Here is a 69,769-nt window from a genome sequence, read left to right on the forward strand (position 1 = left end):
TGAGGTGTTGAGGCGGCTGCCGTGGATGTTGTGGGGGGAGGTTGTATGTGGAGGGTTAGAGGAAGGTTGTGGTGGTGGTGGTGCAGAGGAGGTGGTTGAGCAGGGATGGCTGTTGGGTGTGTTTGTGCAGCGTAGGAGGTGTGAAGTGTGTCTGTTGTGGGCAGGTGTGGGAATGTGCTTGTTGGCGTTGTGGTGTGGCAGGACATGGGAGGGAAGAGGCAGCGTGTGTTGGTGGGGCTTTGCATGTGCCTTTGTGTGGAAATGGGTGCTTGTGTTGTGCAGGCGGCGAAGAGCACTGGGGTGTCGTCAGCCAGCACAGCCCAGCCGATGGAGTGGACAAGTGCAGGGAGCAGCTCGCAGGTGGGTGGTGTGAGGGTTTTGTTTGGGGAGGGGTGTGGAGAGTGTGTGAGGTGTTGAGGCGGCTGCAGTGGATGTTGTGGGGGGAGGTTGTATGTGGAGGGTTAGAGGAAGGTTGTGGTGGTGGTGGTGCAGAGGAGGTGGTTGAGCAGGGATGGCTGTTGGGTGTGTTTGTGCAGCTTAGGGGGTGTGAAGTGTGTCTGTTGTGGGCAGGTGTGGGAATGTGTTTGTTGGTGTTGTGGTGTGGCAGGACATGGGAGGGAAGAGGCAGTGTGTGTTGGTGGGGCTTTGCATGTGCCTTTTTGTGGAAATGGGTGCTTGTGTTGTGCAGGCGGCGAAGAGAGCTAGGCTGTCATCATCTAGAACAGCCCAGCCCACGGAGCGGTCGAGCGCGGAAAGCAGCTCGCAGGTGCGTGGTGGCAGGGGAACGCTGGGGAGAGTGTATTAGGTGTTGGGGTGGGTGTGGTGGGTGTTGCAGGGGGAGGTTGAATGTGGAGGGTTAGAGGAAGAGTGTGGTGGTGGTGGTGCAGAGGAGGTGGTTGAGCAGGGATGGCTGTTGGGTGTGTTTGTGCAGCGTAGGAGGTGTGAAGTGTGTGGGAGGTTGTGAGGTAAGTGTGTGCGTGGGTCAGGGGAGAGTAGCGACTGGGAAGGGTGTGTGAGTGGAGGAAGGGGAGGAGGAGGTGTAGGAAAGAGTGTGGGTGTGTGGGGCAAGGTGTGATGGGAGGGTGATAGGGTTGGAGGGGGTGTTGTGGAGTGGGGCTGTGTGTGTAGTGGGGTGTGTTTTGTTGTGGCTGTGGAGGTTGTTGTTGGGTGTTGTGGTGGTGGTGTGTGGGGCGGGTTGTGAGGGGTGTGGGGCGGAGGGTTTGTGATGGGAGGGAGTTGGAGGGTGTAGAGGGTGAGTGGGAAGGGGAATGTCGGTGTGAGGAGGTGGTGGAGGGCAGGTGAGGATGCGGGAAGGTGAGTGCGTCCTGGATGTTGGAGGAGGAGGAGGAGGGAGAAGAGAGGTGAGGAGGTGTGTGTAGGCTAGGTAGTGTAGGAGGCCTGAAGGGCAATGGGGTGAGAGGTGGGTGGGGTGAGGTGGGGGCCCCGTGGGCAGGCCTGGTGGAGGTGGGAGGAGGGCTTTGTGGTGGGCAGGACCTGGGGAAGGGTGGCTGGTGCAGGGTGTGTGAGGGTGAGGAAAGAGGCCCTGGTGGGAGGTGGTGTTGGGAGAGAGAGGTGGGGAGGGTGTAGTGTGTGGAGGCTTGTGTGCCTTTGGTTGCATGGAGTGGAGGAGAAGAGGAGAGGGTTTGTTGCGGGCAGGGGTGGGAATGTGTTTGTGGGCGTTGTGGTGTGGCAGGACGTGGGAGGGAAGAGGCAGCGTGTGTTGGTGGGGCTTTGCATGTGCCTTTGTGTGGAAATGGGTGCTTGTGTTGTGCAGGCGGCGAAGAGAGCTAGGCTGTCGTCAGCCAGCACAGCCCAGCCGATGGATTGGTCGAGCGCAGGGAGCAGCTCGCAGGTGCGTGGTGGCAGGGGAATGATGGGTAGAGTGTGTTAGGTGTTGGGGTGGGTGTGGTGGGTGTTGCAGGGGGAGGTTGTATGTGGAGGGTTAGAGGAATGGTGTGGTGGTGGTGGTGCAGAGGAGGTAGTTGAGCAGGGATGGCTGTTGGGTGTGTTTGTGCAGCGTAGGAGGTGTGAAGTGTGTTAGTGGCGGGCAGGTGTGGGAATGTGTTTGTTGGCGTTGTGGTGTGGCAGGACATGGGAGGGAAGAGGCAGTGTGTGTTGGTGGGGCTTTGCATGTGCCTTTGTGTGGAAATGGGTGCTTGTGTTGTGCAGGCGGCGAAGAGCGCTGGGGTGTCGTCAGCCAGCACAGCCCAGCCGATGGAGTGGTCGAGCGCAGGCAGCAGCTCGCAGGTGGGTGGTGTGAGGGTTTTGTTTGGGGAGGGGTGTGGAGAGTGTGTGAGGTGTTGAGGCGGCTGCAGTGGATGTTGTGGGGGGAGGTTGTATGTGGAGGGTTAGAGGAAGGTTGTGGTGGTGGTGGTGCAGAGGAGGTGGTTGAGCAGCGATGGCTGTTGGGTGTGTTTGTGCAGCGTAGGAGGTGTGAAGTGTGTGGGAGGTTGTGAGGTGAGTGTGTGCGTGGGTCAGGGGAGAGTAGCGACTGGGAAGGGTGTGTGAGTGGAGGAAGGGGAGGAGGAGGTGTAGGAAAGAGTGTGGGTGTGTGGGGCAAGGTGTGATGGGAGGGTGATAGGGTTGGAGGGGGTGTTGTGGAGTGGGGCTGTGTGTGTAGTGGGGTGCGTTTTGTTGTTGTGGCTGTGGGGGTTGTTGTTGGGTGTTGTGGTGGTGGTGTGTGGGGCGGGTTGTGAGGGGTGTGGGGCGGAGGGTTTGTGGGGGGAGGGAGTTGGAGGGTGTGGAGGGTGAGTGGGAAGGGGAGTGTCTGTGTGCGGAGGTGGTGGAGAGCAGGTGAGGATGCGGGAAGGTGGGTGCGTCCTGGTTGTTGGAGGAGGAGGAGGAGGGAGAAGAGAGGTGAGGAGGTGTGTGTAGGCTAGGTAGTGTAGGAGGCCTGAAGGGCAATGGGTTGAGAGGTGGGTGGAGTGAGGTGGGGGCCCCGTGGGCAGGCCTGGTGGAGGTGGGAGGAGGGCTTTGTGGTGGGCAGGACCCGGGGAAGGGTGGCTGGTGCAGGGTGTGTGAGGGTGAGGAAAGAGGCCCTGGTGGGAGGTGGTGTTGGGAGAGAGAGGTGGGGAGGGTGTAGTGTGTGGAGGCTTGTGTGCCTTTGGTTGCATGGAGTGGAGGAGAAGAGGAGAGGGTTTGTTGCGGGCAGGGGTGGGAATGTGTTTGTTGGCATTGTGATGTGGCAGGACGTGGGAGGGAAGAGGCAGCGTGTGTTGGTGGGGCTTTGCATGTGCCTTTGTGTGGAAATGGGTGCTTGTGTTGTGCAGGCGGCGAAGAGAGCTAGGCTGTCGTCATCTAGAACAGCCCAGCCGATGAATTGGTCGAGCGCAGGCAGCAGCTCGCAGGTGCGTGGTGGCAGGGGAGTGATGGGGAGAGTGTGTTAGGTGTTGGGGTGGATGTGGTGTGTGTTGCAGGGGGAGGTTGTATGTGGTGAGTTAGAGGAATGGTGTGGTGGTGGTGGTGCAGAGGAGGTGGTTGAGCAGGGATGGCTGTTGGGTGTGTTTGTGCAGTGTAGGAGGTGTGAAGTGTGTTAGTTGCGGGCAGGTGTGGGAATGTGTTTGTTGGCGTTGTGGTGTGGCAGGACGTGGGAGGGAAGAGGCAGCGTGTGTTGGTGGGGCTTTGCATGTGCCTTTGTGTGGAAATGGGTGCTTGTGTTGTGCAGGCAGCGAAGAGCACTGGGGTGTCGTCAGCCAGCACAGCCCAGCCGATGGAGTGGACAAGCGCAGGCAGCAGCTCGCAGGTGGGTGGTGTGAGGGTTTTGTTTGGGGAGGGGTGTGGAGAATGTGTGAGGTGTTGAGGCGGCTGCAGTGGATGTTGTGGGGGGAGGTTGTATGTGGAGGGTTAGAGGAAGGTTGTGGTGGTGGTGGTGCAGAGGAGGTGGTTGAGCAGCGATGGCTGTTGGGTGTGTTTGTGCAGCGTAGGAGGTGTGAAGTGTGTGGGAGGTTGTGAGGTGAGTGTGTGCGTGGGTCAGGGGAGAGTAGAGACTGGGAAGGGTGTGTGAGTGGAGGAAGGGGAGGAGGAGGTGTAGGAAAGAGTGTGGGTGTGTGGGGCAAGGTGTGATGGGAGGGTGATAGGGTTGGAGGGGGTGTTGTGGAGTGGGGCTGTGTGTGTAGTGGGGTGTGTTTTGTTGTTGTGGCTGTGGGGGTTGTTGTTGGGTGTTGTGGTGGTGTGTGGGGCGGGTTGTGAGGGGTGTGGGGCGGAGGGTTTGTGGGGGGAGGGAGTTGGAGGGTGTGGAGGGTGAGTGGGAAAGGGAGTGTCTGTGTGCGGAGGTGGTGGAGGGCAGGTGAGGATGCGGGAAGGTGAGTGCGTCCTGGATGTTGGAGGAGGAGGAGGAGGGAGAAGAGAGGTGAGGAGGTGTGTGTAGGCTAGGTAGTGTAGGAGGCCTGAAGGGCAATGGGGTGAGAGGTGGGTGGAGTGAGGTGGGGGCCCCGTGGGCAGGCCTGGTGGAGGTGGGAGGAGGGCTTTGTGGTGGGCAGGACCCGGGGAAGGGTGGCTGGTGCAGGGTGTGTGAGGGTGAGGAAAGAGGCCCTGGTGGGAGGTGGTGTTGGGAGAGAGAGGTGGGGAGGGTGTAGTGTGTGGAGGCTTGTGTGCCTTTGGTTGCATGGAGTGGAGGAGAAGAGGAGAGGGTTTGTTGCGGGCAGGGGTGGGAATGTGTTTGTTGGCGTTGTGATGTGGCAGGACGTGGGAGGGAAGAGGCAGCGTGTGTTGGTGGGGCTTTGCATGTGCCTTTGTGTGGAAATGGGTGCTTGTGTTGTGCAGGCGGCGAAGAGAGCTAGGCTGTCGTCAGCCAGCCCAGCCCAGCCGATGGATTGGTCAAGCGCAGGGAGCAGCTCGCAGGTGCGTGGTGGCAGGGGAGTGATGGGGAGAGTGTGTTAGGTGTTGGGGTGGGTGTGGTGTGTGTTGCAGGGGGAGGTTGTATGTGGAGGGTTAGAGGAAGAGTGTGGTGGTGGTGGTGCAGAGGAGGTGGTTGAGCAGGCATGGCTATTGGGTGTGTTTGTGCAGTGTAGGAGGTGTGAAGTGTGTTAGTCGCGGGCAGGTGTGGGAATGTGTTTGTTGGCGTTGTGGTGTGGCAGGACGTGGGAGGGAAGAGGCAGCGTGTGTTGGTGGGGCTTTGCATGTGCCTTTGTGTGGAAATGGGTGCTTGTGTTGTGCAGGCGGCGAAGAGCGCTGGAGTGTCGTCAGCCAGCACAGCCCAGCCGATGGAGTGGACAAGCGCAGGGAGCAGCTCGCAGGTGGGTGGTGTGAGGGTTTTGTTTGGGGAGGGGTGTGGAGAGTGTGTGAGGTGTTGAGGCGGCTGCCGTGGATGTTGTGGGGGGAGGTTGTATGTGGAGGGTTAGAGGAAGGTTGTGGTGGTGGTGGTGCAGAGGAGGTGGTTGAGCAGGGATGGCTGTTGGGTGTGTTTGTGCAGCGTAGGAGGTGTGAAGTGTGTCTGTTGTGGGCAGGTGTGGGAATGTGCTTGTTGGCGTTGTGGTGTGGCAGGACATGGGAGGGAAGAGGCAGCGTGTGTTGGTGGGGCTTTGCATGTGCCTTTGTGTGGAAATGGGTGCTTGTGTTGTGCAGGCGGCGAAGAGCACTGGGGTGTCGTCAGCCAGCACAGCCCAGCCGATGGAGTGGACAAGTGCAGGGAGCAGCTCGCAGGTGGGTGGTGTGAGGGTTTTGTTTGGGGAGGGGTGTGGAGAGTGTGTGAGGTGTTGAGGCGGCTGCAGTGGATGTTGTGGGGGGAGGTTGTATGTGGAGGGTTAGAGGAAGGTTGTGGTGGTGGTGGTGCAGAGGAGGTGGTTGAGCAGGGATGGCTGTTGGGTGTGTTTGTGCAGCTTAGGGGGTGTGAAGTGTGTCTGTTGTGGGCAGGTGTGGGAATGTGTTTGTTGGTGTTGTGGTGTGGCAGGACATGGGAGGGAAGAGGCAGTGTGTGTTGGTGGGGCTTTGCATGTGCCTTTTTGTGGAAATGGGTGCTTGTGTTGTGCAGGCGGCGAAGAGAGCTAGGCTGTCATCATCTAGAACAGCCCAGCCCACGGAGCGGTCGAGCGCGGAAAGCAGCTCGCAGGTGCGTGGTGGCAGGGGAACGCTGGGGAGAGTGTATTAGGTGTTGGGGTGGGTGTGGTGGGTGTTGCAGGGGGAGGTTGAATGTGGAGGGTTAGAGGAAGAGTGTGGTGGTGGTGGTGCAGAGGAGGTGGTTGAGCAGGGATGGCTGTTGGGTGTGTTTGTGCAGCGTAGGAGGTGTGAAGTGTGTGGGAGGTTGTGAGGTAAGTGTGTGCGTGGGTCAGGGGAGAGTAGCGACTGGGAAGGGTGTGTGAGTGGAGGAAGGGGAGGAGGAGGTGTAGGAAAGAGTGTGGGTGTGTGGGGCAAGGTGTGATGGGAGGGTGATAGGGTTGGAGGGGGCGTTATGGAGTGGGGCTGTGTGTGTAGTGGGGTGTGTTTTGTTGTGGCTGTGGAGGTTGTTGTTGGGTGTTGTGGTGGTGGTGTGTGGGGCGGGTTGTGAGGGGTGTGGGGCGGAGGGTTTGTGATGGGAGGGAGTTGGAGGGTGTAGAGGGTGAGTGGGAAGGGGAATGTCGGTGTGAGGAGGTGGTGGAGGGCAGGTGAGGATGCGGGAAGGTGAGTGCGTCCTGGATGTTGGAGGAGGAGGAGGAGGGAGAAGAGAGGTGAGGAGGTGTGTGTAGGCTAGGTAGTGTAGGAGGCCTGAAGGGCAATGGGGTGAGAGGTGGGTGGGGTGAGGTGGGGGCCCCGTGGGCAGGCCTGGTGGAGGTGGGAGGAGGGCTTTGTGGTGGGCAGGACCTGGGGAAGGGTGGCTGGTGCAGGGTGTGTGAGGGTGAGGAAAGAGGCCCTGGTGGGAGGTGGTGTTGGGAGAGAGAGGTGGGGAGGGTGTAGTGTGTGGAGGCTTGTGTGCCTTTGGTTGCATGGAGTGGAGGAGAAAAGGAGAGGGTTTGTTGCGGGCAGGGGTGGGAATGTGTTTGTGGGCGTTGTGGTGTGGCAGGACGTGGGAGGGAAGAGGCAGCGTGTGTTGGTGGGGCTTTGCATGTGCCTTTGTGTGGAAATGGGTGCTTGTGTTGTGCAGGCGGCGAAGAGAGCTAGGCTGTCGTCAGCCAGCACAGCCCAGCCGATGGATTGGTCGAGCGCAGGGAGCAGCTCGCAGGTGCGTGGTGGCAGGGGAATGATGGGTAGAGTGTGTTAGGTGTTGGGGTGGGTGTGGTGGGTGTTGCAGGGGGAGGTTGTATGTGGAGGGTTAGAGGAATGGTGTGGTGGTGGTGGTGCAGAGGAGGTGGTTGAGCAGGCATGGCTATTGGGTGTGTTTGTGCAGTGTAGGAGGTGTGAAGTGTGTTAGTTGCGGGCAGGTGTGGGAACATGTTTGTTGGCGTTGTGGTGTGGTAGGACATGGGAGGGAAGAGGCAGCGTGTGTTGGTGGGGCTTTGCATGTGCCTTTGTGTGGAAATGGTTGCTTGTGTTGTGTAGGCGGCGAAGAGCGCTGGGGTGTCGTCAGCCAGCCCAGCCCAGCCCATGGATCGGTCAAGCGCAGGGAGCAGCCGCAGGTGCGTGGTGGCAGGGGAGTGATGGGGAGAGTGTGTTAGGTGTTGGGGTGGGTGTGGTGGGTGTTTTGGGGGGAGGTTGTATGTGGAGGGTTAAGAGGAATGGTGTGGTGGTGGTGGTGCAGAGGAGGTGGTTGAGTAGGGATGGCTGTTGGGTGTGTTTGTGCATTGTAGGAGGTGTGAAGTGTGTGGGAGGTTGTGAGGTGAGTGTGTGCGTGGGTCAGGGGAGAGTAGCGACTGGGAAGGGTGTGTGAGTGGAGGAAGGGGAGGTGTAGGTGTAGGAAAGAGTGTGGGTGTGTGGGGCAAGGTGTGATGGGAGGGTGATAGGGTTGGAGGGGGTGTTGTGGAGTGGGGCTGTGTGTGTAGTGGGGTGTGTTTTGTTGTTGTGGCTGTGGGGGTTGTTGTTGGGTGTTGTTGTGGTGGTGTGTGGGGCGGGTTGTGAGGGGTGTGGGGCGGAGGGTTTGTGGGGGGAGGGAGTTGGAGGGTGTGGAGGGTGAGTGGGAAGGGGAGTGTCTGTGTGCGGAGGTGGTGGAGAGCAGGTGAGGATGCGGGAAGGTGAGTGCGTCCTGGTTGTTGGAGGAGGAGGAGGAGGGAGAAGAGAGGTGAGGAGGTGTGTGTAGGCTAGGTAGTGTAGGAGGCCTGAAGGGCAATGGGGTGAGAGGTGGGTGGGGTGAGGTGGGGGCCCCGTGGGCAGGCCTGGTGGAGGTGGGAGGAGGGCTTTGTGGTGGGCAGGACTCGGGGAAGGGTGGCTGGTGCAGGGTGTGTGAGGGTGAGGAAAGAGGCCCTGGTGGGAGGTGGTGTTGGGAGAGAGAGGTGGGGAGGGTGTAGTGTGTGGAGGCTTGTGTGCCTTTGGTTGCATGGAGTGGAGAAGAGGAGAGGGTTTGTTGCGGGCAGGTGTGGGAATGTGTTTGTTGGCGTTGTGGTGTGGCAGGACGTGGGAGGGAAGAGGCAGCGTGTGTTGGTGGGGCTTTGCATGTGCCTTTGTGTGGAAATGGGTGCTTGTGTTGTGCAGGCGGCGAGGAGCGCTAGGCTGTCGTCAGCCAGCACAGCCCAGGCCACGGAGCGGTCGGGCACGGAAAGCAGCTCGCAGGTGCGTGGTGGCAGGGGAGTGATGGGGAGAGTGTGTTAGGTGTTGGGGTGGGTGCGGTGGGTGTTGCAGGGCGAGGTTGTATGTGGAGGGTTAGAGGAATGGTGTGGTGGTGGTGGTGCAGAGGAGGTGGTTGAGCAGGGATGGCTATTGGGTGTGTTTGTGCAGCGTAGGAGGTGTGAAGTGTGTGGGAGGTTGTGAGGTGAGTGTGTGCGTGGGTCAGGGGAGAGTAGAGACTGGGAAGGGTGTGTGAGTGGAGGAAGGGGAGGAGGAGGTGTAGGAAAGAGTGTGGGTGTGTGGGGCAAGGTGTGATGGGAGGGTGATAGGGTTGGAGGGGGTGTTGTGGAGTGGGGCTGTGTGTGTAGTGGGGTGTGTTTTGTTGTTGTGGCTGTGGGGGTTGTTGTTGGGTGTTGTGGTGGTGGTGTGTGGGGCGGGTTGTGAGGGGTGTGGGGCGGAGGGTTTGTGATGGGAGGGAGTTGGAGGGTGTAGAGGGTGAGTGGGAAAGGGAGTGTCTGTGTGCGGAGGTGGTGGAGAGCAGGTGAGGATGCGGGAAGGTGAGTGCGTCCTGGTTGTTGGAGGAGGAGGAGGAGGGAGAAGAGAGGTGAGGAGGTGTGTGTAGGCTAGGTAGTGTAGGAGGCCTGAAGGGCAATGGGGTGAGAGGTGGGTGGAGTGAGGTGGGGGCCCCGTGGGCAGGCCTGGTGGAGGTGGGAGGAGGGCTTTGTGGTGGGCAGGACCTGGGGAAGGGTGGCTGGTGCAGGGTGTGTGAGGGTGAGGAAAGAGGCCCTGGTGGGAGGTGGTGTTGGGAGAGAGTGGTGGGGAGGGTGTAGTGTGTGGAGGCTTGTGTGCCTTTGGTTGCATGGAGTGGAGGAGAAGAGGAGAGGGTTTGTTGCGGGCAGGTGTGGGAATGTGTTTGTTGGCGTTGTGATGTGGCAGGACGTGGGAGGGAAGAGGCAGCGTGTGTTGGTGGGGCTTTGCATGTGCCTTTGTGTGGAAATGGGTGCTTGTGTTGTGCAGGCGGTGAAGAGCGCTGGGGTGTCGTCAGCCAGCCCAGCCCAGCCGATGGAGTGGTCGAGCGCAGGCAGCAGCTCGCAGGGGCGTGGTGTGAGAATTTTGTTTGGGGAGGGGTGTGGAGAGTGTATTAGGTGTTGGGGTGGGTGCGGTGGGTGTTGCGGGGGGAGGTTGTATGTGGAGGGTTAGAGGAAGGTTGTGGTGGTGGTGGTGCAGAGGAGGTGGTTGAGCAGGGATGGCTGTTGGGTGTGTTTGTGCAGTGTAGGAGGTGTGAAGTGTGTGGGAGGTTGTGAGGTGAGTGTGTGCGTGGGTCAGGGGAGAGTAGAGACTGGGAACAGTCTCTACTCAACAGTTATTGCTCTTCCCTCAGGTCACTGACTGCAGTGCAGACTGTCTTTTTTTCCTGAAAATACCACCAGTCTGGGAAGCCATCAGAGCACTCCTCAGGGGTGTGGGTGGTTTTTTTTTGTTTTTGGGGTTTTTTTTTGCTGCAGGAAGGCTGGTCTGCCCATGTTTGCTGTGAGACCCCTGGGTAGAAGCAAGCAATGAACAGCATGCAGTTGTGTCCTCTGGCCTATCTGGAGCACCAGCAGAAGTGTTCCTGGAGGCAACCGAATTAGAGGGGGAAAACCAGAAAAAAAGCCACACTGATTACATTTCTGTCCCAGGTGGTTTGTCCTTCCCATGAGGTTGTTGGCCTGTTGTCAGTAATCCAGTGGCAATGCACCTAGCTTGCTGCTCTCTGTAAGGGAAGGAGTCTTTGTCTTTTCCTGCTGGGGTTGAGGATGATGCTACTCAGCGAAGCCACCTGTGCTCTCTCTCTGCCCCATGTAGGCAGACTGCAACACGTTTGGTCAGTCGCTGCCTCTTTAAGGAATGATATTTACTTGTCTGCTTGAGCAGCATATACACTTGAAGTAAATTATTAGCGACATTACTCTTTATGGGGGAGCAGCTGGAGACGTAACCTAAGCGACAGCTTGTAGAAATCAAAGTACAGTCAAAAACACTTAAAATGGATTGCTTCAACAATCTACAGCAAGCTTTAATATACAATATTTTATTTATACAGTTTTTCTTTTCATGGTTTTTCAGATTCACGCCGGAGTGTCTTGGTGGATTTTACGCTACGTCAAGCATTCCCTGAACTGAGAGTTACACTTGACTGTCCTCTTGCTGCATCTTACTCTACTGCTTGCAGTCCAGAGCAAAAAGGACAGGGTTGTAACAGCCCGAGAACTTGTGCTGGAGAGTGACTGGTAAGTGGAAAAAAAGAACATGCTTTTCGCATGTCGATGTTTGGGAACATGGCGTGTTGGCGTCTCTGAAGGATGGCTGTGCTTCTCAGCAAGAGCCTGATCCTCTTGGTGGGCAGAACGTCAGCAGGTACTGTATTGCCTTGCGGGGGAATTTCGCTCCAGTTATGGCAAGGAAGCCTTGTCCAACGTGAGAAATTGCAGTGCCAGCAGTCAGTTTGAGAGCAGAGGCTGTGTGAAAGCCCTGGTGATGAGCTCCTTCCCTCAGTAAATGAAAGGCAGCTTTGATGGGGATTGGGTCTGTGGCAGCTGCCCTCAAGGTTTCTCAGTGTTCCTTGAAAGAGGCCTGAGAAGCAAGGCGCACCTGTGGGTGGGTTTAGTGCCCCTAACAAGGAAAGGAAATCAAAGCATTTGGCAGTTCACTGCAAGATCCCGCAGGCAGGAGAGCAGAGGCAAAACAGGACCCTGCTCCTGCTCCTGCTGGTCCTCTCGAGTGCACACTGAGCAAGGTGATGGGAGCTGTGCTCCTGCCTTTCTCATGCTGTGGCTGGAGTTGCTGGAGAGCAGCGCATCTGCTGTCAGTGCAGCCCAAATAAACAACAGGCCAGGCGTTTGGGGGAAATGCATGCTGGAACAGACTGTAGGACTTGTTGATGTTTGCCAGGAAATTGATGCAGCTTGTCCACTGGCTGTGAAAATGTCTTTCCCGGGTGAATCAGGGGAGTTTCTTTCCGTCTTTCAGAGCGGAAAGAAAGCCCAACCCATTGTTCTTGAGAGCCCAACCCATTCTCACAGAAGGTATGGGCACTCCGTTTCTGTTTGCATTCTTTCAGGCTGCCTCAGTAAAGGTGCTGCGGAAGTGATAGAAGCTGACCACAGTGCAAATCTCAGGGTACGTACAAGGATAACGTGCAGTTTCCTCGGCAGTCTAGCTAGCCAGCAGCACCAGCTTACCTGGACTTCCCCAAACATCAACACAATGCTGCTAGCGTTCATTGCACTTTGCCCTTAGTTATGTCAGTAGATGAGCGAGACCAACAGTAATTTCCGAAGTTGCTGCGTTTACACTGATTCTTGTTTTCCCTCTTTCTTCTCTTCCCTTCTCTTGTTATTTCACACATTCCGAGTTGCTCCTCTTCTGACACACGGATGTGGTTCGCTGGACTCAGAAATCACGGAGCTGGTGCGAGTGCCTTTGTCCCCAAGATATCTCCCGTGGTTGGTCTGGAGCAAGAGGATTAACCACTAAACAGGCACATTGCAGAAGTATGCAGCATGCTGTGGCCAAAGATCCCCCTTAATTCCTGGGACTCCAAGTGGGGATAAGAGACCTGTCCACACTGTTGGCACTGCAAGGGGAAGGGCAGGGGTCTATGGGGTAGAGGAGGGGAGGAGCTGACTAGGAGCCTGGACACCTGGGTTCTCTCCCAGCTGCAGCGCACTGCTGGCAGACAAGTCTGGGGAATGTCACTTCTGCCCTCTGGGCCTTAGCCAGTCCCTGGGCTGTTCAGTGCTGGCCCTGGGACAGGGTTTACCTTGGTGGGGGGTCCCTGGGGGAGAGCCCCTGCAGCCCCCAGAGACCTCGATTCCCCACTCCAGGATCTGGCTTGCACTTGCTCCTGAGCTTCCTAGCTGAAAGGAGAGGTGATCCAGACAGAGCTGTGTATGCTGCAGTGGCCATACAGAGGCCTGTGGGGTAGCCCGTGGCATTTAACAGCTCTTCCCCTTTCCCGCAGGGAAATCCAAGGCAAGCAAAAGGCTGGTCGCCCCTGCTCGGAAGAGGCACCAACCATCTTCCTTTGGCCTTTTTAGGAGGAGTTGAGCAGCTGGGATAATACCCCTCTAGGCAGATGCTTTTCAGCGCCAGTGCTACAGAGGGAGGCCAGCAGTGAGAGCAGCAGTGGCAGCTCCCACATGAGCTTGCCTCCACTCAGCCTTGTAGGTGCACTCAGGTAGGAGACACTGAGTCCAACAGCCCAATGGAAGCGAGGCTGCCACAGCTCCATGTCTCCATGCCTAGGCAGTAGCGAGGCTGAGCCTGTTTTCCCAATAGGCAGACAAGCACACCTACACACCCTCCATTCAGTTATCACTGACCACACAGATCAACACAGAAAACACAGCACTCCCACAAACACTAACACAGCCACGGGCCAGATCCTGTTCCTTTCTCCGACTGATCAGGATGAAAGCCCATGAGTGGAAAAAAACAGCTATTGATATGGATCCACCCAGGTCTGGCCTTAGACAGGCAGGTCCACTGAGTCACTCAGCCCTAGATCCCCTGGTCTCCCCAGTCACTGGTTTCTGGGCATGTGAACCCCAGAGACCCACAGCCCCACTCCAGTTGTGGGGTTCAGGTGGAGGTCCCCTCGCACCTACACACTCAATCACACCAGGAACTGGCCTTAGACGCTCAGACTATGCAGTAATGGGCCCTCGAGCCCTGCTCTCCCAGAGGTCTCACTGTCGGGGAGCAGTGAGGGCCAGCTGCTCCCACAGGAATGGAGAGCCAAAGGCAGTAACCCAGCTGCCAGGGCAGGGGCCTCGCCAGCCAGGGCCCACCCCCCAGTACCCAAGCGAGGCAAATATGGGCAGGCGCGGGGATGCTGTGCAGGTTCAAGCAAGGATCCAGACCATCAGGAAAGTGTGTGGTGATGTGGCATGTCCACAGTCAAGCCGAGAAGTCAGTCCTCAGGTGTGTTGAGGGTGACCAGTGTCAGACACAGTCCAGTGATTGTGGGGCAAATCCATTGTGAGGAGGCAGGTCCAAGGCCTGGCTTGGAAATCAGTCTGCAGGTCAGAGTGCAGATTCTCAGGGTCCATGGCCAGGCATGGACATGGCTGCAGCTGTGCTGGAGACCAGTCCTCCTACACCATCACTCAGGCAGGGACTGAAGGTCCAGGGCTGGTCTTCAGTGATGCCCTGGCACCATGGGCAGAGGGTATGGGTGGAGGCTGCAGGTGAGGCTGGTCAGGGCCATTAAGGCCTGTTAGGCACTCATTCCCCAAGACATACCCATACAAAAGGCCAGCACAATGGCCTTTCCAGCAGCTGTCCCCCAGACCGCACAGTCTCTCCGGTTGCTGGCTTGGAGCCCCTGGTCCCTCCAGTAGCCTACTCTCAGAGCCTCTGGTCTCTCCAGTATCCAGCCCAGAATTAGGGCTGCTCCAAGACTTCGCTCCCAAACCTCATCTCCTCCTCGCTGGCTTGTCCAGCTTGATGTTGGCTAGTGATGCCACACACTGACATACACACGCACACCAAATGCACACACTCGCTCTCTCCAGTTGCGAGCACCCTCAGCTCACATGCCCCAGTGACCGCTGGCCCCTTCACCAGTGGCCGCCACTTGGACCTCCATAGACACACATGCGCGCAGCGTAGAGAGTTTCCTCGCCCTGGAGAAGAGTTGGAAAAGGGATTTAAGAAGAAGACAGGACAGGCTGCAGTTATCAGGCCCAGGGCATGGCTAGAGAAGCTTGCTGACCAGGCACCTGGTCAGAAGCTCTCTGCCCCTTGTATCCCTTTTCCCCCTCTGCTTCTCCACATTGGTTCCTCCCCAAACCAGCTTGATCCCTCCCTTTCACAGCCTTTGGGCCTCCTCCAAAACATCCCCCATTAAGGCTCACTCCATTTTAGGATGTTCTTCCTGGAATCCCATAATGCATCCCCTACACCTGCAGGCAGTTACCCCCAGCAAGAGGGTCTGCAAAGTGGTCCAGGGAGTGCACCTGTCAGATTTGCTGCATGTTTGTGCCTGATCCTTCTTGTCTCTTTTAATTAGGAAAACCCGAGGAGGAAAGAACGAGAAAGAAACTGAAAAATCTGGGGGTGACATTGTGAAATTGCGAACAATGAAGAGGGCAGTGTAGGTTAGTTCTGGCTTTCAATTTTCTTTACTGGCTTCTGACCCAAAGCCTTACCTTAAACAGTGGAAACGAGCTGAACTGCTGGATATTTTTCTCTCTTCACATTTGTCTGTCGCCACAGAGCTTACAGACCACAGTCATGGACTCCAGGGCCCTGCTCGTAAGCTCAGGACAGAGAGTCAGCAGAAGAAATCAGTGCCTTTCCCAAATGCTTACAACCTAGCAGAACAGAAAAGGCAACAGCTGGCTATTGGCAGGTGGGCATACAAGGCAATGGATAGTCCTACTCTGAATGATAAGCCCTGCTCTCACTATAGCAGTAGCCTGACATGGGTTTTGAGGAGCCCAGCAAGAATTGTCAGGAGGTAATCTGAATGTAAACATCTTGGTGGAAGACTTTCCAGGTACTTTACAGAAACTAATGGCATAAACTTGTCCTGCATGCATTGGGTATGTTTTTTCTCATTGGGGAATGTTCCAGTTGGGAACTTGCCTGTTGTTGCTCATGTCATCTGGGGCAGAGCTCAGCCTTGTAACTCGATTACAAGACTTATTACCACGCTAGAGTAAGAAAAAAATTCCTGGACACATTTTCTCAGAATATCAAGAAATAACTTCAAGAAATAACTGCTTTCCCAGCAGTTGAATCTTGTCTAAGCAAGGGGAAGGTGTTTTGTCCATTGTTATCACTGAGGCTAGTGACAAATCACTATGCGTGCTCCTCCGTGCTGATTTCTAGTTGCTGGAATGCGTCTTGCCCATATTGTTCTTGAGGTTTTGCAGGTTGCCAGGTCTAGCGTGTCCTTGGCATGATGACAAGAGTAAAACCCATAGGTGCCTGTATGGTGCATTTTGGATTTGATATACTTTCCAATAGTATTTAAACAGTTGCATGTTGGTCTGCGTAGTGTAATTATCGCGTCATCAGAAGAAAGCTAAGACTGAGAAGCAGAAAATGGCAAAGATTCTTGAATGCCCTAAGAGCTTAGACCAAGGAAAACTGTTGAATGCTGTCAAGCTCCCTTGGAAAGTAGGTTACATGCGCAATTCCTGTGAAGGGCTGATTTCTTGTGTACAAGCAGGATATAATTTCAGGAAGGAAAAGCATATGAACACCCACGCTACTTTTCTTTAAATTTCTTGCTGTCATTCTGCAAGTCAAGTTCCCTGGTTTTGCTAGATGCAGGTCTCTGCACACGCTGTATTTCTTTGTCACTTGGCCTACTCCTTGCTGTTTTCCTTTTTTTAGATACACTGGTCTGTGTCTAAAGGGTATCAGAGGTCTACTGCAGATGTAATGCTAACTGCTAGAGTGTGACTTCCACAGGCCTACTCTCTATAATTCAGCTTCTTTTCCTACTCGGAGTCTGCGCTGGGTAATACCGTTTCCATTTCACTGCACTACTTTTACCAAAGAGTTACCGACTGAGTTTTACTGTTCCCATATCAAACTTCCCGGCTTTCAGTTAAAGCTCTCCACACAGAGTTAAAACAATGGCCTGGGTATCCCTCAAAGAACAGTACCCAAACCAGCTTCCTCGCTCTCTCTGGGGTGACTTTTAGTCCTCCTGAAAAAGCAGGCCTGTGTGTAGTCCACTTGACTTGTGCATTGATAAAAGACACTTGAAACGTCCCTGTGGTCCAAAAAGAGATGGGTGAAACACCTCGCATGTTCTGCCTCACAGCTAACCTGATTTATCTTGAAGGCGCTTGTAACACTCTTCTGAATTCTTTGCTTTCAGACAAAGTAAGATATTGTGTGCAGGCTGGTCTTCTCCAGTCACACAAACATGCACATTGAGAAGTGCCCAGTCATGAAGCCTTTGCTGCAAAAGACCTAATCGGTAAGCGTATGGCTAACGATCGTTCTTCTTTATCAGTCGTAGTGTCAGTCACAACACCCCAAAATGCTTTAAAGGATTTTCACATGGGTGGTAATTACAGAATCATTGTAGTATGGTAACTGTGACAGTGTGAAGGTACAAAGGAAGCAAGATCTTTTTCTTGGGAGACAGAATACCTTCCAAGAGCTAGTGATTTCAAAAAATGCAACGCCTGAGGTCAGGCATGACATGATTCAGGAAGTGTTGGCTGAGATTCTGTACCTGAAATCCTTTTGTTCTGCACTTGAAGCCACAAGCCGCTTCTCAAAATCTTCATCAGACTATTTAATCGTCAAGGATAGCCAAGGATTTCGGAAACCAGGGAGGTAATTTAGTTAGACTTAGCAGAAGAGTCTGTGTAGAAGTTTTCCAGTGTTCTTAGTCTCTTCCGTCTCACGATTCAGAAAGGGTTCATGAAAACTTTTTCATTTGACTCAGAGGTGGAACTCAGTTCTTGTTTCTATGGCAAATTCAGAGCAGCTCATCTGTCCTTAGGGTCAATAAAGAAGCTGGAACCAACTGTTAGCTTACAGGCAGAACTGGGTATGCAGCTCGGTCAGTACTTCAGCGTTATGTATGGCATCAGATAATCTCTATTGTCACTTGTTTTTTTACGCCATCTATTTTGTAGCCTGCCATGACGTTAAAGAAGACTGAGAACTTATGTCCAGGCACGCCTTTCCACTGGCAGGCTGCTAGACCCAGCTGGTGCTGCCTTTGAATAGATCTGCATCTGCTTTCCAAGCTCCATGCACCACTGCCTGCTCTACCTGTGGCAAAGAGGCAAACTGTGAGGAAAACCAAGGCAGAGGCACAGAGAAGTCATAGTTCAACATTTCCCCTTCCCAAGAAAGACTGAATTTTGCTCTCACAAGGGAAAACTCGTAATGCTTTTTGAAATCACATGCCTGAGGAATAAAACGGACTGGAAAATTCATAGCTCTCACAGGACATTCTGAGAGCGCTCCCTTGAGTCTTGGCAGGACTTAGTGTGTTCTTAACCTTGTTTTTGTTGTTGCCTTTCCAATGCTTTCAGATGGAAAGATGAACTCTACAACAGTACTTCCCCATCCTCCTCCTCTAATGATGAGGAACATTTTCAGAGGCATAGGAAGCAGAGCCCTAACAGAGCTTCCAGAAGGTGAGTGTCATTAGAGAACAGGGGAGGGAGGAAATTACTGAAGACGAGGAGCAGCTGCCTGACTGTGAAGGGTTCCCCTCCCTGCTCTCCTATGGAATCTAAATGGGGGCAGTGTTTAATCCACTGGCATAACATTTAATCTGTTGGCACTGATGGCTTTAAGCGGGCTCTCTTTTAGAACGGACTCTTCAAGCGCAGTTAGATTTCTTTGGAGGGGTTAGGAGCAAACTCCAAAGATTCTAATGTAAAATCCCACGGTGCCTCTGCTTTACAGTAGGTTATTCAGAAAGAAAGCCCCCATAGCAGAAAACGTATGGAGACAATGATGGAGTTTCTTTACCTTTCTTTGACACATGGCTTGTGTGGAATTCATCTTGAGGTACACTTTGATGGTGTGGGTGGTCTCTTTGACCAAATTTCAGCTTTTAGAAGAGAAATGGTCATTCTTCCATTGCTTTATCCGGAAGTCTGGTGACAGATTCAAAGTGTGACATCCAAGGCAATGGAGGCTGTGTTAGAACTACAAATGCTGACTCACCTGTTTGCAGGAGAAGAGACCTGAGGAATCAATACATTTGTGCGCTTGCAAAACGTCTGTCAGGACTGAGCTTTTCTAGGAGTAGAAAAAAAGAAGTTTCTTAAGAATGGATAAAATGCCAAACGTACGTGGATTCCAAATATAAACAATGCCTTGTCAGGCTTGAAGGCTTAGTGTCTGCTGTAATAAAAAAGGGGAGCAGACTCCCTAAAACCAGTCTTCTGGTTTAAAAAGGCGGGTTTGGGGAGGCTGTTGTCTGTGTGTTCTCTGTACATGCCAGCTTGAGCGGTTTCTAAGCAGGCCAGGTTTATCTAGTGGAAGTCACTTGTCATTTGTTGCTTGAAAGACCAGCTGTTTCCTTGATGGGAGTGCTATCTGTAGATTTAACGATTAGCTGTATGCATCCTGGGTCAGCAAAACTCAACCCACAGTAGGATGAACTACGGGTTTAAGTTCTTTGGTTTCAACAACGTAAACATTGCTGAAAACAATGAAACAAAAACCTTCACAGGATTTGCTGCTTTGAAATTCTCTCCTAGAAAACAGCAGGCTAGCTTTTCTAGTTGAGATTTAAGTGGTTATCTGGCCATGCAGAAAACCTTTTTCTTGCTGCCAGCTGTAGACTTTCTCTTCAGCTATTGTGAAAAATGCGGGGAGACCAAATCCAGGAACTGACATCCTTTTAGGAAGGAATGGCAGGCTTTCCTGTCAAGTCCTCCTGCCTGTCCATCTGGAGATAGATCAGATACATGGGTGAGGACTGACTAGTGGGCTGAGTTTAGTGAGCTGCTGAAGACATGAAGTGGAAATGGGAGGAGGCAGATGGACTGCGTGGGAGCAGCACTAGTTTGCGGAGAAGCTGCAAGGTTTCACATAGCAGGACAGCATTAGTCATGCTATTTGAAGGAGCTGCAAGAAAGGCTTCAGGTAGAGGCTCAAAGGTGTCAGGGTTTGAGGCAGTGCTACTTGGGCTGGAGGGCTTTGAACTCTTTGAGGAGGCCAATGTTAACTATTATATCCCAAATCCGTTTTTTTTCTCATCCTCTCTGAAAAAATAAGGCGGGAACTTGGCACCCTGGCTCCTGGACATCAGAGAGCGACAAGGCTTCTCCGATCCTGACGAAAGGGAGGACTGTTTCCAGGGCCAGCACTGACCCCTGACCTGGGGCCTTAGCCTTGAACTACTCGAGCCGTCTGTGAGAAGATGGACCTGCTTTGATGCCAGGAACTGTTGACACACTGGAATTTCAGTATTCAGCCTTAGAAGGAGTTTACCAGCAGTATCCAAGTTATGCACTTTCAAAGCATTGGATGGAAACAGTATCCAGTCAGGAATTTTGCTTCCATAGTCAGGAAAACATCATCAGCTGGAGAGTAACTTGTTTCATCTTGTCAACACCTTCCTTTAATGCCAGCTCTCAGCAGGCTGGAAAGTGAAGGCTGTATGTCGACGGAAGCGTGCTGACAGAAATCAAGGTAGCTGTCTTCCTAAAGTCACTGAAACACAAGATGGAATTTAGCTTCCTAATCTGTAAAGCTTTGGCCTTTATGAAGAAAGAGCTGACACTGTAGTCAAGGCATGGAAACGCTCAATCAATTTCTCTTCTGAAAACTGTAACCACTACACTTGGCAGTGGCAAACTGTCAGCAGGCAGGCTTTTAGTGCACCCATCCTGACTGCCTTGTACGTGACACGCCTGCATACACTGAAGTCAGGCTATAAATAGCCACCTCAAAGTCCCTGGAGTGATTCTCCTAGGCAAATTTGTAGATCTGCCTAATAAGCCTCTGTGTGGGGGAACGTGGGCAAGGCTGGCTCCAAGGCAATCTCTTGACTCAGAAAACAGTTTAGACACAAGTTGTCAGGATTGTTTTCTGCCTAAGCAAACTGTACGAGATGCCGGTAGGGTGCCCTAGTGACCACAGCATCCGGTTGCTTGGGACAGCACAGCACCCAGGTGCTTCAAGGGCACAGAAATGAAAATGAAAGTGGGAAAGGCAAATGAAACGAAACTCAATAGTATCTACGGAGCCATATGCCTGGAGTTGCAAGCAACACAACTGGTGCCTGTGCTGCACTGCTCTGCAATAATGTTGTAAGCGGAGCTTTCAATGAGACTCCCATATCCTCCCAGCCTACGTGGGCATGGGGAGTATAAGTGACAGTTGGTGCTGTCCTCTGGCCTTCCCAGATGCTGGTGACAAGGAAGTTGGTATGAGAACCTTGAGGCATGTAGAAGAGGCTGCTGTGGAGCTCATAACTATGGATCTCTGCAAACTAACACACAGGAGCACATGTAAACAGGATGTCAGCTGAAAACTGTGCAGCAACCACACAGCACTAAGTGTCAGAACACACCTACCAAGACAAACCCGTTGCTTAACACGAAAGTACAATTTCTGCTTTGATTACATTCAAGACCTAGCTGCACAAACAGAAGCAGACCTTAACCTCTGCCTGACTTCAGAGCTCCTGAGATGCAAGGTCACTCCTCAGGAGCCTCACAGCGGCTCGGGGTGTGCTTGAGAAAAGAAGCCGAGCCCTTCAGCAAGGGGGGTGAGCCTGGGTGCACTGCTACACCCCCGGGACTGCCGAGTTTTCAGTTCAGGGTGGGCTTGTGCCCAAGTCAGCCTGGAGCACAAGCAGCACAACGCAGTCAGACAAGGTGAGGGCAGGCCCTGTCAAAGAAGCCTGGCTATGAATCACAGTTTCAAAGTTAATTTTAGAGGAGGTGACCAGCCTTCAAGCTCTCTGAACAGCTCCCCAGCTCACAGCCTGCTCTCTCCTTTCCAGAGGCTCCTTTGGACCACGTTCCTTGCTCGGGCAGACCACAAGCCATTGCCTCCACATGATACCTCAAGCACATAAGCAGACCAGCCTCTACCTCATGAACAAAGCAGCAAGCACTCTTTCACGGGATGCATTTCTCTCTGCATCTGATCACATCCTCAAGACTCACACAGTCCTGGTCCCCAGGTGGAAAGTGCTAGCAGTAACTAGACATTCTTGGGAGATGACCACAGAGGCAGCCCTCACACCAGGCAACTAGAGATAATCCTCTTATGTGACAGAGGAGCATCCAGCCACCTAACAGGTCTGTCCGCACTTTCACAGCTCTCAGGTGCTTCTCCTAAAGGTCCAGATGCTGCCAAACAACAGCACAGATTGCCTGCCTAAAAGTAAAAAGGAACAAAACATCACTAAGCCTATTGGTGCTTTATCCGGCTCCTTGAGACAAAGAGACGGCTGTAGACAGAGAAGGCTTCTGAGAGTTGAAATGCTTTATAGCACCTACAGTGCAGCATGACAGGCTGTCGGACTGGTTATGTTTGGTAAACGTACCCAGCTAAAGGAAATGTTCATATTAATCGACAAGTGTACTGTAACTGTTCCCCTCAAGTTAAATGAAAGAAAAGAAACACCTTTCTTGCCGCAAAGAAACTTTGGTTGCGTTACCCCATTATAACAAAAGGAGGCCAGAAAAAGTGCATGACCTGCAGTCAGGCTGATGCAGAGCCATCTCCTGGGAGCTACAGAGTCTTCCGAGGCAATGAAACCCACGGTCTGAATCCCACTAAGGTCAGCAGGAGTTCTTGCCATGCAGAGAGGTTTATGAGCAGCATCTTCCAGCTCCCTGAGCTGCCAGCAACATCCTGACTTTCAATTTGGAGCAGAAAATATGGTCATGCGCAACATCCTTACTTGAGGTCATTCAATCCAAAAGAAAACGTGGATATTAAGGCAGAAATAACAGGCAGCACATTAAAACCAGGCCACCTCCTTAACCACCAATCCCACCTTCCTCACCGGAGTCAATTAATCCTATGAGAGTAAAGAATCACAGAATCACCGAATGGCCAAGGTTGGAAGGGACCTCGGGAGATCATCCAGTGCAACCCCCCTGCTCAAGCAGGGTCCTCTAGAGCCCATGGCCCAGGATCGCATCCAGGAGGGTTTTGAATATCTCCAGGGAAGGAGACTGCACAGCCTCTCTGGGCAACCTGTGCCAGTGCTCCCACAGCCTCTCTGGGCAACCTGTGCCAGTGCTCCGTCACCCTTCCCCGTCAAGAAGTTTTTCCTCCTGTTCAGATGGAACTTCCTGTGGTTCAGTTTGTGCCCATTGCCTCTTGTCCTGTTGCTGGGCACCACAGTGAAGAGTCTGGCCCCGTCCTCTTGACACCCTCCCTTCACATACTTGTACGCATTGATGAGATCCCCTCTCGGTCTTCTCTCCTCCAAGCTCTGCAGGCCAGCTCTCGCAGCCTTTCTTCACAGGAGACATGCTCCAGGCAGCCCCTCATCCTCTTTGTAGCCCTCCGCTGGACTCTCTCCAGTAGCGCCATGTCTCTCTTGTCCTGCGGAGCCCAGAATTGGACACAGTACTCCAGGTGAGGCCTCACCAGGGCTGAGGAGAGGGCGAGGATCACCTCCCTCCACCTGCTGGCAACGCTCTCCCTAATGCACCCACCCCAGGATCCCATTGGCCTTCTTGGCCACAAGGGCACACTGCTGCCTCATGCTTCACTTGCTGTCCACCAGCACTCCCAGCTCCTTCTCTCCAGAGATCCTTTCCAGCAGGTCACCCCCCAACCTGTCCTGGGCCATGGAGTTCGTCCTCCCTAGGTGCAGGACCCTGCACTTGCCCTTGTTGAACTTCAGGAGGTTCCTCCCCACCCAACTCTCCAGCCTGTCCACGTCCTGCTGAATGGCAGCACAGCCTTCTGCTGTGTCAGCCACTCCTCTCACTTCAGTCTCATCAGCAAACTTCCTGAGAGTGCACTCTGTCCCTTCATCCAGGTCATCGATGAATACGTTGAACAAGACCGGACCCAGTACTGACCCTGGGGGACACCGCTAGCTACAGGCCTCCCACTAGACTCTGCTCCACTGACCACAACCCTCGGAGCTCGGCCATCCAGCCAGTTCTCAACCCACCTCCCTGGCCACTCGGCCAACCCACACTCCCTGAGTTTACCTAGGAGGAAGGGATGCGAGGCAGTGTCCAAGGCCTTGCTGAAGTCCGGGCAGACAACACCCACTGCTCTGCCCTCATCTCCCCAGCCAGTCATCCCCTCCGAGAAGGCTATCAGATTGGTCCAGCATGATTTCCCTTTGGTGAGTCCATGCTGACTACTCCTGATCACCTTCTTGTCCTCCACATGCTTAGTGATGACCTCCAGGAGGAGCTGTTCCATCACCTTTCCAGGGATGGAGGGCAGGCTGACAGGCCTGTAGTTTCCTGCCTCCTCCTTCTTGCCCTTTTGGAAGCCTGGGGTGACACTGGCTTTCTTCCAGTCCTCAGGCACCTCTCCTGATCTCCAGGACCTTTCCAAGATGATGGAGAGCGGCCTAGTAATAACATCTGCCAGCTCCCTCAGCCTTCATGGCTGCATCCCATCGGGGCCCGTGGATGTCAGGTTTGCACAAATGATCTCTAACCCGATCCTCCTCGACCAAGGGAGAGTCTTCCTTTCTCCAGACTTCCTCTCCTGTCCCCAGGGTCTGGAATTCCCCAGGGCTGGCCTTAGCAGTAAAGACTGAAGCAAAGAAGGCATTCAGCAACTCTGCCTTCTCTGTATCCCTATATTCCTCCCAAGTGGCCTGTCCCCTTTGCCACATTCTGTAGACTGCCTTCTTCTGTTGGGAGTTTTGCCAGGAGTTCCTTGCTCAGCCAGGCAGCTCTCCTGCCCCCTTTGCTGGACTTCTTACTCAGAGGCATGCACTGCTCTTGAGCCTGGAGGAAGTGATACTTGACTATTAACCAGCTCTCCTGGACCCACCTTCCTTCTAGGGCCCTACCCCATGAGAGTCCTCCAAGTAGGTTCCTCAAGAGGCCAAAGTTAGCTCTCCTCAAGTCCAGCGTTGTGGTCTTACTTATTGCCCTGCTCCCTCCTCACAGCATCCTGAACTCCACCATCTCCTGGGCACTGCAGCCAAGGCTGCCCCCAACCTTCACATTTCCAACCAGACTTTCTTTGTCTTTGACAAGGTCTAGCAGCACACCTCTCCTTGTTGGCGTCTCTACCACCTGGGTCAAGAAGTTATCCTCAATGCTCTGCAGGAACCTCCTCGACTGTTTGTGCCTAGCTGTGCTCTCTTCCCGGCAGATGTCAGGGTGGTTGAAGCCTCCCAGGAGAACCAGGGCCTGTGATCGTGAGGCTACTTCCAGCTCTCTCTAGAAGGCCTCATCAACTTCCTCTTCCTGATCAGGTGGCCTGCAGTAAACCCCCACCACCGTGTCACCCATGCTAGCCTGCCCTTTAATCCTGACCCATACGCTCTCAACTTGCTCTTCAGCCACCCCCAGGCAGAGCTCCACACATTCTAGTTGCTCCCTCACATGAAGACCAACTCCACCACCTCGCCTTCCTGGCCTGTCTTTCCGAAAAAGCACAGAGCCATCCATGACAGCATTCCAGTCATGTGAGCTATCCCACCATGTTTCTGTAACTGCAACGAGACCATGGCCCTGCAACCCCACAAGAGCTCTAATGCTTCCTGCTTATTCCCCTTGCTGCCTGCATCGGTGTACAGGCATTTCAAAGAGCCAATCGAGCATGCAGGCTTCTCAGGAGAGGTGTAAGAAGATCCTTGGCAGTCTTTCCATGACATCTCTTATTCGAGCCCCTGGCAGGCAGCAAACCTCTCTAGACAAGAGGTCTGGTCGGCAGATAGGTGCCTCTGTCCCCTGCAGCAGGGAGTCACCCACAACAATTACTCGCCGCTTCTTCCAGGTGTTCCCACATGGCACGGGGTCTGTCAGGCCAGGAGCTTCCCTTGAAGTCATGCCCAGCTCCTCCTCAGCCTGCAGGGCACGAAACTTGTTCCTCAAAGGCAAGTCTTGAGGGGGAGCAAGAGCCTTTCTCCTGCTACAAGAAGTGACCACTTTCCAGCCTTCTTCAACAGTGTTATGATGTACTGTTTCACACGGTGCAGAGCCCTCCAGCAACTCCATTGCAGTGCGGGGTGGGGACTCCTGGAGCTGCACAGCCTCCGAGAATACCCTGTCCATCTCTTACTCATCTTCTTGGATGCTACGCAGCCTACTGACTTCCTCCCTGACTGACTCCTTTACCTGCCAATACAACTGATCAGCCACAGCACACCTTCTGCAGGAGAGCTGACTGTCAGCCCAGGCCTCACAGAGAGGCCCTAGGCACTCCCTGCAGCCTGACACCTCTACAGCTGCATCTGCTCTCAGAGGGTCTGTCTGGGATGAAGCTTCAGACACAGGTGATGCAGCACCTCCAGCAGCCACTGGGGAAGGTGCTCTGCAGCATGTCATGACCACACCTGAGGAAGCACACACCACTACCAGAAATGGAAAGCACCTCCTGCACAAACTGCTGCCTCTGTTCACTGTGCTCTAGGCCTGGCTCTTCTAGAGGCCTCTGCCTAGCAGTGACTCACAGGGTGCTTGACCCACCCAATCAAGGTGGTGCCACCTGGATCAAAAGCCCCAACTCCCTCTCCTCAGGGGCAACCCAGGTGCTGCTCGTTAGCAGCAGCCACACCTAGCTACAACTTCCCAGGAGAAGTTAAGGCCTCCTGCAGTTGTCCTTGCCTAGCTCTCCTTTCCTGCTAGCAGCAAGCACTGTCTAGTTCCTCGGGGGTCCCCACAAAGCCTCCACAACTTCCAACAAGCTCCTCCAAAGGCCCAAGCAGAGCCCCGACAGGTGGTGGGGATGTGGTGTTAACAAGCAGACCTGACAGGCCCAGGGTATGAACTGCCAACTTTTCCCAAGCACGTCTCGCTGCAGGCTCCAAAGGAGACCTTGGCCTGTAGCCTGGCTCTCCAGCTGTTTAGAGCCCTGCCCTGAACCATGCTGGCTGGCAACCAGCATTTCAACAACAGCAATTGCAAAAAAAGAGGTTTACAAATAAAGTTAGCAAGGAAGACAGAGATGTTAATCTTTTCTTCTTCTCTTTCCCCCTTCCCCGCCACTTTTGTTGTTGTTAATAGTCTCCATCCTCCAGCAGGTCATAAGCTCTTCTGGGATCAGGAAGACTACCACAGCCCATTTTCTGGCTGACTCGTACCACACCTCCCCTAAGCAATCCTGCCAAGCCCCACCATGTCCGCTGGTTCCCCACTATGTTGTCTAGGCAAGTGATGGTTCTCACATAACGCATGGCCACTGGCCAGCCAAATGCATGCAGGGACTAGGGCTCAGGTGACTGATCCGGGGGAGAAGTACAACTTTCTCCCTCAGCACGCACCCGCCGGGATTTCTTCACCACCCAGACACTCATTTTCGTGATGCCGGGAGCAGAGTAGCCTTTTTAGGGAAAAAAGGAGGGGATCGAAACACATGCAATTGTGCAATGTTATTCCCACTACATAATTCACTGCTGTTTTAACAATGCTGGAAGTGGGAAGGGCAAAGAGGGCTACACAAATCTGTATAGGTTTTTTATCTAAAAGGATAGACAGCACATTTCTTTGGGCTTGAGTTACTGAAGCAATACCCTGGATTAAATCAACGGCTCCCAATAGTCTCTGGATCTTTTATGTGCAGGAAAAGGCAGCTGGGTCCTTCCATTTGATCCACAATAGCAATGTACTTTCCTGTACCTAGATTTATCTTTGCGCTTACTTCGTGCATGTATTGAGATAACCCTCCCTCCCTGACAAACTTGTCTTTACTCCCTCCTCTACATCTCCTCACGCTGACAACAGCAAGGACTGTTTACAAAGACCCAGCACTCTCAAGAGTTGGAATCCAAAGGACCCAGACATTTACCTGTTTCGTCTACCGGGCATCTGATGAGATAACTCATCTTCAAACCCTGAAGGTGATTCTTCATCACTATGCAGTGCATCCTCTGTTATGATATGGTTTATCCTGTCGGAAAGACAAGAGAGATGAGTTTACTCCCCTGAATAGTCCACATGCCTCACTTGCACTAGTACAGCTTCTAAATTAGGGCTGGAATGCCTTATCTTGCATTTTTCGATTTAATGGCAACACGCTATTTGCTTAAAACTCCATCCTACTGCCCAACTAAGGAGACTCTACAAACAGTCTGCACAAAGCACCCCTGAATCCCCTGACTTGACTGAGGCTATTTCTGCAATGGTGAAAAGCCCTATTCTCCTAAGAATAAAAACAGCTGATCATCAGGAATGCCTTCTGTAGTTCCTAGACACCATACATATAGTGTCTATATATGTCTATGTACAAACATATATATACATGTGTATGTGTGTATATACATATCTATATATATATTTTATATATATATAGAGAGAGAGAGAGAGAGAGAATGACAGAGCACTTGTCCCCACACAAGTGAACAGAGTCACCACCCAACTGCATGAGCTGTGTTGTCACGGCTGCGTGTGGTGTGCGGTTCATCGGAACGAGCTGATAAATCTTGTTTTTAAGTGTAACAGCAGTCTCTATTTCAGTGTGGAAAGACAATCCCAACCAAACCAACCAAACCCCTGCTTGCGTGAACTCAGTGCTGAGTCTACTCAGTGGACTCCAGGCAGCCTGCTGGATCCATGGCAGTGGGAGCCCACACAAGCCCCCTGCCCAGCACCACCTGGGGGCGGCTCAGGCCTCCCCGGAGTGCCCCAGCCCAGCAGGGAACAGCCCTGCAAGGCCAGCGCATTTCTGGCCTCTCATCTACAGAGACAGAAGTGTCCCCACAAGCAATTTCCCAGCCCTCTCCCTGCTGATCAGCTGCTCAGACTGAAGGGACCTCACAGCGGCTTAGCTGATGCTGCTCCTGCTGCTGGCCTGTCCGCTACTCAGGCAGAAGTCCTCTCACAAGCACAAACCCCAGCCACCTCCCTGCTGCTGCCCTCTCATGTTCTCAAACAGAAGTGACCCTTCCATTGACTCCCAGGAACATGCGGAAGGTTTTTTCCCTGGGATTTGTCTGCTTCTGTAGTGCCTTCCCAGCAGCTGGGAGAGGGCCTAGCAGGTTCCATGGCCCTGGCCCCAGGCACATGTCAGCAGCACCTTCACTTTGCAAGGGATCTGTGCCTCCTCCTCCCAGTCCTCTGAGAGGCTAACGCCTCTCCCACAGCGTGGCAAGAGCCTGAGGGCTCCTTGCCCACCTGCAAGGCATGGTCCTGATGCACACAGCACCCTGGCATGCAGGCACACTGCTCTGAATTACAGCCCGTGCAGACCTGGGCGCACTCCCTGGCTTCACACCCCTGCACCATCCCCGGCAGAAGGTAACCGTCGTGCCCTGTCCCTGAGACGGTGTGGCTGGGCATCCCTGATCTAAAGCACCTCCTGCTCCACACAGGAGAAGCTCCGAGAGCCACCCTGACAGCCCCTCTCAGCTGTGCAAGGCGCTGCCTTTAGAAGAACCCTCCGGGAACCAGCGCAGCAGTGCCCTGCAGCCACAGACCGACTGTGTCAAGGGCTCTCAAGATTCCTCCCCACTGGCAGCTCTCAGCTATCCTCTGATTCCCAACTGTCTTTCACTTTGGAGTTGCTCATCTCATCCTGGCGCCTGCAGGCAGTGCCCTGAGTCTTGCTGCTCCTTTATGTCAGAGTCCAGTACTCACTGACCAGGTTCTTTCAGATATTCCACACATACGGAGAGTGTCATGTTGAAGAGAAAAGCTTATTTTGAAGACATTTGATGTTACACGGGACTTTTGATTTAGCAGAGTGATGCAGCAATGAACTGAAATCCAAATTCAAGTGACACGTCTAGCTAATGCCTATGGCTACTTATCGAACACAAAGGTCACCCTCTGGCCCCCTTTGTGTGGGGATAAAGTCAGTTCTCTGCATAACATAGCAGAAATGCTCTGGCTGATTTAGACTTCCTCGACCAAAAGATTTGAGCCTGCCAGCTGAAATGCTCTCGCTGCTGCCCATGGGTAGAGGCACACAACCAGAAAACAATGCCTGGAGTCTACTGACTTGGGCATCTCTACTGCTGGCAGGAGAAATAGTGCCTATTCACTCAGCACACACACTGTCCTGCCTGGGGCTAGCCCCCACCATACCTCCTCAGGCCCCTGGACACACAGACACTCCCAAAGAGAAAAGAATGCATGAAAACCCTCACAACTTCAGTAACAACGCTTCAGTAGAAGAACCAGAGTTTTCCAAGGTACGTGACACCTCAGAACAATAAGGTGCGCCTTATTCATTACCTGAATAAGGTGGAACTCTAGGTTTTCTCTTCCTTGCTCAAGGCTGGCCAGGCTCCTCCACACGTGCCTCGATGCTGAGGAAAGGACAGGCAGAACAGCCTTGGGCAGCCACAGAGCAGCCTCTCAGACACTGACTTCCCTGCACAGGGCCCACACTCCCAACGTTACCTTTCGCGTCCCAAAGTCCTCCCCTCCAAGCACCTCACCCATCACCTCTGACAGAAACACAGGAAGATCCCTCCAGCGCAGCTACTGCCACCGCTGCAGCAGCTCAGCAACACCCCCCACACCTCGCCCGGGCAACACACCGCTCACACACAGCTACTTCGCCCACCACACCATCTCTGGCCTCTTTCTCACATGCCTTCCAGTAACACTCCCTTCTAGCACCCAACGGCTGGGGGCTTTACTGGCAAGAAAGTACCCCCACCTAGACGCCAAGCTTGCCTCCTCCTCAAGGAAAGCAACAGCCTAAAGAGTACTAAGCCATCTACCCTCAGAAGCAAACATGTACCTCACTCCCTACTGCAAGCTCCAGGAAAAGAAAAGTCCACGTAGCACACACAATAAAAGACAGAAAAGCAACTCACAGCCTCCCACTTTAATCACCTGCTGCTAAAGCAGGGCTCAGGAACCAGGTCTTTCCACAAGTCTCAGCTGCACACTTCCGCACTAGGCAGAAGGCAACAGTCAGCTGAAACATTTTGCCAGCTGAAACAAAGCTGGAGTCTGGCAAAGAGTTCTGCTACAGCAGCACAGACTGAAAGCGCTTTCTCAGGTCTCTTCTAGCTGCTTTCAAAACGACAAGGAAACACTGGAAGGCTTCGTCAGGCTTTCTTCACCAAAAATCCCTTCTTCTCCACGCTTTTGCTCCCAAAGCCAGCCTGTACTATCACCCCTGGACAAAAAATCTTCTCCCATAAAAACATCTTCTCATTCTGCGTATTCTGTTTTTTTCAGAAGGCCAAACTCAAGCAGGCAACACATTGCTGTGTCCTCCAGTTGAACCTTTAGCACAACACAAGTTTCAGTCGAGCTGCCTCCAGGCACTGCTTGCCAGCATCAGCCGTCCAGCAGAGGCTAAGTACAATTCAACCGCCTCCAGGTGACCTGCAGGGAGAAATAGAGTTTCAGTACCTGGCTGTGGGAACAACACCCGCTCTTGAACAGAAGCACACCCTGCTCCAGTTTTTGGAGAGCGCTCACCGCCCGTGAGAGCCTCGTTCGGCCCTTTGTCAAACGCTTGGGGGATGAGAAGTACCTTGATGACACAGGAAGATCCATTTTCTCTTCACTATTTGGGGAAGGAAAGGGGAAAACTGGACTTTCTACAGCAGCCAGAGCCCGCGAACATGCATGGACGCAAGGCAGAAGCAAGGAAAAATCCATCTATGCTTAGCTCCCCCCACAGCAATGCACACCTCCCGGAGAGGGTTACGCTCGGTCTTTACACCGGAGGTTTAACCAAGGGCCTGGGAGAAAGGAACAAGGACACTGGTGCTGAGGAATATTGGAAACCAAGAGGAAACCCGGGCTCCAGCCGGAGAACCTCCTGAAAACGCTCTCCACGCCAGGGGGTGCTCGCATCCCTCTCCTCGGTCTAGCGAGGGCAGAGCTCGTTTGTGCCCCACCTTTGACTTTCCTCCTTAGCAAGGGCAGCGCAACAAGGAGGCTGTCCAACAGGCGCTAGAGCCCTGCACAGGCAGGCAGGCGCTCAGGCCCTGCCCTTTGCACAGCCCTCTTTCCTGCCCGTCCCTGGCCACGGCAGCCGGCAGCAGCTCCCGGCCGCAGCGTCTCCCTCTCCCGCGCAGGCTCCCCCGGAGGACAACTCCCGCCGCCCCGGGGCCGCCGGCCAGAGCGGGGCCCCCGCGCTCCCCGCTCCGCCCCAGCCCCCGGCGCCCCGCCGGCTCCCGCACCGCCAGCGCACCACAGGCGGCGGCGGCGGCGGCGGCGGCGGCGGCGGCGCTCGGGGCTCCCGGCGCAGCAGCCGGCAACAACCATTTTGGCTCCGCTGCTTCTCCCCGGCCTCCACAGCGGCCCCAGGGCCGGCGGCCACGCCCACACAGCCCCGCCCCCGCACCGGAAGTGACGCCTCCAGCGCCCCCGCCCCGCCCACCCCGTGCTCCCCCATTCGCTCCGGAGGGGGCGGGGCCTCCCGGGGCGGGACCTGCAGGAGGGACAGGCAGGGGGCGGCAGTGCGCGTGCGCAGTGTGGGGGGGGCGAGGAGGGGTGGGGGGGCAGAGAGGGGAGGGGCGGGGCCATGGCAGAGCATGGGCGCTGGCGTGGAGGGGGACGAGGAGGTGGTCAGGAGTAGTCAGCGTGGACTCACCAAAGGGACCTCATGCTGGACCAACCTGACGGCCTTCTCGGAGGGGATGACTGGCTGGGGAGATGAGGGCAGAGCAGTGGGTGTTGTCTGCCTGGACTTCAGCAAGGCCTTGGACACTGCCTCGCATCCCTTCCTCCTAGGTAAACTCAGGGAGTGTGGGTTGGCCGAGTGGCCAGGGAGGTGGGTTGAGAACTGGCTGGATGGCCGAGCTCCGAGGGTTGTGGTCAGTGGAGCAGAGTCTAGTGGGAGGCCTGTAGCTAGTGGTGACACAGCAGAAGGCTGTGCTGCCATTCAGAGGGGCATGGACAGGTTGGAGAGCTGGGTGGAGAGGACCCTCCTGAAGTTCAACAAGGGCAAGTGCAGGGTCCTGCACCTAGGGAGGACGAACTCCATGGCCCAGGACAGGTTGGGGGGTGACCTGCTGGAAAGGATCTCTGGAGAGAAGGAGCTGGGAGTGCTGGTGGACAGCAAGTGAAGCATGAGGCAGCAGTGTGCCCTTGTGGCCAAGAAGGCCAATGGGATCCTGGGGTGGGTGCATTAGGGAGAGTGTTGCCAGCAGGTGGAGGGAGGTGATCCTCGCCCTCTCCTCAGCCCTGGTGAGGCCTCACCTGGAGTACTGTGTCCAATTCTGGGCTCTGCAGGACAAGAGAGACATGGCGCTACTGGAGAGAGTCCAGCGGAGGGCTACAAAGAGGATGAGGGGCTGCCTGGAGCATGTCTCCTGTGAAGAAAGGCTGCGAGAGCTGGGCCTGTAGAGGCTGGAGGAGAGAAGACTGAGAAGGGTTGTGATCAACGTGTTCAAGTATGTGAAGGGAGGGTGTCAAGAGGACGGGGCCAGACTCTTCACTGTGATGCCAGCAGCTTCTGAGGAAGGCTTGGCCTGGCCTGGGCCATCTCTGGCCCGCGGGAGCCCCCAGCATTTGCGCCCCTTCTCCTGGCAGCCCCTCCCGCGGCAGTGGCCGTTCCTCAGCGCCATCCCCGTGGTGAGGGCTGTGCCCGGCTGGAGGGTGCTCGCAGCCCCTCAGGACCCCTCCACAGAGACAGTCGAGTGTCTGCAGGTGACGTCTACCTAGGGGAGCGTTGGCTCCCAGCCCCCATCGCAGACCCCCCCATGCACTTGGCTTTGCCCCACGGACACCCCCCCGGCAGTGGGGCAGCGTCAAAGGCTATCTGTATGTTGGCAGGTGCTGTGGAGCAGCTGGGAGAGAGCCGGATGGGGCCAGCAGAGGTGCTGCTGGTGCTGTGCGTGGGCAGAGAGTGCAGGAAGGCACTTCCTGAGCTTCCTTGCAGACCTGCTGGTCTCTGCGTGGCCTTGGGAGTCTGTGGCTCTTGCCCAGGCTTGGCAGCTCCTTTTCCCTTGCCCCCAGCCCAACAGCAGGGAGCTGAAAGCACAGACTCAGGGAAGCTCCTTGCCTTTGGTGTTGTCCCTGCCTTGAGCTTCCTCCTGAGAATCCTCTGGGGAAGCATTCTGGGGGTGAGCGGGAGCTGTGAGCAGCCCTGCCCCACGCAGCCCCTCTCTGCCTAGGGGAATGACCCGGTGAGCCCGAGGGAGCCCAGACGCTGGGGCTGCTCTCGGCACCGCTCTGCTGCCAGGAGCCGCTGAGCCTCAGCGGCGGGGAGGCCAAGGCAGCGTGGGGCTGTGGTGAAGTGTGGAGGAGGAGGAGGAGGAGAGGAGCTGTTTTCTTGTCACCTCCTACTGTGAGGTTGACACAGGGCGAAGAGGACAAAGATGGAGCTCTGGGACGCCGGCCACGGGACACGGCGTGGGCGGAGGGTGCCAACACTCCCACCCAGGGTAAAGACTTCAGGAGCTCATTCCCAGGAGCTGTCGCAGAGCTCATTAACTCTGAACATGGCTGTGGAAACCCTGGGGCCAGGGGGAAGCTGGATGGTCTGATGGTCTGACTGATGGTGCCTTTTGGCTCAGATGCCAGTGTGGGCACCAGGACTTCTGGCTCCTGGCCCTGATGCTGCCCCTGCTGTCCTGGGGCACCCCAGGCAGAAGTCCCTGCCCCGAGGGTCGCTGCTGGCCTCACAGTGGGGATCACCCACCTGAGATCCTGGTGTGGGAAGGAGGTGGAGCTGCTTGGGTGGCCGTGCAGAGCCTGCGTGTGCAGGGATGCCGTATGGGGAAGCTGGCCCCACAGGGGAGCCTCCAGGGGATGCCCTGAGCCCCTGGACTCCCACGGGCACAGCAGCATCCTCTCGCTGGGGTGGAAATCCATTGCCAATATCCCTAGGGAGGGGCTCACCGCGTGAGAGCTGCATTTGTCAGGAAAGGAGAGCTGTGTGAAGAAGGCTGAGGGGTCCTGCAGCTCCTGCTGGGCTCTGGAGAGGCTGCAGGAAACTGCCGTGCTTGAAATGAACCCTTGCACTTTTCCTCAGCTCAGTGGGGCTTTCTGTCCAGGAGCCCAGCCACTGCCTCTAGTCCTTCCCACTGAATCTCCTTGTACCTCCAGCCTGGCAGAGCAAGCATTGATCTGGGAGACACACTGCGGATGTCCGGTAGCATGATCTCCATGCCCTAATGGCTCTGTTTCAGGTCCAGACCTCGGCTGGGGTCACAGGACAGGTTCTAGCCTGATGGCCCCTGTGAGGAATGGGGTTAGTTTGGGGAGGGGGTGCTGTTTGATGATGCCTGCCCTCCGCCTCTCCTTGGTTAGGCATGTGCTGAATGGTTGTGAGCTGGCTCACCCAGAGCATGACGTGTCTTTCCCTTCTTTTCCAGAGACCCTTGCTGTCTGGGAAGGTGTGTCTGACTACATTGTACGGCAGCTGATGCTGAACCAGGTGGGTCTGCCCTCCTGGGCCTCGCCAGGAAGCCCTTCTTCTGGGACTTATGTATTAAAGGGATGACTTCTCTGCTTTTACTTGTATTTTTGAGAGGGTGAAGGGGAGGGGGGTGAAAACCTCCGGAAAGGTCTTCACAAGACCTTCTGCAAGGCTTCTCCAAAGCTTTCCAGGAGTAGGGAAAGGCACCGAGCACCATCCCCATGCCCTGACAAGTCACCAGCCTGTCCACCTAAGAGCCTCCTCCTTCTTCTCTTCCTTCTTGTTTTCAGGGAGTCCGAATTATTCGCCTTGGGACCTTTGATGTTGTTACATCAACAACATGTTGGTGGTGGGAAGCATGGTCTTCTGACTGTGCGCAGACCCCTGTTCCGTCTGTCAAAGAATATTGCGGAGGTCCAGGGCCTCTCCGATGATAACGCCTATGCTCCTGGTAAAGAAGACAGGCTGAAACTTTGGCTTCCCCTTGGGACAGCTTTGGGGTGTGCATAAGTGCTGTTCAGCAGTGACTGTTAGAAATCTGGAATTCCTTCACCAGGCCTTGAGAACAGCTTCAGATTTTTTTTTTTGGACTACTCCTGACATCCTAATGCAGAGTACAATTACACTTGCTCTCCGCATGACTTGCTTTAACAGCTGGCTACATGCCACATGTATTGGGGCTGCTGCTTCTCATCAGATTTAGTTAACACCGTTGGTTCATGTTTATGCCACCCTGGAGCTTGTAAAGGCAAATACTGGCATTCATGGTGGCTCTTCCATTCTCCCGCTCCTTAGAATTAGGTCACAGGCAGCTGTAGAGAGCCCTGAAGCGGAGATGGGAACAATAGTGTGTATGCAAAGCCATGAGAGGGCAGCTGTTCTGTGATTGCTGGTCAGTGGTAGCAGCACTGCCGCTGTAGTGGGCATTGGGGATGCCTGTGGGGCAGCAGGAGCCCTCTGACCCCAAAAGCAGGGATGTTTGCTGTGCACTGCTGAGGGTGCTGCGGGTGACTGGAAGGATCTAAAGAGGAGCGACGCAGTACGTGGGTTTTCCTTCTTCCTTGAATCCCTGTGACATGGCACAGCTAAATCTCTCCCAACCTGGAAGGCACTGAGTGCGGGCACAAGTACCGTGGTGGCACCCACTCCCCCATCATGGGAAGTGGCCTCCTTTCTCCTCTCCTTGTTCTGCCATCATGTCTCTTGTTCATAGGAGATGGCTAGGGCCCTTTCTTTCTCCCTGTGTAGGGAAGAAAGCATTGCTGTACTCTTGGCACATCCGGTTGCAGAGTGCTTTGAACTTCTCGGGAGGGATGGCATCAGCTTCCCCCATGAGCTTTACCAGCAGGGTTAAAGAAGACAGCTCTGTAGCAGTGTCTTGCGGGAAGACCTCAAAGCTGCCAATGCTCCGTTGTAGCCTGCTGAACTGCTTTGTTAGGCACTGTGTTCTTGCTGTGTTGCTTCCTAGGTCATAAGCAAGCTGAGCCCCTGAAGTATGCTCGCATAGCCTCGCACATCTCTGTTCCTCGGAAACCAGTGGAGTCTTGCATAGAAGAGAGCACGTGTCTTTTCTCTCGCTGCCTCAAGAGCGGGAAGAATGTTGCCTTTGTGTGGAAGGACATTGGCCTGCTTGTCATTCAAGGAAAAGAGGTGAAAATGAGGTTTTACAGAGACTTTCTGCAAAGGCTAAATGGGACTGGAGAGCTGACAGCAGCTCTTACCTGCGGGTAAGGTTTCCCTTTCTCCACTGCTGCTTCTAATCTTTTGGGAATCCTAGCAAAGGACGAGTGAGTGGATTTCTGATGGCCTGCCACGACCTTTCTGGGCGGGTGGATAGTCGTGGCCTAGAGTAATGCCAGCTCCCTGCACTGTTCTTCTCTGGCATTCAGAGGACTCGGTGACATAGAAGACCTTGGGGATTTCTGTCCTGGGTCAAAGCAAAGCTCCTTCCTGCCCAGGATCCCATTCCAATGTGGTGAGGGACAAATTCAAAGAAAAGGGCAGGTCTGTGGTGTGTTTTCCCCTTAGATTTGTCTCCTTCCAGAAAGCCATGGTTCAGTGCTGTAGCCGAGCCCTGCTTCCCAGCTCTGTCTCTTCCTTCTGTCTTAGTCCGTGGTGTCCTTTGAGGCTGTTCTCTGGGCCAAGGCTGTTCTCCAGCCTCTGTTGCAGTGGGTCCCAGAGCAGGGCCCTCAGCTGCTCCTTGAACACCCACCAGAGGCTTGGCCCTCACAGTTGTCCCCCGCTGTGCAAAGGGAAAGGAAGGGCTGAGTGTCTCTATTCCTCCAGGGTGCAGAGGCAGCCATTTGAATGCTAGGAGAGACTGTGGGGTTAACGGCACGTGTGACGCCTTTGTTCTCAACTCAGGAGGCTCCAACTGAAGCCAGCAGGGAAACCGCAGCAGCCAGGAAGCCTGGCTAGTGAAATGCCTTCCCCTGTGCTTGCCTCCATGGCCTTCGGCATGAGGCAAGACCTGGTCCCTGGGCTGAGTCTCTGGATTGTCAGCCTTGCAAAAAGCCTGACCGTGTGCTTGCCCTTTCTCATTTATTTCCCTCCAGTTGCTTTGCTGTAGCACTGAGGGGCTGCTGTAAGGAAGCGAGTGCTTTGTTTCAGCATTTCTGAGAGGCAGGTTCTTCTCTGAGCCATGGGAAAGTGTGCTGCCCTTGTGAGCACGGACCTCGTTTTCTTGGCATCATCTCCCCTGTGTCTCTCACCTTGCAGATGCCAGAGCTGAGGGATTCAGTCCTGTCGGGCACCAAAACTGCTGCTTCTCTCACCGTTTGTGGCCGTGCCATTGTCTTTCCAGAGTGAGTATGTTTGCTTGCGAGCCCCTGGCTGCCACAGGAGATGGCAGATGGTCTGCCATGGCAGCACAGGGGAGGGAGGTGAAAATGAGCTTTCTGCCAGGGAGGATGGGGAAGCTGATGCCCCTGCAGGCACTGGAGGACTTCCTGATGTTACTCAGCTTGCTGATGGAGTCCTCCAGGATGTGGCATATTCTGCATCTTCTGCTTTGGAAAAGGATGGACTTCACAGTAGCTCCGCAGTGCCACTGTGTCCCCATTCTTTGCCCAAGGTGCAAAGGAAGCGGGCTGCCCTCCCTTCCCGCTGCTGTGTTTTTCCTGTGTCCAGGTACAAGCTTGCGAGTGTAGTTAGAAAACCCCGCGTGAAGCCCGTGGCACCTGTGAAGCCCACATGGGAAGAGGAGAGGAGAAAAGCTGACTCCAGGGGCAAGCAAGGTAGTGGAAGAGCTGATTCGTGGCAGGGCTTTGTGCCTTCTCCTCCTCCTGTGCTCCTTGGTAGGGCGTAGGAGCCCAGGTGGCAGTGCCCAGGTGGCCTCAGGTAGCATGAGGCACTAGAGGTGACACTGCTGTCCCAATATGGGCAATCTCCGGAGGGAACAAGACCTTGGGGCAGCCCAGCACTCCTACCTGCAGTGGCTACCTCCGAGTTAAACTTGCCCCCATTTCCATGGGGGTCCTGAGAACAGCTGGCCCATCTCAGGGAACCAATGTGTTTTCATCTGATGGGAAAAGTCACCCCGAGTAGATGGTAACAAGTCTAGGAGCCTGTGCCAAGGCTTCCTTTCATTTTCAAAGCAAGGAGTAACCTTTCTTTCTTAATTTCTCATCATCATCCCCAAAACAATGCCTTTGGGTTGACTCTGTCAACAGAGGACTTGTAGGCAGTATGAGAGGAGTGGGCAGATGCAAGGTTCTGTTCCCTCGTGTGCAATGATTACCTCTCAAGGGACTCTGGTCACTGGCGCATCCCAGCAAGTCCCCTTTTGCATCATGTGACTGGGACAGAGCATGAGGAAATGAATAGCCCAAAAGAAAAAATGCTGTTGCACAGTACAAGCAGAAAGTTGGACAGGAGCCAGCACTCCCAAGGGCCTAAGACCCCCCAGAAAACAAAGCTTCAAAGGAATCAGCTTGAGGCCTCACAGTTTTACCACAGGCTTGAGCCAATTTGCATCTCATTCCTGCTCAGAAGGAGTCCACAGTGCTGTCCTGAAGTGTTTTCTTGCCTCCTGCTTGCAGGAAATCTCCCTGCCAACCACCTGCTCTTCAGAGAGCAGCCTCCTCCACCCAGAATTCCTGCTCTCAACATGGACAAAGGAAAGGGAGACACAGGCAAGGGCAAAGCTCCTCCTGGCAGGTGAGGCACTTGGAGAAAGGGCTGAGGGTGACCCTGTACTCTTGTTGTTTGAGTGAGACGTTTCCTTTGGAGACAGTGTTGGTGGTAACTCTGAAGGCCTTTGACCACATGCCACAATGACCTCTGCTCCCTTGCTGGATGGCCAGCACACAGCAAGTTCTTGGGAGAGCCCCGGGTTCGCTTCATGGTTCTCCTGACTCTGCCTCCAGAGTACGGGCTTTTTGGCAACTCAGTGCAAACGTAGCTTCTGGGAGACCAGGGCCCTTTTCTCATGCCCTTTAGATGTAAGTAAGCAGCAGCCTTTCTTTCTTGGTGACAAGAATGTTGGGGATGCACAGACATTTTCCAAGGGTGAGGGAAAGACTGAACGCTCTTGGAGTGGCTTTTAGACAGAGGAGGTGTTTGTCTGAGCTCTGTGCCACTCTCTGGGCTGTTTGCAATGGCCACTGAGTACTAAGTCAGAAGGGATTAAACATGGAGGAGCTCTTTCTTTGAATGGAAAGGACGTTGCTTTGCAAGGCAAAGTGAAACTGCAGTTCTCCCGCCACCCAGGATACAGAGCAGGAGGGTCTGTTAATGATTTGGTTCCCTTTAAGCCTTTTCGTTCATCTGAAAAGTTGTCTTGTGGCAGGCCCAAGAGAGTGGCAGGGATGGGTAAATGGCAGGCGTGCTTTCCTCCCCTGATCACTTGCTCCATTCTTGACACTGAGTCCTCGTAATACTGCATTTTCCATCCCCAAACACAGAGTATTTTGGACCACCGAGCAGTGATAAATGCAATTGCCAGGAAGGGATGTACTGGTGTCTCTCGGAGCCTGTCCTTGCACATGACGTGGCACCACAAGTCCTGGCTGCATCCAGAGAGAGCCTGGGTGTGGGCATCCTGAGCATTTCTGTGGGCATGTTGGGCAGCCCAGGCTGTTTCAGCCAGGGGTGATCTCTGTCTCTGTGGAAGGGAACACATGTATTTGAACGCACGTCATTCCCCTGCAGAACTGCCTTGTGCTGCAGTGGCAGGTGCCCAGCTTGTGAGTGCAGGCTGGGGAGCAAACTGCCCCTGTGCTCACACCACCTCCCCGTGATGTGTGTTTTCAGCGTGCTGCCAGCCATCCGAGGGAGCTCCTCAAGAAAGGTGGAGAAAGGCAGGAGGAAGCAAAGTGCTGAAGCCAGACTCCCAGCTGTGAGCCCTCTCAGTAAAAGCCAGGAGAGGGCAGGACAGGTATGTGATAGTGACTGAGGTCCTCCTTGTGCCATCTGGGCTTGTGGAAAAGTGCAGTTCTATGGGCAGCGGGTATAGAAGCCTCCTTCCTAAGTGTTCATTAGACCTTGGATTGACCTTTTCAGGGGCTTGCTTTAAAAGGCGCAGGCTATGCTCTATTTTCTCTAGGCGTTGGTCACTACTGCCTTCTCCGGAATCACATCAAAAGCCCCTCTTTGGCCCTGTTCCTCGTGGAAATGTACCTGCTGAGCCTTTCAGGGATGGAAGGTGGCCACCTTCTGTTTCTCTGAGTGGTTATTTAGCTCCCTGGTCAGAAGAAAGCAGGGATTTTCTGTCTGGCCAGTACTAGCTTTAGGGCCTAAGAGCGCTGAGAGAAAGGCTCGAGACAAAGGGCTGGAGAGAGAGAGAAATTACCTTCCGCCACTGGAAAGAAACAGATGGCAGTAGTGCTCCTTGCTGTGTCTTTTCTGTGGCCCTGCAGCACGCAGGCTTTCTGTCTGTTGTGCAGGGGCAAAGAGATCTGTGGGACTCCTCAGCTAAGCCAAAAGAGAAGAAAGAAAGGGCAGGCCTGAAAGGCAAGGGAGAAAAGGAAGAGGCAGAGAGGAGCCAGGTACTTTGTAAACCTTCCGACAGAAAAAGCCTTTCCTCTGCTCCAGGGCAGCGGAGCCTTGCAGGTTCCTCAGGGAGCCAGGTTGGAGGTGCCTTGTTGCTGCCGAAGAGCGAGGCAGGGGAGTCCTGCCTTTCCTAAAATCTGAACGCCCAGGAAGATTTTCCTTTCCTGTGGGTTTGGCTGAAAAGCAAGCAAGGCAACTGAAGACAGAGGCGCATGTTTGAAGAAGACCGCCGTATTTCCTCTGGAGCTCTTTTGCAGAAGCATCCATAAGAGGCCAAGGACGCCCAGGAATGGGCTCCGTGGTCCAAGAGAAGTGCCAGTGGTATGAAAGGCCCATTGCTGGGCTGTTGGGTGTTGGGGAAGCAGCAAGGGAGGCCATGAGCACTGATGCTGATGGTGCAACCTGAGGTCAGCAGGGGTGCTCAGGCTTGTTTGGTGTGACGTGCTGAATGCCACAGCAGGGCTGCATTCCTAGCTCCTGCTGAGCCAACAGCAATTCCTTCCCCTCATTTGAGTGGACTGTGTGCTCTGAGCCACTGAGCCCGGTAGGAGGATTTCGTTTTGGAGTTCTGCTCTACCAATGGCAATGCCTTCCACTCATTCATGATGTGAGGAGTGAGCTCCTGGTGGGAGAGGGGGGGCCAATGGGGAATTGCAGTGATGCCCTGGTGACACATCAGTTTCCCCTTGAGAGCATGTTGAGGTCACTTCATGGGTTGAAAAGAGCCCCTGTGCGAAGTTGTGGGCTGTGTTTGCTTAAGGGAGTTGAGGCTTCGTATTGCAAATATTAGCTTAAGATTGCTGACTGGATGGCTCAAGTCAAGCAGTGTAGAGGAGGCAGTTGTGAGACAATTGTGCCCTGTAGGAAGAACGAGCCCTGCTAAACCCCCATCCCCAGTCTTTGCCTGGGATGAAGGCAGGGCAGGTGTCCTGCTCTGCAAGTCACAATTCCCTTCCCTCGTTTGTGTTGCCTTGAGAGATCCCAGCTTGAGAGAGAAGTGCCAGTGGGAAGCAGCAGTGAAACCTGGTCAGGCTGTGACATGGCTAGGGTATGCTGCAGGGACCCTGCCAGTTCTGTAGCTACAGTGGCAGCGTGCCTTCATGGGGTGCCTGAGGCCAGGCCAGAGCAAGGGGTCTGGTGACAGCAGAGATCCTGCAGGCACTGGCTGCTCTCTTGGTGCCTGTTGAGAGCCTCTGAGCGTGCTTGGAAGTGGGGCTAAAACCTTCCTTGACTTGTCTTGCAGGTTCAGCAGAGAAGTGAAACCCAGTCAAGGGTGCAGTCGGGCTCATCCCTAGCTCCAGCTGGGAAAGAGGAGGAGAGTGCTGGGAAGCTGCGTGAAGAAAAGCCTTCTTTTCAGGATGTCCTCCAGTACTGCCTGGCACCAGATGAGGACGTGACCATCAATGTTTTATTCTCCCGAGGAGAATAGACGAGGAGCAGAAAAGAGCAGCCGAGAGGCTGGGGGCACAACAGACGGAGTAAGTGTGTAGCAGCTCCAGGCAAAGCCTGGGAGCGTGCAGGGGTAGTGACCCACCGAGGTGTCAGAATCCCAGTGCCAGAGCCACTGGTTTGAATAGGAGTTGTTGTGACTTGGGATTGACCTGGCTTAGACCTTGATCCCATGCACCTCTCTGCAGCCCCCAGCAAATGCCCAGCACTCCCTTGGAGGTGGATGCCTCAGACATGCCTTCCCTCCAAGGGGCAGCTGTTGGGCACTCCAAATAGGATTACAGTGTGGGACATGGAAGTCTTGAGCAACTGAACACAAAGGCATGTTTGTCTGCCCCTTTTCAAACCTCCCCCGGAATGCTGAATGCTGAATGCTGAATGCTGAAGCCAAGAAACGGGTTTCCCGCCTAGTCTTGGCCCCACCAGGCTCAGCCTCAGGCTGACCAACTGCTCCAAGGACTTTGGGTGGAGCCAGGGGCCTGTATCACATCCCAGTGAGTATGGAAATGCCATCAGAAGCACACCCACAAATATATGGCCTGAAATAGCCGGCAGTGTTTCTCTGCCTTTCTGCCTGTGCATCCCACTGAGCCTCTTCCTTTCTTGCTCCTTAGCTCTGGAGAGAAGAGCCGCCTGCCGAGCCAACAGCAGAGGTACCAGTGAGTGCCAGCCATCCCGGCCCTCACAGAATTGTCTTCCTGTGCATTAAACCAGAGCTCCAAGGGGCTGTGGCTATTTCCTTGGCATGGTGTGAACTCTGCCATTTGCAGCATGTGACTGTCCAGAGGGGCCCCAAAACAAGAGCTCAGCAGTCAGGGGTTGAGTGTCAGTGCCTGCTCCCAGGGCAGCTCTCTCCCAAGGTCATGCCATAACTATTTGTCGGCAGCTGTGGTCACGATGTCTCAGGGCCCTCCTACTCTTTGCAGGAGCCAGTCAGAGGAGTGGAGTCAGCCCTTGCCTGGCAGCACATCCCCTGGTGACAAGGGGACACTCCAGGGAGGTGGGAAGAGCTGGTGTAGCCCTCCTGAGGCAGAAGGGGGTGGAGCCAGGGCCTCCCTCTCCTGCTGCCAGTCCTGGCTGCAAGATGGGAAGGGACCTGAACTCTCGTGTGCAGGTTTGTTGCACTGAGCACTTGGCTTTTGGGGGTGTGAAGGGAATAATGTGGATCGCAAGGACTAGCAATGGAAGCTGAAAACCGGTAGGGAGTGGCCATGATAGTGCGTGGCTGCCTTGGTTGTAGCGCCCATGAAATAATGGAGTTCAAGAGCCTGAGGGGAGCAAGGAAGGAGAGCAGCAGAGTGCAGAGCGTGGGCTTGATGTGAGCAGACTTCACCCTTGTCAGGGAACTGATTGGGGTGTCCCGTAGAAGCAGGTCTGAAGGGCAAAGGAGCTTAAGAAACCTGGCAGGTGTGTAAGGACGGCACCCTCCAAGCACAAGAAGGCTGCACCTTGATATGCAGGCAAACAAACAGAGGTATCAGGCGACTGACTTGGCTGAGCCGGGAACTCATGATGGAACTGCAGTGCAAAAAAGGGAGCATAGAGGAGGTGGAAGCAAGGACAGGCTACAGCAGAGGAGTACAGAAACAAGCCCCGGGTGTGTAGGGATGGTGTCAAGAAGGCCAAAGCTCAGCTGGAGTTGAGGCTTGCGAGGGACGTCGAGGACAACAAGAGCTTCCTCTGCTAAGTGTGTAGGCTGAACTGGAAAATACTGGTACCTTGCTGAATAGGGTGGCTGAATTAATGAGAGCAAAGCAATGAGGCGGAGCTACTGTGTGCCACCTTTGCCTCAGTCTTCCCCCAAAGGTCTCTGGGCCTCTGTGCTTAGGGAAAGGGTTCTAGGAGGAGAAGGACCAGCAGCAGTGGTGGAGGATGGGGTCAGGGATCTTTGATCCGACCGGGCCTGCTCTCATATGCCTTGGGTGACCTCCCAACAGCTGCCCTGCTGCCTGCCTGCTGCTGCCTTATCACAATGCTGAGACAGGAGTGACCTCACCGTCAAGGCACCAGCCATGTCCTCTCTCCTGTCCTCCCTCTTCTCTCCCCCAAATCTGTCACCTTGGCTGGGGCAATGTTCTGATGCCCTTGAGGACATCACAATGCCTGCCCAGCTGCCTGGTTGCTGATGACCTATGGAGTTGCTGTGATCCAGATGACCGCAGAGTTTGTCAGGGCCCTGAGGGCACTAACAGGCCTTTATGTCCCTGGCCAGCCCCACCTGGGGCCTCCAAGAGCCTCACCTCCTCTAGTAGGCTCCCCTAAAGCTTGCAGCCCAGCACCCCACCCAGACGGCTTTTGAATCTCTCCAAGGAGGGAGACTCCACAGCCTCTCTGGGCAACCTGTGCCAGTGCTCAGTCACCCTCACAGTCCAGAACTTTTGCCTTCTGTTCAGGTGGAACTTCCTGTGTTTCAGTGTGTGCTGAGCATGGTGCTGAACACTGCAAACAGACTTTGCTTTTGTGTTCCCTATTCCCTCTGTACCAGCTCACAGCACAAATGTCTCAGTCCTCCCCACTTCCCTTACCAAACCTACTCACCCACCAGACTGTCCTGGCCAGCCCAGCTGCAGCACCTTGCAGCCCTCTGTCCCTGCACAGAAGGGGAAGGCCTGCTCCTGCAACCCCTCAAGTTGTTTTGGTCCTCTTGCCCCTCTTGCCAGCTCTTGCTGCTGCTGAACCCTGCTCTCCCGTCAGCAGCTCAGCTGCGACTGTGACCCAGGACATCCCACTCTGTCTCCAGTCTCAGCCTGTCTCCAGCCAACAAGTCAGGCCAAGACTCGAGCGCAGCCTGGACTGAGAGCACTGTCCTCTCCCCCGAGGTTGTGCTCGGGGCGGATGAAGGACTGACCTTACCATGGTGGGGGGGGGGGTCTCTGGCAGAGCTGTCTGCACATCAGGCAGATGTCTGAATAGCTCTCATGTTGCCACCCAGGTGCTGGAGCAGGGGGCTCAGCCAGCCTCTTTCACTGCCCCATGCCACTGCACCCTCCCTTCTCCCCGTTCAGTAACGAGATGTACGGACACGACCACCCAGCACTGACACACACTCTTCCCTCTTCTGTCCTTCCCATCAGGGAAGGAGATGGCACAGCTCAGCTCAGCTCAGCGGCAACAGGACACCCGCGCATCCTCCATGCTCTTCTCCAGCTTCTCTGGCCATCCCACATGGTCCAGAAAGGACATCCCACAGCGACATGCATGTCCCAGCCACCAGCAGATCTGCTGTCCCAGAGCTGACTCCCCAGAGATGTACCTCCAGGGAAGTTGGGCTTTTGTTGTGACTGAACTCAAATGAGAGCAGGGTGGAGAGGAAGCTGCTGCCAGCTTAGAGAAGGAGCTTGAAAAGGCTTGCCTGTAGGGACAGGAGCTGCAGGACTGTCACTGCCCCAACACACTCCTTCCAGGTTGGTCTTGAGCCAGAAACAGGAGTGTCTTTGAGGAGGGTGGGGTTGGAGGCTGTGTGCATGGTGCAGAATAGATTAGCAGTGCATCCCTGTAACCTCTTGGCCACCTCACCACCATCTTGCTGTTGTCAGTTTGTAGTTTCAACTTTTGATGAAACAAATTGAGCTACGGCATGTTCCTCTTGACTTCTGGTTTTGTTTTCTGAAAGAGCCTAAATCCCATCCTTGCCGGGTTCCCTTGGGTGTGAGCTATCCCATCACATCTGTGATCCTGACAGGCGCCACCCAGGCAAGCGTGGGACTCCGGGTGGTGCAGCCGCTAGAAGAGAGGTTTGCTCTGGGGTGCTCCCCAAGAGTGAAGGAACCCTGAGTGCACTAGGGCCAGAGCCCCCACCTGTGGGGTTGCTGAAGCCTAGGGGCACACCCTCTAACCAGCCCATGATTGACAAGGCCATGCAAAAGAGAAGCCACACCACAGATCCACACTGTAAACATCTAGGTGCTGTGGAGCCATTCCCCACAGAACGACCTGTCAATGGGCCTATTGTTACCCACCCCAAGGAGCAGTGCTGTGGGCTGAGCACTCGGTCATCTGCTGATGTGCACACTGGAGCCATGCCGCTTTGGTGTAACTGAGGATGGATGCCATGTCCTTGTTTCTCCCAGGCCCTTATCTCCTCCAAGGTCAAGCCCAACCCACGTGCATCCCATCTTGTCTCCTGCAGTCTACTTTGTAGCCTCATGAGCTAGTTTTGTATCTTTGTCAGCTAGTTTTAACTGGTTTGGCAGTTACAGCACTGGCAAGGTCACATCCTTCGCAATGTTTCTGGAGTTCAAGGACAGTTCAGCCTTGAGGCCTGCAGGCTTCATCTACTTTAGGCACTGATGCTAAGTTAATCAAGGTTAGGCCAATGGAATTAACAGTAGTTTTCTTACAAATCCCCCCGTTGTTTTTCTGGCTGTTTGTCTTTGTAATATAGCCATTTTTCAAGACGAGCAGCCAGCCTTCACAATTTTATATACAATCCCAAGGGGAGCACAAAGCACACAATGATCAGACAGAACAGAATCACTACAGCATGCAGCAAACAATTATACAAGCCAGAAGTGGTGGGAGACCACCTAAAGTTTCCCACCATTTATGCTCTGTGACTTTTTTTTGGTTCTTTCAAGTATCGCTTGACTCTGTTGTGTATCATGCTCTGCAGTCATCAGGGTACTTTTCCCTGTTTCTTTGACCTTCTGGAGAAACGTCCGCAACTGCTCATGGTGTAATAATTCCTTCACTAACCTGAGATGCATTCCAATCGGTACTGGTGATAATTCTTGAATCCATGAATAATTTCCCTGGAGTAACTGGTGAGTTGTTACGGGGCTTGTATAATTGTAGCCACATCCCTTTACCATTGTACAGTTACACATGCACAAATTTAAACTATTATTGTGATACAACATTGCACCATCAATTATAACAGTGCTGCCCTGACTCCACAAACATAGACAACCCTTCCCAGGAGAGACCAAAGTTACCTTCTCATTTGCACTTTGGGTCTGCACCCCAACATGACAAACACTGTGTTCCGTGGCTAAACAAATGTCTTGAGTTTGTAGGGCATTACCTTCACGTACAAATCCTAGTTGATCCCAACCCATCCAGGAGGCTAAATCTATAGTGTTCCACTTATCACGAATGTGCTGTGCCCATCCCCTGTTTTCCAAAGGATGTAATGCAACATCCCCATGGATCCAGCCTAGAGGCACAATAGGCTAGATTGTAGAGACCTGTGCTGCTTGAATAGTGAGAACGAGAGCAGTTATCACTTTTTGCTCCTTATCGAATGGCAAATTAAGCATTTGCCACCAAGCTGGATATTTCCCTTCAGATATGGTACTCTTTTCCCATATCAAGTTTCGGCTTTCTGCGGGAAGTATACCATTCTCTCCTTCCCTTGTGAGGGATGCAGCTACTGTTTGTAGCCAAAGTTGGGCTTGAATGCAACTAAGGCCTTGTATTTCCTTGACGTACCCCTAAAGGGTCTACTATTAATCGGTGGGTCTTGCTCATTCATCTCCTCCCACCGAGGTAACACGTCTGATATTAGCCATTGTCTTTTCCCTAATGCCATCACAGATGACTGCAACGGATGTTGCAACTTACACCAATCTGCTATAGTCCCAGAACTATGGTTCGACATTTCCCAACAATGATTCCTGCAGCAGCCCCCGCACACATACATCCAGGAGTCCCCAGAAGGACAGCATACAATTGTACTGCATAATACGCGACTGCTCTGGGTTGAGGACCTGGCATTTGAGTCAGCACTCCACTGGCAACCCCTTGTTGTTCATGAATGTACAGCTGGAAAGGTTTTTTATAATGGGGGAGCCCTAAAGCCAGGGATTTACCTAATGCCTCCTTAATTTTGTTAAATGCCAAATCTCTCTGACTGTCCACTTTATAGGTTCTACTGCTTCCTGTTCAGTTGCTCCCACTAATGGGTTTACTAAGTCCCCCAACCCGGGAATCCATGGTCTACAGAAGCCTACTGCCCCTAAAAACAACCTCTAATCTGCTTTTTCGTCACAGGTCAAGGTAGATCTTCAATTGCTTTAATGCGTTCAGGATGGAGAGATCGTTTTCCTTCCGTTAGAATCAATCCTAAATATTTTACTCTTTCTTGACAGAACTGGCGCTTAGGTGGGGATGCACGATGTCCCTTTTCAGCTAAGGCTGTACACAAAATTATTGTATGTGAAGTACAAGCATTTTTTGTTCTCCTAGCAAGCAATAAATCGTCTACATACTGTATTAACATGGAATCACAGGATAAAACAATGTTATGTAAACCTTTCCGCAGCAACCGAGTAAAAATTCACTGGTGAGCCAGTGAATCCTTGTGCAAGTCGTGTCCAGGTCAGTTGTTGTCCTTTCCAGGTAAATGCAAACAAAAGTTGACTCTCTTCTCCTGCAGGTATACTAAAGAAAGCAGAACTTAAATCTATTACTGTAAACCCCTTAGCCCATACAGGAATTGGAGTTAAAACCGACAACATAGTGATTAATAGCATGTACATCCTGTACAAATCGATACTCAGGATCGCCATCACTGTCCAGGCGATGTTTATGTACTGGTAAAATGGGTGTATTGAAAGGAGAAATGCAGGGCTTCAGAATCCCCTGTTCTACATAGGTATCCATCTGCTTTGGAACAATTTTCTGCCTCATGCGGGATAGCATATTGTTTTACAGCTGGATGGGGCCTTGGAGAGTTGTTATGGATACAGGCTCTGCAGATAAAAGCAAGCCCACGCCTGTTCCTTTCCCACTCCACAGTTTAGCAGGCACAGCAGTGGAGGAGTGCTTGAACACCTAGTTCAAGAGGAACATCTGCCACCGGAACTTGCACTTCTGATGCACCGACTTCTGAAACACCCATAATTACCAAATCCATACCGCTGGCACTTGCCCATGTCTCTACAGCAAGTGCTGGTAACAAAGCCCGCCCTAAGAAACACACAGGGGATTCTTCAACCAAAACACATTGATTCCATATTGCTTTTGCATCTATAACTGCCAGTAATGGTTTGCTCAGGGGTTTTTCTCCTCCCCCCATCACACCCCATATTTTCCAGACCTCCCCAGAACACAACCCTTTATCTGTATAATTCAAAAGAGATAAAGTAGCCCCGGTAGCCACTAGAAAGGTTACTTGCTTTCCAGCCACTTTCCTGGTTATGCGGCCCTGACTAGCCAAAGGGATTACATCCAAAAACATACATACACATCGAATACAAGCACAAGGATATTCCTCCTCAACTAGTCATTCATCAGTTCGGCCTACATCTTGATTTTCTCCCGAAGGAGGATTCACCCCTGACTGTGGCTGAATTCGTGCACAGCTTGGGCACTCACGCTGCATATGTCCTCACTTCCCACAATAATAACCCTCCCAAGAACCTAACCCAGGTGCAGAAGTTAATGGAATTCCCCTTCCTCCCCTCATGACTCCTCGTCCTGCTGCCATCCCACCCGTCCACCGTCCAGGAAAAGATCCATGACCTGGTCCTATAAAAAGCCCAGTTCTGCACTCACAGGGAGTAAATAGCTCCTCACATGACTGCAGCCACAATTGTCGCTTCTTCCTTTTTCAATTTATGGTTTTCCTCCTCTAATTTCTTAGCATCACGTCTGTCATATACAAAGGTTGCCAAGCGGACAATCTCATCTGCAGTCTTTCCTGGCCAATCAGGCACATGTTTAGAAAAAGACTTTTTTATATCTGGGGCAGCTTGATCAACAAAAGTAGACACAACTAATCATCTCTGAGCCTCAGCTTCTGGGTCCACTCCACCCCCATACAGTCACATTTGCTTAAACAAACGCAACAGATATGCGGATGGGTGTTCAGTAGGCTGTTGTTGACATTCCCTTACCCTTGACCAATTCCCTGGTCTAACACCTGCAAGCCTAATAGCTTCCTCCAATCCTCTCCGAGCCTGTCTAAGCTGCCTGTGATCCGCATCATTCCAATAATCCCACCAAAGATCTATAGTGGGCCAGTGCGGGCACGAGCCTCAGGATCCCCTCCCTGTTCTGCCTAATGTTGCTTGGCAGCTAAAATCACGTGTTTCTCATCGGGTGTAAACAGAGTGTCTACTAACATCTGTACATCTCCCCAGGTAGGCGTATTTCATATGCCTGAAAGATGCCTTTCACAATTCGAATGACCTTCTCAGGATCCTCCTGCAACCGAGGGGTCTGTTGCCCCCACAGAATCAAATCCTGCTGTCCCCAGGGTCCATAAACTCGAGCAGTAAACACTTGGGCTACTCCTGCTCCCCCCTCTCACAGGGCACCAGCTTTTGGGACTGCCCATAAGGGGGCTTGTATTTCAGCATTCGCAGTTGGTAATGGGAGGGCAGGAGACAACGGGGAAGCAGCCCCTCCTTCATCATTATTTTTCCCTTCCTCACATTCTTCATAACTTCCATTCTCATTCACCTTTCTAATCTTCTTAGCATTCCCATTGCCATTATCATTACTACCATGCACTGGCTGTCTGCTACTTTCTGCATGTATCACCATTGTTCAGATTGTGCTGTCCTTCTGGCGTTCATATGCCCAGTTGTCCCACACATACCAGTAATCCAGTTGACCAGGATAATGATCCTCAAGCTGGTGCCGTAAGAAAGTTAATACTTGTGAATCAAAACTACCACTTGCCGGCCAGCATTCGGCTGCATTGCCATCATGACTAATAAAAGCCCAGTCCTCCCGGCACAAAATTATTCATTGTCTCCATGACATACCTGCAATCCCTGCAATATGTTTCCAAATAGTAATAATTTCTGCCAAGGGTGTCCCCTTTGGGGCACTTAATCCAGGTCCTATTTTCCTTTCTCTTTTTTTTTTTTCTCTGTTTCTTTCTTCTCCTCTCCCACTCCACCTAATTGTAAAAGCTTAGAGGAACATAGAAAATGTAGTACTCACCCAGTCTCGGGAAGTCTCCCCGGAAGGTGTTTTATCTGTGGGGTAGAACTCAAATTCAAATTTCTAGCTTTTTTTTTTTGCTTTTTTTTTTGAGGAGAACTCAAACCCCTTCACTCAACCCCTTTCAGTGTGCACACTATGGGACTTGAACCCACTTTTTTTTCCCTCTTCCCTTTTTCAAACCCCCAACCCCTTTTTTCTTCTTCTTTTTTTTCCCCTCCTTTCAAGCAACTGGAACCCCAGATAACCTGCTTTTTTTCCTTTTTCAAGGGACTCGAGCCCCAAATAAAATACTTAGTGGTGGAAATTTGGTATCCCTGATCAGTGCGACCCTGAGGAGCAATCCATAAGGTGAACTCACACATATGCTGCCAGCCGTTGCTCCACAGAGTCACACCAAACAGAGAAGCCTCGGTCCCATCTGGGTCGCCAAACTGGTATAAAGGTCCGCAGGCATTCACCACTAAGTCAGAGTCAGACTCTTATACGATCGTTTGTTTCAGCTGGAGCTGGGTGCCTCCAAAGAGGGACCCAGAACAAAGACATTCTGGGCTAATTATACTCCTTCCAGTCTTATTTCCCCGCCTGCCAGTGACAGTCTCTTCCAGTCTTCTTTCCTGAGTTGCTGGTCTCTTTCCTTGTAAATGGATTGTGTCTACATCCCAGGACGGTTGCTGTGTTCCTGCTTCAAAGTGCCTTATCTTATCCGGAGGTTAACCGAGACCTCTGTCCGTTGTGTTCTGTATCTTCTCAAAGGTTAACCGTGACCTCTGTCCATTGTGTTCTGTATGTTGGAGGGCTGATTCTGGCTGCTTCTGCAGTTGTTGTGTCAGCAGTAGCCCACAGGTTTGGTTAAAGTTCAAGCTTAGGCCTGCAGGCTTCACTACTGAGGCTTGGAGTAGTTTAATCAAGGTTATGCCAAGGGAAATAACAGGAGTTTTCTTACATGCAGAGAGGTGTGTATATTTTGGGATCAGGCGAGACGGTTAGGAGAAAGTTTTATTCATAGAAGTCTGTCCTAACTTGTCAACATCTCTTCCTTCTCCAGCAGTCCCCCTGTGCCCTGAGAGAACATCTAGGCAACAGCAGCTCCCTCAACGAGTTCCTCCTCCTGGCGTTCGCAGACACACAGGAGCTGCAGCTCTTGCACTTCACACTCTTCCTGGGCATCTACCTGCCTGCCCTCCTGGGCAACCGCCTCAGCATCACAGCTGCAGCCTGCGACCAGCACCTCCAGACCCCCAGGTACTTCCTCCTCCTCAGCTTCTGCCTCCTTGACCTTGACTCCATCTCCATCACTGTCCCCAAATCCATGGCCAATTCCCTCGGGGACACCAGGCCTATTTCCTATTCAGGATGTGCTGCCCAGCTCTTCCTGCTCCTGTTCTTGTTATCACCAGAGTGTTCTCTTCTCACTGTCATGGCCCATAACCGCTTCCCTGCCATCTGCAGACCCCTGTACTACGGGACCCTCCTGGGCAGCAGAGCTTGTGTCAAAGTGGCAGCAGCTGCCAAAGCAATGTCCTGCGCCAGTTCTTCTGTGAAATTCCCCAGCTTCTCGGGCTCTCCTGCTCAGAATCCTCCCTCAGGGAAGCTGGGGTTATTGCGGCTAGTGTTTGTTTGGGCTTTGAGTGCTTTGTTTCCACTGTGCCGTCCTACATGCAGATCTCCACTGCTGTGCGGAGGATCCCCTCTGAGCAGGGCCAGCACAAAGCCTTTTCCATGTGCCTCCCGCACCTGGCCCTGGTCTCCCTTTCTCTCAGCACTACAGTGTTTGCCTACCTGAAGCCCCCCTCCACCTCCTCCCCAGCTCTGGATCTGGTGCTGGCTCTTCTGTAGGCGGTGGTGCCTCCAGCAGTGAACCTCCTCAGCTACAGCTTGCGGAACAAGGGGCCCAAGGATGCCCTCAGGAAACTGCTTCACTGGCTACAATGCCAGCACCAGTAACTGTCCAACGTGCATCTACTCCTCACTCCAAGGCTATTTGGCATCAAAGATGAGTGCTGTTCATTTCTTCCTGTCTCACTTTTCTCTGTTACACTCTTGCAAAAGAAAAAATGCACTTATCCTTAGGAAGCGCTCTTCCAAGTCTGACCCAGAGACCCTGTTGAAGCAGGAAGCCAGGCTTCTCCCTTCATCAGCAGAGATGGGGGAACTTCAGAACCTGCTAGCCTGAGCTCCCTCGGATGCCCTCAGTGTAAGGAGTGTAAGTGTTTCCCTTTGCAGCCCCTCTTTTGGCACTGCCACCAAGGGTGCCCATGGCAACAGAGTCAGGCTCAGATGAGCACAGACAGGGAGAGGCCTTGTGTCCCATGTGCATTAGGGCAATTCAGCTGCCTTGGCCACAATCAGGGTGTTATCTCGCACCCCTCTCCTGTGAGGGTGGCGGCCAGGATTCACCACGGCCTCGTCCCTTCCCTCTACTGTGCTCCAACGCTCAAAGCAGAGTGGGAGCAGCCTGTGGGGACAGACCCTGTGCTCCTCAGGACCGTTCTCCCATTGCCACAGCAGCCATTTCCTCACTACAACCTTTGTGTGAGGGCTGCAGCTTTTCTGGAGACATGCCCACCTACAGCAGAAGGACTTTCTCTTTTGGGGGTTGGTCTCCTCATTTCCCCACTGTCCTGCTGTGCTCTAGTGTGCGTGTATATAGCCCAAGAGTTCTCTCCGCATGGTGGTTGTAGGGTTGTGTTCCCGTGGGTGTTCCTGTGAGTACCGGCTGACCAGGTAAAAATAAAAGGGGATATCCTCAGAGATGTGCCTCAAGTCTGGCTTTTCTTCAGAAGAGGGAGTCAAAAATATGCCCCAGCAATTGCACCAGAAAAGGGCCCGCTGCTCTGCCTGTGTACTCCATGGCCTCCAGGGGACAAGCTCAGAGTCCCAGTGTGATGTGGTAGGGACCAATGGCTGGATTCACGACTCATTTCTCAGTGACCAGTGCTAGTGGAGATGGTGAACTGCCTGCTTGGGGCTGTCGCACAGGTGACAGTGCTGATGACAGATGCCCATCCTTCTGGAGCGGAACCTGAGCCACCAGGAGAGCTCAGGGGATCTCCAGAGACAGCGTGTGCCTGGGGGTGGGCAGTGAGCGGAGCTTCACAAAGTGAGGGACAGCCCATGATGCAGTCACCCAAAGGTAAAATGCTAAGTCCAGGTACGCATAGGGAAGCCAGAGTTTCTCTGCATTCCCAGCAGAGGCAGTGGGGACTCAGGAAGCACAGGGAAGGGGGACTGGAGAGTGACTCATGCACCCTCAAAAAAACACCACAGGCTGGAGCTAGTGCACACATGAACACATCGTGTGCCACTGCAAACACCCTGGGGTCACTCTGAGCACCATCCATGAGCACAGACACGTTCCAGCAGCATCAGGGATGTTGAGCCATGTCTGCCTGGGTCTGCTTCCTGCCCTGACCAGCACGGGCCAGAGCTGAGTTAGGAGTCACCCTGTGGCCCTGGGGCCCCACAGCCCACTCGCTCTGCAGAGCAGCACCGCCAGCCTGGGGCCCTGCAGGGAGCACCTGGGAGGGGTGCAGCAACAGCCAGCTAGCCCAGCACACACACATTCACCTGAGGAAATGTGGAAGATATTATTGAATAGTGGCTACGTGACAAGGGGCATGACAACAAGATCACAAGACCTGCTTAAATGTAGCTAGACATGGAATGCAGGACCTTGGTTTAGAAACTAGAAAATAATGTAGATACCAGTGTCTTGAGAAAAGTACATGACTTGCTACTAGTGTCTTGGGAAAGGTACATGACTTGCTACTAGTGTCCTGGGAAAGGTACATGACTTGCTACTAGTGTCTTGGGAAAAGATGCATAGCCTTCTACTGTATCCATTTAATAGATAACAATGCCTTCTACTGTAGCCACCTATAAGGAGCTTGGCTTTTGCAATATGTATGAGCTAATTAACTCTGCTATATAAGTCATAAGATAATTCTGAATAAACTGAGACTTGTTGATCATCATCGGATGTGCTTGTCTCCCGTTGTTCTCCGACAAATGGTGACCCTGACGTGATCCACGACGGAGCAACGAGTGGTCAGGTCCTTTGCAGCGAGGACGGCTAAAACACAGCGAAGAAAACTGTGTCGAGCCCCGGGCGTTCGCATCGGCGTACCCGGCTGAAACGTGCTGCCGAGACCTTGGAGAGCTGCAACAGCACGCGCTGACGATATTCAGGTATGCAGAGGCAAGCAGCATATGATTTATGTACATGTCTCTTACAAAAGAGACAAATTAGGGAGATCGATTTACAAAAGGATCTTCCTGGGTTGTTAGCTTATGGGCACTCCCAGGGCTGTTTTCAGAACCCGCATACTGTTCACGAATTATCTGAGTGGCGTAAATTGGGTGATAGGTTATGGGAGGCTGCAATTGATGGGGATAAGTCAGCCAAAAAATTTGGAAAACCATGGAGGGCTGTACATAATGAGTTACTACGATATCAGGCAGAACAGAGGGCGGCTGAACAGGCATCTGCTGCTCATGAAAAGAATAAGACGTACGGGATTGACTGGCCGCGAGATGCCCCCTTACCCCCAAGTGTGTCTACCGTATACTTGCCTCCATCACCTCCTCCTTCTACTGATGGATTTAAACCTCCTCCTTCTGTACCCTCAGCCCCCGAGAGCGAGTTTGCTCCCAAGGACACATCAAGCAGCCCTACTAATCCGTTTCTGTCGGAGCCAACTCCAGGGGCGGAAGCGGACCTGGCTGAGGCTATGGCAAAGGAACGTAGAGAAGCTTGGGCTGCGCTAGCTCGGGAAGGGCTGGAGCGGGGGGATGGAGAGGTATTGCAAGTGGCTGCACAGCTAGCCTGTCCTGTCACATTCCAGCAATTCCGGGAGGCGGTGTGCAAGCGACAATTTCAGCCTTGGATTGGAAATTATTGTCCCAATTGCGCGCCACGGTCAGTCAATTTGGAGTCCATAGCGAGCCAGCGAAACAAATGTTAGATTATATCTGGAGTACACAAATTTTATTACCTGCTGACTGCCGAGGGATAATTCGACTGATATTTACCCAGCATCAGCAATTGTTGTTTAATGCTCATTGGCAGAGTTTAGTGCATGAATCCGTTGCAATTCAGAGACAGCCTGGGGATCCGTTGCAGGGAGTGACTGTAGAGGAACTTATGGGACTTGGACCGTTTTTACGCACTGAAGCACAAGCAATGATAGGTGCAGATAAGTTGAGAGAGGCAATGCAACTAGTAAGGAGAGCTATTGATCGAGTGAAAGAACCGGGGGGCGTTCCAGTTTATATGGGTATAAGACAAGGCAGGGACGAAACGTTTGGGGCATTCATAGACAAGGCTGCTGCAGCTACAGAGAGAGCTGGGGTTCCTGAACATATGCGAGGAACCTTGTTAAAACAGTGTGCCTTACAAAATTGTAATACTACTACTCGTAATATTTTGAGCACTCTTGGTGCCAATTGGACAATAGAGGAAGCATTAGAAAGGATGGCTCAGGTGCCCACTGGACCTCAAGCTTTAGTAGTAGAGGCTATAAAGCAGTTGGGGGTTGGGTTACAAGAACAAGCTAAGGCATCTCAGACTCAAGTGTTAGCAGCTCTTGTACCCCTCCAAGCGTCGGTCGTTACTCGACAGAAGACGTCCCCGGGGACTGGCCGAGCAAGGTGCTTTCGGTGTGGCCTTCTGGGCCACGTTCGCAAAGAGTGTACTGCCTCCGGTGTGTGGTGTGTCAAGTGTCGTTCGGATAATCATAAAACGGGAGCCTGTCATCGCCGTTCGGGAAACTCCGTTGGGAGCGCAAATCGGAGCAGCCGCGTGCAGACACAAGTAGCTGCTGCACAGCAGGTAGCGTCTCCCGCCGCAGACCAGCAACAAGAGGGAGTCTCGGACTTGACCTGGCATCCGCTGTAGACATTAGTCTCCTAAATACTCAGCCACATCGAATTCCCACTGGAGTGTATGGTCCTGTGGTGATTCAAAATAAGTTTGTGGGGGCATTATTACTCGGCAGGTCATCGGCATCAATGCTGGGACTCTTTGTTTTACCTGGCGTTATTGACGCTGACTACACCGGAGAAATAATGATAATGTTATATACCCCTTTTCCTCCCATACGGATAACCAATGGACAACGTATCGCTCAGTTGATCCCATTGGAACAACTTACAAAGGGAATGCCGTCGTTAACTGATAAGGATCGAGGTGATGAAGGATTCGGCTCTTCAGGGGGACTGACTCTTTTAACCTTGACATTAAATGATCGACCTAGACACAAGGTTGAGATTGGTTATGACAATCAAAAACTGATCCTTATGGCCCTTTTGGACACTGGGGCAGATTCTAGTATAATTGCTCCATCACAGTGGCCCCAAGGATGGCCCCTGTTTCCATCAGGTACTACGGTTTCTGGAGTTGGGGGTATGACATTTGCTCAGAGAACACCTACGTTAAAAGTAAAACTGGAGGGTCGTCAAGTTTCTGCTGTGTTTTCTGTGGTACAACTACCACCAACTGTGCAGTGTCTAATTGGAAGGGATATACTCTCACAGTTGGCGGTTGTACTTACGAATGAGCACCCTTTGGCCTATTAGCCATTGCTTGGACTTTCCCAATTCCCATTACCTGAACTACCAACACACCGGTATGGGTTAAGCAATGGCCACTAAAACGGGAAAGTCTATTTCATGCTCATCAATTGGTCAAAGAGCAATTTCAACAAGGTCATTTATGTTTGTCCACTAGTCCATGGAATTCTCCAATATTTGTCATAAAAAAGAAGTCAGGTAAATATCGATTGTTACATGATCTGAGAGAGATTAATAATCAGATGGAACCGACGGGTGCTTTACAGCCAGGGCTACCTAATCCAGCCATGATTCCAGAGTGTTGGTCTCTGCTAAGTATTGATTTAAAGGATTGCTTTTTTACAATTGATTTACATCCTCAGGATCAAAAACGGTTTGCTTTTACCTTACCCTCCCTTAACAGAGAGGGCCCAGATCAACGATTTGAATGGACAGTATTACCACAGGGTATGCCTAATAGCCCCACCTTGTGTCAATTATATGTAGCTGCTGCACTGCAGCCCTTACGAGAACAATGGAAACATGTTATAATTTATCATTACATGGATGATATATCTCAATCTACATGATTGATATATCTCAATCTGATATAGCTCAAGCTGCGCCCCTTTTCTGACAAGCAGATTGAACACATCCAACGAGTGTTACAATGTTCTAATCTGGTAATTTCTTCAGATAAGGTTCAACAGTCGTCACCATGGAAATATTTAGGATGGGTGCTTACTGACAAAACTGTGTCCCCTCAGAAATTACAGTAACAGTCGCGACTACGGACTCTTAATGATGCACAAAGATTTTTAGGAGACTTGCAGTGGCTACGGCCCATAGTGGGTATACCAAATGAATTGCTAGGTACGGACCCTACGAAAGAACTTAGAGTTACCCCTTATCAGAAAACTCTCATACAGCAAATTGTAGAACGCGCTATTACAGGACATGTACATCGACTCGATGCTACTGTTCCGATTGATCTTGCTGTGTGGTTAGGGCATCGGTACCTGATTGGAGCTCTCATGCAATTAAAGAAAACCGGGGAATTGGGTATTCTTGAATGGGTATCCCCTGCTTTACAGCAGGCTAAAACCTTGGTACAACAAGTGGAAATTTTGGCGGATTTGATAAAACGAGGACGGGAAAGAATTTTACAAGTTCAAGGCTGCCAGCCTTCCACAATATATTTACCCATGCAAAGAAAAGACTCTTTACAATGGTATCTACAGAATAGTGAACATTTGCAAGAGGCGTTGCTTGGTGCTGGTTGTGTGATTGAGACTAATAGCTTTGAGTCCCCATTATTACGATGGATCGGGCAATGGAACTGGATGACATGCCCGAAAAGAGAAAAGAACCCTATAAAAGACGCGGTAACAGCATATACTGATGCAGGACGTAAATCGCGACGGGCTGCCGTTACATGGCAAGACAACGGTTCATGGAAACAGGAATTGTTACACGCAAGACAGGAGGATACTTTACAGACCATGGAACTGACTGCCGTCGTATGGGCCATGATGAACTTGATGGGGCCTCTAAATATTGTAACTGATTCACTTTATGTAACGGGCATTGTTGAGCGAATCGAGGATGCATTTATCAAAGACGTCCAAAATAAGAGGTTACATGAGCTTTTTATCCAACTCAGAAAGGCAGTGAAGCTTAGAGAAAATCCCTATTCTATAATCCACATACGAAGTCATAAATGGAATATTGGACTTGGAGAGGGTAATGATAGGGCGGATAGGCTGGTCTCTGTTTTCACTGCTGTTCCCATTGCAAAAACTGTTTTAGCCAGAGAGGCCCATTCGGTTTTCCACCAAAATGCCAAAGGCCTGCATGTCGAATTTGGGATCTCCATGGCGGAGGCGTGTAGTATTGTTGGAGCTTGCCCAATCTGTAGTAACCATAATGGAGGTTGCGGATTAGGAGTGGGAGTTAATCCCAGAGGGCTTGTCTCAAATGACCTTTGGCAGATGGATGTTACTCATGTCTCTTCTTTTGGACGTTTAAAATATGTGCATGTATCTATTGATACATATAGTAAATTTATTTGGGCAACGGCACAAGCTGGAGAGAAAGTATTGCATGTCGAAAGACATTTGCTTAGTTGTTTTGCTGTCATGGGAGTCCCAAAGCAGTTAAAGACGGACAATGGTCCCGCTTATACTAGCCACAGGATGGATAGATTTTTGAAGACATGGGGAGTAAGACATGTCACAGGAATTCCTCACTCCCCCACAGGACAAGCTATAGTGGAACGGGCACATGGTACCCTAAAACAGCATTTGGCACATCATGCAGAGATCGCTGATCCGCATTCAAGATTGTTGAAAACCTTATTCGTAATTAACCATTTGTGTGTTTTTGGAGATGCAAAGTATCCACCCGTAGTTGTACATACTAGCTCTTCATCTGAATGTCAAGATACTAGTACCGTATGGGTACGGAATAAGAACCCTAAGACAGGAGTACGGCAAACACCTGCAAAGGTCTTATTTTGGGGGAGGGGCTATCTTTGTGTTTCTGCCCCTACAGGACCTCTTTGGATACCTGCAAGATGGGCAAGACCTGTACTTGATCCCCAAAGTTCCACGGAGTCAACAGAAAGGCACGGTGATTGAAGAAGAGCTGATCCAAGATTACTGCGATCGTGTGGTCCTGGATCTACTGCATCTTATTTGTGTATAATACCGTTTTTGCTATGTATCTCAATTCTCCACCAAACTTATGGGTAACATGGGGTAACAAAACGCATACTACTTCCTTTTGCTTAGCATTGGCTTCTGCTACTGATCCTTTTCGTACATGTTTGGTTGGAATACCCGGATATAATACAACTGATTTTTCAAAGCTATCCACTGCCACATGCAATAGGTTAGATGACAGCAGTAAATGGACAGCCAAATTATTAGCTGCATTAAACAAAACATTACCCTGGGATCCTCAAGAAATCGGGCTTTTTAGGTAGCAGAATGTTGAATAGTTCAGCAAATGAATCAGGATGTGTTGAACTGGGTGATTATAAGCAAAATGTCAATGATCCTGCATTATGGCTTACACCCAGGAGCTATCCCTTTTGGAACGAAACGTATATGTGTGGCGATTATAGAACCTATGGTTGGGGGAAAAAATGACACAAAGATTTGGGCTAATGACAGTGCAAAGGCATTGCCTGGCAACACCTATTTGATTTGCGGTGATCGAGCATGGCAAGGAATACCTAGGCATGCTCGTGGTGGTCCATGTTATCTGGGAAAATTGACTCTTTTCGCACCAAATGTTACTGTAATATCACAATTCCTTTTTAATAAGACACATCGTGATAAGCGAGCTGTAGCAACCCTCACACCCGACTGTAGTGATCAAGTAGAACTCTGGGGACCCACGGCTAACTTTTTTGCGTCAATTGTTCCAGGGGTAGGTGCTGCTCATGCGCTTCGTACTATAAATACACTAGCATGCTGGATGGTTAAGCAATCAAACGTAACAACACAGATATTGAGTGAACTAGCACAGGACATGGAAAATCTCAGACATCAGATACTTGAAAATAGAGCTGCTATTGATTTTTTATTATTGGCTCATGGGCATGGTTGTAAAGATTTTGAGGGCATGTGTTGTTTTAATCTCTCCTCTAATTCAGAATCAATTCACAAGCAATTGCAATGGCTTAAGAATCACACTAAGGATATTACTGTTGTAACTAAGCCGCTTGATACCTGGCTATCATCTCTCGGTATTGGTCCCTGGCTTAAGACCATGATTATGTATGCAATAGGTATAGGATTGATGGTTTTGTTGATTATATTGTTTTTACCCTGTTTTGTAGCCTATCTACAGAATATAGTTATACGCATGGTCCATAAAACACAAAATAATTTGTTTTTATTAAAAGAAGACGGGGGAAATGTGGAAGATATTATTGAATAGTGGCTACGTGACAAGGGGCATGACAACAAGATCACAAGACCTGCTTAAATGTAGCTAGACACGGAATGCAGGACCTTGGTTTAGAAACTAGAAAATAATGTAGATACCAGTGTCTTGAGAAAAGTACATGACTTGCTACTAGTGTCTTGGGAAAGGTACATGACTTGCTACTAGTGTCCTGGGAAAGGTACATGACTTGCTACTAGTGTCTTGGGAAAAGATGCATAGCCTTCTACTGTATCCATTTAATAGATAACAATGCCTTCTACTGTAGCCACCTATAAGGAGCTTGGCTTTTGCAATATGTATGAGCTAATTAACTCTGTTATATAAGTCATAAGATAATTCTGAATAAACTGAGACTTGTTGATCATCATCGGATGTGCTTGTCTCCCGTTGTTCTCCGACAAGGAAAGGCTCTCTGGGCAGCAGGGACATCCCAGGAGAAAAGCAGGGCAGCATTCAGACATAGAAAATGGAAACAACAAACAGGTTTCTCTGGGCACCAGCTCAGAGCAGGCTGCTCTGCCCCTAGGGCAGCAGGAGCTGCTCGAGGGGCTGCAGGGCCAGCACTCTCATGGTGTCCTGGGCAGCGGGGTACGCATGGAGGGGCTGTCGACAGACCAGGAGGGGGATGTCTTGGACACAAGATCAGGGGAGATACAGAGTGATCGGCGTCGTTGTGCTGCCTCCAAGTGTTCCTGATGTAAGAAACAGTGGAAAAATTAGCCATTGTTTCTTCAGGCATAGGAGAAGTTAACGAGTACGTCTGCACGGCAATTTGGTCAAAAACACATGTCACATTACAACAGCAAATGCTGCCTTTTGTGGCTGTAGTACCCATTGCACTCAATTGCCAAAACCATGTCCAGCTACCCATCCAGTGCATCCCATCTTGTATCCTGCATCCTATTTTACATCCTCATTAGCTGGTTTTGTAGCCTTAGTAGCTGGTCATAAATGGTTTTGCAGTTACATTGCCACCAATGTTTCTCAAGTCCATACAGTTCAGCCTTGAAGCCTCAAGCAGGCTTCATCTACTTTAGGCCCTGATGCTAAGCTGAAGCTAAATCAGATACAATGTCCTTCCCTAACACTTCCCCATGGAGGGGCAGGGGGCTTTCACTTCAGAGCGCTTTGGGCCTGCAGCACTGCCGTGAGCATGTGGAAGGTGCTGATGGATAAGCCGATGCTTGCGCCGGACATGCTGTGGGAGCTGCTGAGCTTGCTGGAGGAGCGGCCACTGCGCAAGCAGTCCAGCTCCGACAGGGACAACAACTGCATCCTTCCGCTGGCCGTGAGTTAGGGGACGAGGCCTCCCGTGCCCCCAGGCTGGTGCCTGCCTCCCTGGGCCCCCTCCCCCTCTCCGCTGCCCGTGTGCCCCCAAGCAGGGACCTCTCCTGGGCCCATGGCTACAACATGGCCAGCGCCAGGCCTCCGACTGTGCCAGCGCACAGGGCTGCCAAGTGCTGCCTGGCCTCTCTGCACACCAACAGCCAGGCTGGCCATGCCCAGGAAATCTCCATCCGACGCTGTCCCTGCATCCGCCGACCTCGCTCAGCAGGCTGGAAAGCCAGGGTCGGGTTGGGGGCAAGGTGAGGGGCAGGAGTAGGGCTCCTGCAAAACCTGGGCAGGCAGCACGGCCTGGGACAGGGAGCCTGGCCGAGCGTGCACGCTACACGAAGCCTGCCGAGGTGATGGTCATGCTGAGGCAGGAAGGCTCACTGTGTACAACCAGGAGCTGAGGCCCAAGAGCCTGCGGGCGCTGGCCCTGGTCAGGCAGCCAGGCTGAGGCCTCCAGCTGCATTTCCCATGCTCCAAGGCTGTGCTCGAGCCTCCCACCTGGAGGGCTGTGGAAGCATGCCGGGGACTGCTCGGGAGTGAGAGGTGTGACTGGGTGTTTTCTGCAGGCAACGAGGGCACTGTGTGAGATCATCCGGGAGCCCGTCTGCCCAGAGGCGGTGAAGGCGTTTTTCCCCCAGCTCTTCCTGGCGCTGCTCTTGCAGATGGTCTTCACAGCAGAGTTCAGCCACCAGGAAGCAAATATCTTCTTGAGGGAATGCCAACGGGATGAGTCCCGTCCCACCAGCCACGTCAGGTGCTCGATCCCGCTCGCCCTGTCTCTGCACTGCACCTGGAGGCAGGGCCGGGCTGCCAGTGTGACCTGGGCTTTGCTCTGCATGCAGGTGCGCCATGCAGGCCATGAAAAGTCTGCTGCGCTGCGCCCACTATGAGACCATAGCCGTGGCTGTTGAGAGGAAGGGCGGCTGGGACCTATTTCTGCATGCGGACACCTCGCAGAAGGGAGTGGTGGTGCTGGCCAGGTAGAGCCCTTTCCGGCCTGCTCTGGCCCAGCACCTCTTCCCTGGCTGTGGGGTGTGCCTCCCCATGTGCTTCTTGGTGGGGGAGGGGGAACGCCACTTCTCCAAGAAAGAGGCTGCAGCCTCAGCCCTTGTGGCAAGGGCTCGCCCAGCAGAAGGGCCCTGGGAGCTGCCATGCTGCCCAGCTTGGAGAGCTGCTGGGGGAGCAGGTGGTGTTAGGAGCTGTGGGAGAGGGTCGTGCGCAGGAGAACCTGGGGAGGGCCCAGGGGCACAGGAATCCAAAGCGGGCAGGAGAGGGGATGTGTGGGCAGGCCATGCCGCCTGGGCAGGAAGGCTGTTTCTCCGGTCTCCCACCAAGAGGAACGTAATGATGCCTGACGCTGACTTTCTAATGGCAAGGTGTGGTAGGGCAAGAGCAGTGCTCCATGAGCAAATGCCGCTGGCTGCAGGAGCTGCGTGCCAAGCAGAGCGATGCCAGAGGAGGTTTGCCTGCTCGGCTGAGGCCCAACACTGCCTTCTTGCCTCTGACAGAGCAATGAGGGGGGCTGCCAGTCACCTGCGTCGCTGGATCTTCCGCCAGCTGGCAAGGCTGCTGAGGAGGGAGGACCAGTTTCATCAGCTGCCCGTCATGGCTTTCTTTGTCGAGGTGGGCCTCATGGCAAGCAGTGCCTCTCTGGAGGGGCCTCTAAATGCTGTGCTCGCTTGTGCACATGCGTGTGGGGTGATGCTGGTGAATGGAGCTGGGGCAATGCATACGCTCCTGGTAGTAGCCCCGGCCTTGGCTCGTTTCTGCTGGGCGACCACTCGTAAGCACTTGTATTTCGTGCCTGCTTTGTGGCAGCTGTCTGTGTTCAATTGCTCCTCCAAGGGATGAGAACAAGAGGCTGCGGAGGGTTCAGGGGACGGGAGGAGGAGGCGAGCAGTGTGTGCAGTGTGCCGTGAGGCGCGGGGCTGTGAGCAGGGCCCAGGGGTGTCTGCACAATGCCTGCTGTGTTTGGGCTGAGCTTTGTGAGGGCCTGGTGCCCTTGCCCTGGATGGTGGGTGGGATGGAGAGCTGCACGCTGCGGGCAGTGCTGCCGGCTGTGCCAGTCTTTCAGGGCTGTGTCCATTTCAGCTGCTGGAATGCCCTGACCTTGCCGACATGGATGAGGAGGTCCTGCCACTCGTCCAGGGTTATGCGCAGAGTGAGAGCCTGGAGATGCGCAGACTGGCGTTCAGAGGCCTCGTGGCCCTGTTGAATAGACCCAAGATGGTGAGGAGGGGGGCAGGCGGGTGAAGCCATGCTGGCAGCCTGGGGCTTGACAGGAGACACTGGGTCAGAGAGTGGCTTGGACTTGGCTGGCAATCCGGAGGTGTGGTAGCTGCTCCCAAGTCTCCGCTGCCCCATTCATCTGCCCCGAGTGTCATGCCAGGCCCTTGGCCGTGCTGCACAAGGAGAAAGGCACCAGTGCCCAGCGGGAAGATCTGGGAGAGGGACAATGAGCTGGAGCACAGGGCCGGGCTAAGGCAGCCAGCTGCTCCTGGGCCTTGAGGCAGCAGCTTTGCTCCCTACAGAGGCCAGTGCATGCTGAGGGCCCCCTTGCAGATCTGTGCCCTGCACTGCAGCCTCTGTGCCCAAGGCCTGCGTGTGTGCAGAGCCCTGGCCCTGGCCACTGAGCCCTGATGGGAAAAGAGCAGGCAGAGCACTTTTGGGCGGGGCGGTGGGGGGGGTCTGGCCTTGCTTCCCACAAAGAAAGTTGTGTGTTTCCCACAGAAAAGGAGAATGCAGAGCCTGCTCCCAGACAGCATGGAGTGGCTGCAGGATGCTTGCAGGGAAGTGCGTGTAGGAAGCCTGATGCTGCTGAGAAACATCCTCAGCTACCTGGAACAGAAGGGCTCCAACCCGATTGTTCTGCAGCTGGCCGAGAAGCTTCTGCCTCGCTTTGATGACGTAAGGCTGATGGGAGAGCCGGGGCTCTGCTGGTGTGTCCGGGGGTCCGTATGCGTGGTCTGGGTGCTGTGTGCCCCTCTGCATGCGTGCCTGTTGGCACGTCCCCACACAGGCCCTGCTGTATGTCAGGAAACCTTTTGCCCTGTGGTTCTCAGCCCATGCCCTGTGCTGGCCTTGGTGTCCAGGGCTGTGGGAGTAGAGCAAACCAGCCCCCTGTCTGCTCTCGGCTGCTGCGTCTCGTGCTTGACTGCGTGCGGCGCTTGCCGTGGCCTGGGGCAGCGATGAGCAGAGAGGTAGGAGCAGGCTAGAGAGGGAGGGAGAGGCCGTGCCGCGGGGCTGTCCCTTTCTGTCCTCTTGTTGTGTGCGGGGGCCCTGATGGAGGCCTCGGGAAATCCAAGAAGCTCCCTCCAGAGGGAGAGGGAGACAGAGCCCAGGGAGGCTTGTCGTGCTGCTGCCGACAACCCTCATTGTCCAGGCTGCCTCAGCAGAGGCTTGTCCTCAGCTCCGACCTCTGGCCGGGCTGGGGGACAGTTGTGCCCGGAGAGGACGAGGCCTTGCCACGGCAAACGCTCTTGTCGGGCCCCGTTCCTGGAGTCGTTGCTGAGGCCTCCCCTCCTCTCCTCCCTGCCTGCAGGAAGACAGCAGAGTGCGAGAGCTCTCCATGCTCCTCTTCAAAGACCTGCTGGAGATTGTGGTGGGGAAGAACAAACGGAACCTGAAGCAGCATGCACAGAGGAGCCTGGTGCCGCTCTTCCTCCACATGAGTGACAAGGTGCAGAGAGTGGCCCAGGTAGGGAGCAGTGTTTTGGGGAAGCAATGCTGACATGCCGGGGTGGAGGTGAGCAGCAAGGCAAGGGCTGCTGCCAAGTGTGCCTTGGAACGCATGGCAGCATGAGGTGCAGCTTCCTGTGTGCCGAAGGACAAGGCAGAGCTGCCTCTGCCTTCAGGGAGGGCCAGACCTAGTGGCACGCTGCGTCGTGCCATTTGGGGCTGGGAAAGGCTGGGAGCCTTGCCAAGACGAGGGGGACCCAGGGTGTCCTGCCGTGGCTGCGGTGGCATCTCCTGGTCTCTGTTGCTCTGCAGGCCTCTCAGGAAGCCCTGGTGAGCGCTGCACAGTTCCTCAAGTGGGAGGAGCTCAAGCAGCTGGCCAGAAGAGCGGAGACATGGAAGATCGGGGAGTGCGTGGTAAGGACGTGGCCAAAGCCCCCGGGGCCGCGGCGGGATGAGGCCTGCCGCCATGGCCAGTGGGCAGGGTGCACAGCTGTGCCCCTCACGCACTGCTGCAGCCCAGAGCCCTCTCCTCTAAGTGCCCGCTGGGGTGCTGAAGGGGCCCCTGGCCTGGCTGGGCCTTGGCAGAAGCATGGCGGGGATCTCAGCACCCGCAGGCCCCGCTCTGCCCTCTGCTCCCTCTGAACCTGGCTACCAGCCAGCTTCTAGCTGGGAGGCGTGAACAGGAAGGAAGAGGAGGCCGGAGCTGGGAGGAGGGACAGGCCTGGCCTTCTGGGGAGGCTCGGTGCCAACCCCCTGTCCTTGTGCTGTCTGCAGCTGCTGAGGGACAGGAGCAGAGCGGAGCAACACCTGCGCCAGAGCCTGCCTTACCTGGAGAACCCGGACGCATCCTTGCGGGAGGCAGCTGTGAGGTTCATTGGTGAGCCACAAGCCCAGGGCCATGCCTGCCCACCCAGACGGGCACACAGGAGGGTCTTCAGTCCCTCCCACCGTCCCTGGGTCCTGCACCGTGGGGACGGGGCTGGGGCCAGCCTTGCCCAAGGGGAGCAGGCTGCATGGCCAAGCTGGCAAGGCCAGATGGGAGCTGTGCTGCTGGGGGCTTGCTGCGGAGTATGAGGGGTGAGCGGAGGTGTTTGCCTAGGGCTCATCGGGCAGCAAGTGAAGAAGCGGAGGAAGGAGAAGGTGCAGGAGCTGTGCACTGGTGAGTGAGAGCAGCGCTGTGTCAGGCAGCCCTGGCAGGGAGGAGGGAGGAGGCTGGGAAGTGAGCTGCAGTTCACTGGCCTGCCCCAGGTGAGGAAGGCTCTGTGTCCCTATGTGGGGGAGAGCAGGGGGTATTTGGGGCGCATCTGGGGCTTGGCCGACCTGCAAGTGCCAGCTGATCCATTTGTCCTACCTGCTGCCTCCTCCGCATGGGAAGAGCTGAGTGGGGCTGGCCCTGCCTGGGGGGGGATTCCTGGGATCTCTGCAAAGGTGGGAGTCTGTTCTCAGCTCGGTGCCTTTCTCTCGCAGCCCTCCAGCCCCTGGAAAATGATGCGGAACCTTTAGTCCGTTGCCTGGTGTCACAGACCATCATGAACCTGAGGGTGCCAAGGAGAACATCAAGATTCCACCTCGGAGCACTGTGTCCCTGGCTCCCGAGAGCATGGGCGAGGTGGCACCCTCCCGCCAGGACGTGACTCTGTTTGAGCAGAGCTGACGCAGCTGTGCCAATGCCATGGTGCTGCACACCACGGACACACACACGCAAGTGTGCTGGAAGGTCTGGCTCATTGCTGGCATCTCCCGCAGCCCCAGGACAGCTCGACTCCTCAAGCACAGCCCCTGTTGTGCTACCGCTTCATGGCTTTGTTGGGCTTCCCGCAAAGATACAGCCCCGTTTCCTCAGCCGGAGTGAGTGTTCTTTTTTTAGGGAGCCAAAGGCAAGGGGCAAAACTTGCTGCCTGCATGAATCTGGCTTGTCCTGGGGGGGACGGGGTGTCCACTCGTTCCAATATGCCAGGCCAGCGTAGAGCGGCCTGACACACTTTGGTTTTGCTGCAAAGCGGCAGGGCTTGCATCTCAGGTGGAAGGGCAGAGCTGGGGTATGACATGCAGCTCTGTTTCTATCGCCACTGCCTACCCTGCGCATGCAGGCCTCAAGGCCGAACCGTCCGTGAACTCCAGAATCATTGCTGAGCATGTAACGGCCAAACCCATTAAAAGCAGCTAATAAAGATACACAGCTCGCTCATGGGGCTAAAAAGTAGACTGCAGGGGACAAGATGGGATGCACGTGGGTTGGGGTTGACCTCGGAGGAGATAAGGGACTGTGGGAAACAAGGACATGGCAACCAGTGTGGGCTGAAGGCCAAGACCAACCAGAAGGAGAGTAAAGAAGACTCAGTAAAGAAGATTGGGGGAGACCTTCCCTGGCAGGTGGGAAATAAAACTGTAAAGGGTCTAATTAGGCCAGAATTCCTTTGTTCAAGGTCCCTCCCTGGAGGCACCCAGCTCCAGCAGTTACTATGCTGCACCATCATTTCAAGAAATAAAGTTTTGCTGCTAGATGTGCGTGAGGCTCTGCTTCTTGGAAACCTAGGATCAAAGTGTTTGCACAGCACTTTGGCACCCCAGATGGCAGTGTAGCCAACCACCATTGCACCCTCTTGGCTCCAAACATCCAAATTTAGAAAAGGAAAAGGAACAAAAAGGAGAAAAAAGCCGTTACAGTCAAATCGATCCCTAGCTAGTTAGCTGTCCCTTTATGTCAGGATGATTGTCCATCTTACAATTAATGTGGGGGTTAACCCAAGGAAGGATCCTTCGATTCTAAGAAATGAGCTCTGCTACAGCTTATATTGGAAGATGAAAAGCCTCACTGAATGGATTATTGGTATGTGTGGGGATAATTGGATGTGGGACCGGCGAGATCCAAGGAGGACAAACGGCACCCTCTGTAAAACTACTCTTGCTGCAGCAGATATAGGTGTCCCAAATAACGCCCCAGGAGCTACTGCTCCGCCTTACACTCCTCCGGTGGCGCCTCCTGAAGATCTGTCTATCTGTCCCTCTCCTCCTCTTACTCAGACTTCCCCTCCTCCCGTGGCAGGCCTCCATCCTATGGTTGCTAATGTTTTACCTAATGCAGCAACACTACAAGCGAGTGCAGCGGGGGGAGCTAACCCCCCTCACGTGGTACTGCATGTATTTACTAGCCAACCCTGGAGTCCGAGTGATTGAGCATTGTGGGCAAGCAAAATGCCCAGGATGAGGGAGGATGCGGAAAGGAGCGCTCAGCTGTTTTCTAATAGATATGCACTGGGTATAATCCAAACTGGCGGGATACCCAAGTACTCTTGAGAGAGTTGTTCTGACCAAACTGGCGGGATACCCAAGTACTCTTGAGAGAGTTGTTCTGACCAAACGAGCGAGA

The 69,769-nt window shown here is 53.3% G+C and overlaps 1 protein-coding gene across 1 annotated transcript; it reads left to right on the top strand.

Moving 5' to 3' along the window:
* The first annotated feature begins 31,698 nt into the window (after window positions 1-31,698).
* LOC138061286 (uncharacterized) lies at window positions 31,699-42,562 on the top strand. Its single transcript, XM_068910472.1, has 8 exons — window positions 31,699-31,910; window positions 34,499-34,560; window positions 36,011-36,269; window positions 37,261-37,346; window positions 37,672-37,778; window positions 38,583-38,700; window positions 39,796-39,919; window positions 41,777-42,562. Exons 4-8 carry the CDS (start codon window positions 37,261-37,263, stop codon window positions 41,960-41,962), a joined length of 621 nt encoding a protein of 206 aa, XP_068766573.1. The 5' UTR covers window positions 31,699-31,910; window positions 34,499-34,560; window positions 36,011-36,269; the 3' UTR covers window positions 41,963-42,562.
* Window positions 42,563-69,769: the final 27,207 nt, after the last annotated feature.

Source organism: Struthio camelus, chromosome 16 (assembly GCF_040807025.1).
Source record: "Struthio camelus isolate bStrCam1 chromosome 16, bStrCam1.hap1, whole genome shotgun sequence".
Lineage (NCBI taxonomy): Eukaryota > Metazoa > Chordata > Aves > Struthioniformes > Struthionidae > Struthio > Struthio camelus.

What these genes read in the sequence shown, in the direction of transcription:
- LOC138061286 (XM_068910472.1), top strand. Translation starts at nt 37,261, where the DNA reads ATGCCAGAGCTGAGGGATTCAGTCCTGTCGGGCACCAAAACTGCTGCT. An exon ending in CGTGCCATTGTCTTTCCAGA is followed by an intron (nt 37,347 to 37,671) that starts GTGAGTATGTTT and finishes TCCTGTGTCCAG; the next exon opens with GTACAAGCTTGCGAGTGTAG. An exon ending in GGCAAAGCTCCTCCTGGCAG is followed by an intron (nt 38,701 to 39,795) that starts GTGAGGCACTTG and finishes GTGTGTTTTCAG; the next exon opens with CGTGCTGCCAGCCATCCGAG.